Below are 71,923 nucleotides of genomic sequence, written 5' to 3' on the forward strand. Positions count from 1 at the left end.
CTTCAGGGGCAAAAATGATACCTATGATAATGTAAAGAGGTCTTAGAACAGCTGGGACTAGCAGTAAAAAATTCAAAATTTTGACAGTCCTGGTTTGGGGAGACCATTTAGATTCAGGGAGAGCTATGAAATTGTGTCGTCTGAACTGGTGAAGTATTTTTCAAAGTAGATTAACAGGACACAGTATTATGAGGAAATCACACTGATTTTCACTTTCTTACTGGCTTCTTGGTTTCATTAAATGCTTAAATAAGAATATAACTACAATATTTCTAAACGATTGTGCAACTGCTCTGAAGCTTGACTACCTCCCACTACTCACAAGAATACGAGTGGTATATATCTGGTAGGTTACCCATGAAACGACTGTGACAGGTCGTATTTCTGGTTAATTGTTAGTTCCTTATGACCTTAGACTTTGCCTGTGTATTTAATAACACCATCTGCTGTCTGGGGTAGCAATACCACCTTTTTACATGAGGATTACTGTTCTTACTTCGTAAACAAAAGTGCTCAATCTGAGGTGTTGAAACTCTACCATAGAATTATTTAAATTATACTACCTATGGAAAGCTTAAAGAAAAAAATAACTTTCTTCTCTATGCTGGCTTTATTGGCTTCAAGTAAAATATCATAATTTATACACCATAATAAAAGTATTTTTAAAAGATTTACAAGTTGTATTCTTGGTCTGCAAAATGAAATGTTTTAAAAGAACATTGCCTGTGTTAATCTTGTTTTATCTTCTTCCAGCCAAGTTTCTCATTGTATATGATCTCTGAGTAATTTCTCAGTAAAACAGACAATTTAAAAAAATTCTCACAAAATTAAGACTTAAAAAAAAATCATCACCCGATATCCTGCCTCTCTGTTTTGGAGCATTCTGAGAATCCCACTGGTTTATAAAAACGATTACAACATCTACTAACGCATGGTCTGTAATAAGGCAAATGTAGACAGGGTTTGAAGTCACCTGCCTTTGTTTGGGTCTCACAGATAGAGGCGCCTGTGAAATGAACGTTCCGTGGTCTGAGTGAGGTGGGTGGCAGGGGGCAGGGTGCTTATGTTTAATTTAACCAGGCCCATGCTGTACAGTATATTAATTTGGTACAATTCTCCAATCCATGAATCAGAACTTCCTAAAAACAGAAGGGCTCTATGTAGTGGGAGAACTGGCTTGCGTCTAAGTTGTATCTCCTGCATGAGGGGAAATAGCACCTTTCCGAGGCAGGAGAAGGGAACTCCATTCATTTATTCATTCGTTTATTTGTTCCGTAAGCCATTGCCAGCCTTCATCCAAAAAGGGGCAGAGGTGAATGAAATTGCTGGTTAAGTTTACCAGAGAAAGCTCCCTAATGGTGAAAACTTTTTCACAGTAGCGATGCTATTGAGAAACAAGAATGAGCACTGCAGAATAAAGCATTCCAGGTCAGTGTGTGTCTGATTTTGAAGCCTCGGACTTTTGTTATTAACTGTGACGAGGCTCACAGAATTGACCGCGATACACCCAGTACTTGCATAATTCCTAACTTTATGCTAAAATATGGACACTGCAGAGTGGGGTGTGTGTGTGTGTGTGTTTAAATCACTTGGAACCAGAAAGGTTGGCCTGAATACCCACCACATGAAAATAATCAAGAGGTCATTTGCCAACAGAAAACAACTTCAAAAGTATGGAATGTGGAATTCTGAGCCTACACCATTTGACAGCGTCCCAAAAAGGCATGTCCTGACATGTTTTCAGTCTAAGAGGGCTTCAGCATTCCAGGCTTTTAAAAGAATGTCTCCTGTTACAGGAGCGGCCTATCTTTTTCCACACTCTGAATTCAAGGAATCTGGAAGTCTAATTCTGGAACACTCATTTTAAAATATATTGAATAATCTTTATATGAAAAGTAAAGTATATGGTGGCTCCTTTTTTGGTTTTTGAAGAATAGTTGAAATGAAACAAGTTCTTCACATAAGAAAAACACAGAATTTTTGCAAAACAGAATTTTAAAAAGCTTTGTTAATCAGACCTGTAGAAATGAAAGCCATAATGTAACATGAATGTAACATTTCACCATAGTTAACCAAGTCACAACAAATTTCAAAACATCAGAATTCTTTGAATTTACTCTCATAACATCCTTTATGAATTCAGTGTATAGCATGTAAAGAGGTCACACAGCCATTAAGCAGTAGACTCCTAGGTGAGAGTAAAAAACACCTCCAAGCAGGTTTCCGTATCCTGCTGACCCATTCAGCCAAATGCCTGCCTGTGTGTGAAATTGCTTTGTTTGTTTGTTTGCTGGCTTCTTCAACTGAGGGCCTCTTGAATAATCTGAATAGCCTATGGATAGTATATTAAGTCTTTGCCCATATATATATATATGTATATTTGTATATATGTATATCTGTATATATACATATACACACATGCATACACATAGAATTATATATAAACACACGTACATACACACATGCACACACACATACGTATATGAAATAAGGCAGTCTCTTGAGGAAAGAAAAGTCCAAATATTTTCCATAAGCCCTGAGGCATTGAAGTTGGGCTTACATTAATGCTGATACAGATGTTTTGCCTTGGCTAATTTAAACTAAGTATAGACTGTGGTTTAGATTCTTCTAACCTGGGATTTAGCCCCAAACCAAACAAATATGATATTCTCAGATGATGTGATGCTCTGGTAGCCATTTAACCTCCCGACTTTATCTGGATGGCACAATGCTCCCAAATAATGGGTAGGCATTTACTGGTAGTTTTTCCGCACTGTTTTGTAATCCCATGTGGGTCAGAAGAATGTTGGGCTTGGGTCTGTCAAATTCCTGTGTATTCCCATTGCCCCCACTCACCACATGAGAGGTCAGAACAGAAAAGACATCAAGGCCAGCACCCTCTCCTCCACTCAAGAAAAACTGGCCTAGAGTGTCCAACTGACCTGCCTCAGATCACATGCCAGGTGTATGAACAGAACCTACGGTCCCTCGGTGATCTGCACAGATATTTGCATGTATGCAAAAAAGAACCTATGAAGAAAACATAAATAGGAGGTAGCCCACCAGTGGGCTAAAGAAAGAACTGCAGTTTGGGAAACCTGAATTCTGTCGTTTAACTGCACACTTTCTTTGTTTTAAGACAGATTCCTTATTGTCTTGGTGCCTCAGTTCACAAAGTAAACAGATGCTGATGTTCTTAGCCGTTGTTAAGAATAATGAATTGGTCTGATAATGCAAAGAGAGATAGATGGATAGGTAGATAGGTAGATGATTGAGAGGTAGGTAGACAGAATAAAAGCAGCCTGACAAATGTTTAAAATCTAGCTACCTGTTACATGCTAAAGAGAAGGGCCCTCGGGAAGTTCACGTGTGTAGTTCCTAGGCATGTTTCAGAACCAACTTCCTCACTCAGGAATTTGCTTGAAGGGCTGGGAGTCTTGCCAGCAAGTCCATCAAAGTTCATTTGTATTTGCATTTTAGCTGTCTGTGACAAGCTTTTTAGTAAACACACTATATTTAGGCAGTCACTTTAAGGAATCCAGCAGTGGTCTCTTGCTAGGGCTCACATCTAGGCTGTCTACTGGTATCTGCTTCCTTCTTCCCTGTGTGAACTTCAGTTCTGGGTGTGAATCTTAATTCTTTCAATGGTTTTACACTCTGCCTCACAAAGAGGCATTAACATGTGGGCATAGAAATGGATGTGCCAAGTCATACAGGAATTCACTCCAACTAATAAAGTACAGTCCTCAGTCCGTCTGTTTAACTTTCCTTCCTCCTGTGGCAAGCTCTCTGTGTCTCCTTTACTTATAAAAATGACCACCATTCCTCCCATGCCAAAAAAACAGGTATTGCCACTCGGGAGGCTGAGGCAGGAGAGTGACTTGAACCCAGGAGGTGGAGGCTGCAGTGGGCTGAGATTGTGCCACTGCACTCCAGCCTGGAGTCTCAAAAAGAAAAAAAAAGATGGCAGTCTCAAAAAATAATACTAACAATGAAAGTTCATTTGAGTAATTATGAACAACTTGTACTCCATAGCACCCTTATAACCGTGATATTCTATGCAATATGTTGTTTCACACTTTTTTCTTTTTAGTACCCTGTAGCCCATTGTATTTACTTGTCTGAGTGAAAAGTAGTTAGGATCGGACTCCTACCATTGGAATTAAATGATGTTTTTTCTATTTTTAAGCAAATAGATCACAAAGAGTTGGAGGTGTTGTATTCCAATTTGGGGAGTGCCAAACCCATTCCATCACCCAACTGATTCCCGCAGTTGGGTCTTTTATCCTAACACCAACATCAGTTTTTATCGAAGGTTCACAAAGACCAGCACAAAAATGGTTTGCCAGGTAAAGAGCCCTGCGCTAGAGCTGCTGTTGTAGCAACTGTGCCTTACCTCTGTCAGCTCCTTTTGTCTGGGGTGAACGTTCACTTCTCTTTGGATTGATTGTTCTATGAACTATGCTAAAATTTTCCTTTTTCCTATAAATTAGGTAGAGATAAGAAAAGCGTAACACCTTTTCTGTTAAAATTCAGATGTTAACACTCTTTCTGGGACTCTATGCTGTGCTTACATGATTTTTAACAATGCAAAATGCAAAGAGAATATTTTCGACTACATCCTTAGGCAACAGACTCATACCTAGATATCAGTTCTGACACTCACTTTTCTTTTCTTTCTTTATATTTTTTTGAGATGGAGTCTTGCTTTGTCACCCAGGCTATAGTACAGTGGCATGATCTTGGCTCACTGCAACTTCCGCCTCCTGTGTTCAAGCAATTCTCCTGCCTCAGTCTCCTGAGTAGCTGGGATTACAGGTGCCTGCCACCACGTGCAGCTAATTTTCGTATTTTGAGTAGAGACAGAGTTTCATCATGTTGGCCAGGCTGGTCTCAAACTCCTGACCTCCTGACCTCCTGATCCTCCCTCCTTGGCCTCCCAAAGTGCTGAGATTACAGGTGTGAGCCACCGCGTCTGGCCTCTGACACTCATTTTTCATGTTACTTTAGGCAAGTCAGGTTTTTAGTTTCTGAAAAGGATGATAAGATAATATAATTTATCTTTGAAATGTCTTTTTAAAATGTTCATATGATATAGCAAATACCATGCCATCATACTGTTCTCTAACCTTTTAGAATTATTGCCTTATTTGAGTTTTTCAGTTCCTGTACTATGGAATGTGTATGTAGGAGATGTACATTTTTTAATAGGAAAACTAATTTGAGAGGAAATTTACCCACTTTTTATTTTCAAATGTTATCTGTGAAGTTAATTCATGATTTTGCCAGTATCTTCCTACTGATATCTTTCACAGGGTTTCAGTGAGTGTCTTAAATATTGTAAGTTAAGCCCACATCCAGACATTATTCCAGAAAAGTGCATTTCATCCTGCTTTTTCCAAAAAGTCAATAGGAGGTTTACTGGCATCAAATGACTGTTGAATCCCTTCCAGTTCTACAAATTTCCTTGCAGACTGAGCAAGTGTGTGACCTCAATCTCTCCTTTGTCTGTTTTGTCTGTTTCTCACTTAGCTCTTTAAATTCTGACACAGTAAGTATTTAGCCTTTATCAAGACCACAAATTTTGCTCTAAATAGGGACCTATACATATGTTGACATATAGGCTGGTGACTAGCAGCTTCTGTGTACAGTATGTGGATGTTTAAGAGCTCCTGTGATTTTATTTGGCCTGATTCTTAGACCCTCCACAAAGAGTTTATCTCCTCAACATGCAAAAGGCTCTTTAATATCTGTATGCTCTCTGTGCACAGGGGAGGTAGGCTACAGAGAGAGGTCAAACAGGGAAAGTATTTCTAAAAAGGAATATTTGCAGTTTGAAAAACAGTGAGATTGTCTCATAAAATGCTGTTGCTTAGAAGGAAGACTCGCATATCAATTACAGAAGATCATTTATGTCATGGTGCTCCATAGTATGTATAGGTAGATTCATATAAACACGTGTTCAAATATACAACTTAAAAAATCGGAAAAGCCCTGAATATTATGTGTGCTCTTCTAGCCTTATGACACTTTTGCTGAAGCTGAAGAAACCTGCAATGATGTTCACAGAAATCCAGATGAAATGTGGCTGCATTTTTTCTTTTCTTCAAATATGCCAAGGTCAGAGTTTAAGAAGCTTTAGCGTGGTTGCAACATGATGCTATTTAAGGGAACTGCACTCTAAAGAATGAAGGCTGTGATTCCACCTCTGGACAGAGGGTGAAAGCCATGAACTCAGCAGTTCCTACGAATACCGTCTATCTCCTGGATGCACCCACAAGCTGCTGGGGAGACGGGGTTGCACCCTTCCTGCAGCTGTGTGTCCTGGGGGTAAAGTTCCATTAAGGTACTCTTGTAGGAACTGTTTCTTTACACTGTGCTATAGAGTGTCAGCTCAGGGCTTTCGTGTGTTAAAAGCTGCTTGACTGGTGTAAGCTCTGGGGACCAGATTCAGATTTTAGATGTTTAACGCTCACACAGTAGAAGCCCATTTAAATCGCAGTGTGGGAAGGTCACATTTGTTCTACCCATCGAGCTCTCGCTTAGAACTGCTCTTAGGTTTGCCTTCCAAGCCACTTCCCTTATTCCTGCTCTTTTGATAGTGTCATACCGAATGGCTTTCCTTTTACTCCTAAACTGTGATTTTTATTTTAAAAAAAAACCTTCAGAAATTAGAGCTGGAAAAGACTGTTGGTTTGTCTAGTCTCAGCAGGAGTGTTCTCCATAGAATATTTCCTTTAGTCCTTAAGACAAATTGCAACATTTCAGTGTTCTGGCGAAAAGCCAGCCTCAACCGGCTGCTTTGCCGACACTTGGCCCAGCATCTGCCTGCCTGTCCGTGTATGAATGTGCAGGAGCACACTGCAGCCAACCCGGTAACCTTGACTCTTGAGTGGCAAAGATGATCATAATTCTCTTCTGAGAGGACCTGGTGCCTTAAGCAAGAGAGGGCAGAGTCTACGTGACTAAAACATACCAACTTCCTCTTTCATAAGTCATCACATGATGAACTACAATTACAATTCCTGCCTTGTCTCTGCGAATTGCAGACGCATTGCCTCACCCTAGAAACCCTGCTCCTGTGTGTGGAGGAGGCGGCTGTAACTGCTGCAGCAGCCGCTTTGGACGGGATCCAACTCCAGTCTGTGCCGGGAGGGAGAGTGGTGGGTGGAAGACAAAAACAAAGCTATGTTTACTTAGCATACATCGATAAAGCTGCTTCGGAGCTACAAGAAAGGCCAGCCAGCATGAAAGACTTCTGATACAATATTAAGGAATTGCTGCCCTGGATCCAGCCTTAACCCCCTTGATTCCGGATCGAGCCCAGAACTAAAATAGCCTTTCCATTTTCCACTGGACATTTCATTAGGGAAGTTACAGCAACTCAGTTTCGACATGAAACTGGCAGTGTAAAATAAGAAGGAAATGCTCTTCCTTTGCAGAAGAAAAGCTCTGTTCTACAAAGATCTTAGTATCTCTCAAGGCAGAATTTGTGTCTCTAATTCTATTTTGGGATGGAGTGGCAGGCTTTCCCTCGAGGCCATTACAGTACCAGCTTGCAGATAAATGAGTATAATTAGGCCACAGCTCTAATGGTGAGTTGTGTTTTCTTTTAACATGTTTCAGTCAGTGCTTAGTGGGCCATCTCTTGCGGGTGTTGAGTTGGTTCATTTCTCTGCAGCACAAGGACTGGGCAGTGACACAGTGGGTGAAGCCATGTGCTGGGATGAATGTCACAGGGTCTCCGAGGAGGGTGACCAAAGGGACAGGTCCTGAAGGCAGTGTGCAACAGCAAAGCCTGGGAGTGACAAAACCCGCTGGCACCAGCTGCTCCCGGGAAGGATCTGGGCAGGCCCCGCTCTCCCAGCTTGAAGAGGGTGAGGCAGGATTGCAATTGCAGGGCAAGATCCACAAACAGATGGAGAGCCCTTTAAAGCAGGCGCACCTTCTATGGAAATCCCCAAAAGACATTCAAGGCTAACCTACAAAAACATTTAGGTCTGACATTACGTTTTCTGTGCCATTCTCAAACAGGTTTTTTCATGTGTTTTAAGCAGCTCCCTCCACTGTTTCGCTAAGGCTGTTTTTCCTCTTCCTTGTGGTTAATCCTTTGAAGCAACCTGGTACTTTCAATAGCAACGGCTAGAGAGAAACGTCAGCAGGATTTTTTTCTCTCTCCACCTACCAATCCAGTTGTAGGAAAGATAATATAATTAGTACCCTGTTCTTCCCACACTTAACCAGCTCATTCCAGTCTCAGGGGAGAGATGTGGGCCTGTGTTCCCAACAAAAGCAGCTCCAGAGGCCGCCCTTAAAGAGCTGAAGTGTAAAAGTCCCAATTGAGAGCGACTAAGCCTACGAACATTAGGGAGACTAACGACCAGCCCAAAGTGATTTATCATAACACACACCAGCTCCTCCTCCCGATAAAAGTGCGAAACTCAAGTGTTCAATTCAGTCTGGGCTGAGGCTGAGGCTGCCAACTGTGGCAGAGCTGCGGGCCGGGCGTCTGGGCTGAGCCCGGCCTAGGTGGCACATAGGGTGCAAGTCCGCCCCCGCCAGTGGCCCGCCCTCCGCGACGGCGAGCCAGCCAGCCGGTCGCCCCCACGGCCCGCGGGGACCCCGCAGAGACAAGCAGACCCCCGCCCCCCACGGCTCGCGCCCGCGCCTCCCGCCACACCGAATCCAAGTTCGGGCCCGGGGGCGGCGCCTTGAGGCCCAGACTTGCCAAAGGGGGTGGAGCCTCCGCCGTGACGCGGCGGCGCTGGCCGTAGACCCCGGATCCCTGGAATGTGCATTCGTTCCACGAGGCCCTAGTGCCAGCGGCGCCGAGGCACGTCTGCGCGGAGCGTGCGCACTTGCGGCGGCGGCCGTCCGCGGCCCCGCGCCCACGTCACGCGCCCGCCGCGCGGACCTACATAAGGCGGTCTGGGCCGCTGGCGCGGCGAGGACCCCGCTGAACAGGGCGGCTGGACTGGCTAAGAGTATCACTTGGTGTTCTCGAGCAGCTAATCAGAACCGCGCTCCCTCCGCTCGAGGGCTCCGTGGAAAACGCGCGAGCCAGCTGGCGGCGTGTGCACGCGGTGCTGGGCTTGGGAACGTCAGACTCTCCCCAGTTAGTAAAAGGGGCAGGCAGCGCGTGTGTCCTTCCCAAGACAAATGCAAATGCAAAGCACCAGTGACGGATTTCATGCTCATGCGTCCGACATTGAGCTTTCAAGTCTCACTCCTAAGAAACTGGGACTGTGAACCACGCTAGACTTAAAATCCCCCTTCTCTGGAGACTGACGAAAACCAAGTGACAAAGTGGCCTTGCATGAAAAAAAATTTAAAAATGACTTTTGGCATGGTTTGGCCCAGAGGCACACCAGGGGAAAACATCCTGAGGGTGGTCGAGACAGCCGGGTGGGGCGCGAAGTGAGGGAAGTGGAGGAAAAACGCAGGACCACTTAGCACGGCGTTCCGAAGGGAACACCGGCTCTGCGGCGCCCGGCTCTCCCGGCAGCGCTCCTTGGGCGCGCGGGGGGAGGGGGAGCACGCGCGCGCGGGAGGGCGGGCGCGCGCACGAGGGGAGGGGGCCCGCGCAGGCGCCGTGCGAGACTGTCGAAGAATCAAGTCTGTAGAAGTGGAGCGGCCGCGGCGCCAGCAGCAGCAGCGACGGTGGCAGCGGCGGAGCTGAGGCGGGCTGGCCGCTGACGCTGGCGCTGGAGAGCGGCGACGCCAGGAGCTGTGAGAGAGCGGCGGAGCGACCCCGGGCCCGCGCCGCGCCCGAGCTCCACGCCGCCCGGCCGCCGCCGCCCCGGCGCGGCATGCCCCGCCGCTCGGGCTGAGCCTGCCCCGGCGGCCGCCCCCCGCCCCCCGCCCCCCCGGCCTCCCCGCCCCCCGCCCCGCACTCCGTGCCGGCCGCCGTCGCGACCTGCTGCGCTCCCCCACGCCCGCGCGGCCCGTCTTCGCCCCGGTCTGGAGGCCCGCCGCGGCCCCGGCCGAGCCCCAGCCGCCTCGCCCGCCGCCCCGCCGCCCCGCGCCGCCCGCCCGTGCCCGCGCCGCCCGGGGGGACCTGCTGCCGCGGCTGCAGCCTCTCGCCCCGCGCCCGCCGCCCCTCGTGCACCGGGGGCGCTGCGCGGGCGCCGAGCCTTCGCGGGCTTTGCCGCCGCCGCCGCCTTTGCGGCCGCCGCCGCCGCTGGTGGGGGAGACGCGGGGTTGGGGGGGGAGGAGGGCGCGCGTGGTGCCGGTGGGGGGCGGCGGCGGCGCCCCCTCCTCCTCCTCCACCTTCTCCGGCGCGGCGGGCTCCTCGGACATGGCCGCGGCGGTGGCGGTGGCGGCCGCGTCCCGGCGGCAGTCGTGCTACCTGTGTGACCTGCCCCGCATGCCCTGGGCCATGATCTGGGACTTCACCGAACCCGTGTGCCGCGGCTGCGTCAACTACGAAGGCGCCGACCGCGTCGAGTTCGTCATCGAGACGGCGCGGCAGCTGAAGCGGGCGCACGGCTGCTTCCCGGAGGGTCGTTCCCCGCCCGGCACCGCGGCCCCGGCTGCCGCCAAGCCGCCGCCGCTCTCGGCCAAGGACATCCTTCTGCAGCAGCAGCAGCAGCTCGGCCACGGCGGCCCCGAGGCGGCCCCGCGCGCCCCGCAGGCCCTGGAGCGCTATCCTCTGGCGGCCGCGGCCGAGCGGCCCCCGCGCCTTGGCTCGGATTTCGGCGGCAGCCGTCCGGCGGCGAGCCTGGCCCAGCCGCCGACTCCGCAGCCGCCGCCTGTGAACGGCATACTGGTGCCCAATGGTTTCTCCAAGCTGGAGGAGCCGCCCGAGCTGAATCGCCAGAGCCCGAACCCGCGGCGCGGCCACGCGGTGCCGCCCACCCTGGTGCCGCTCATGAACGGCTCGGCCACGCCGCTGCCCACCGCGCTCGGCCTCAGCGGCCGCGCTGCCGCCTCCTTGGCCGCGGTGTCCGGAGCCGCGGCCGCCAGCCTGGGCTCTGCGCAGCCCGCCGACCTGGGCACCCACAAGCGGCCGGCCTCTGTGTCCAGCAGCGCAGCAGCGGAGCACGAGCAGCGCGAGGCGGCAGCCAAAGAGAAGCAACCGCCGCCGCCGGCCCACCGGGGCCCGGCCGACAGCCTGTCCACCGCGGCCGGGGCCGCCGAGCTGAGCGCTGAAGGTGCGGGCAAGAGCCGCGGCTCCGGAGAGCAGGACTGGGTCAATAGGCCCAAGACCGTGCGCGACACGCTGCTGGCGCTGCACCAGCACGGCCACTCGGGGCCCTTCGAGAGCAAGTTTAAGAAGGAGCCGGCCCTGACTGCAGGCAGGTTGTTGGGTTTCGAGGCCAACGGGGCCAACGGGTCTAAAGCAGGTAGGGGCGGCTGTGGAGTGAGGGGCTCTAGGGGAGAAAAGGGGACGGAGAGCAGAGGAGGGGTGGTTTTTTTCAAGTCACCATTTTGCCCCAGCCCAGAAACAACAAACACCCCACTTCCTGATCTGCCTGAGGCGGAACCAGTGCTTAGTGGCAACGTGTTCCTGTGCTGAAGCAGCATAACAGAGATGAGTCACACTGGGCTGATAGGCTCTGCCACGGGCTTTTCCTTTCCCAGCACATTCTTGGATGGGAGCATGAGGGCACCAGTCACCTTTTAACCTACTGGGGGACATTAGCGGTCACATGCCCAGTGCAAACCTTGTGCATGTGTAAAAACAGGCAGTTACAAGCATGCCGTTTTCGCTGGCTCCGTTTTACTAAATCAGTCGGCTGCCTCGGAACCCCATACGTCTAAAGGTTTTAAGTTGCATGTGCACTTGAAACTCGAATGAGTCTTTTCTGTCCGTGCTTTTAGAGAGGAGGAATTCTGAAACGAGTTCGCTTCTGGTCGGGAAGAGGGATTCTTTCCAGTGCGCCGTCGTTTATGTTTCCTTTCTCTTTTCTTGTCTTTGTGTTTCCAGTTGCAAGAACAGCAAGGAAAAGGAAGCCCTCTCCAGAACCAGAAGGTGAAGTCGGGCCCCCTAAGATCAATGGAGAGGCCCAGCCGTGGCTGTCCACATCCACAGAAGGGCTCAAGATCCCCATGACGCCTACATCCTCTTTTGTGTCTCCGCCGCCACCCACTGCCTCACCTCATTCCAACCGGACCACACCGCCTGAAGCGGCCCAGAATGGCCAGTCCCCCATGGCAGCCCTGATCTTAGTAGCAGACAATGCAGGGGGCAGTCATGCCTCAAAAGATGCCAACCAGGTTCACTCCACTACCCGGAGGAATAGCAACAGTCCGCCCTCTCCGTCCTCTATGAACCAAAGAAGGCTGGGCCCCAGAGAGGTGGGGGGCCAGGGAGCAGGCAACGCAGGAGGACTGGAGCCAGTGCACCCTGCCAGCCTCCCGGACTCCTCTCTGGCAGCCAGTGCCCCCCTGTGCTGCACCCTCTGCCACGAGCGGCTGGAGGACACCCATTTTGTGCAGTGCCCGTCTGTCCCTTCGCACAAGTTCTGCTTCCCTTGCTCCAGACAAAGCATCAAACAGCAGGGAGCTAGTGGAGAGGTCTATTGTCCCAGTGGGGAAAAATGCCCTCTTGTGGGCTCCAATGTCCCCTGGGCCTTTATGCAAGGGGAAATTGCAACCATCCTTGCTGGAGATGTGAAAGTGAAAAAAGAGAGAGACTCGTGAGTTTCCGGTTTCAGAAAAACCCAATGATTACTCTTTAATTAAAACTGCTTGAATTGTATATATATCTTCATATATATATATATCCAAGACAAGGGAAATGTAGACTTCATAAACATGGCTGTATAATTTTGATTTTTTTTGAATACATTGTGTTTCTATATTTTTTTTTTTTGACGACAAAAGGTATGTACTTATAAAGGCATTTTTTTTCTTTTGTTAACGTTATTAGCATATCTTTGTGCTTTTATTATCCTGGTGACAGTTACCGTTCTATGTAGGCTGTGACTTCTATGTAGGCTGTGACTTGCGCTGCTTTTTTAGAGCACTTGGCAAATCAGAAATGCTTCTAGCTGTATTTGTATGCACTTATTTTAAAAAGAAAAAAAAAGCCAAATACATTTTCTGACATTGTAAGATTGCCTTACTGTCTGTCATTCCTTATTGCTGGCCCCTTTCTCAGGCCGGAGGCCAAGTGGTGGAGAAGGAAAAGAAGTGAGTGAGCGGGCATGCAGTCAAGTGGGCATGCCACTGGGAAACACCACCAGGTTACCCTGAAACATGGTCCTCAGAGGAGTAGGAAAGCAGATTTTCAATCTCTATTTTGTTCTTAAAAGTTGGGTTCCTGAGATACTGATGACTGAGAGTGCTGCTGGGAAATTTTCAGGATTGTGTGGTCTTTTGGGGGTTTTTTTTGTTTGTTTTTAAGACAAAGTTGACCGCTGTTCACTGTCCACGTGATCGGTTGTAAGATTACAATGCTGCATGCTAGTTGGTTACATACACAATTCCAGTGATGGAAGGCGGTTATAATGGATGGTGGTGTGTACAAGATGGCACTGCCATCTTTGAGCAGAGCCCAGCTCTGCAGCGCCACTTCATCTTTTTAAACACCCTAGAGGTCTGTTTGTTGTTGCTGTTGTCCTTGATTTTGAAAGAGTTGCAAGAGAAGTTAGAGTCCAGGTGAACTTGGAGATTGTGGGATTGGTTTTGTTTCTGTTTTGTTTATCATTTACCTGTAGTGCTATTGCTGTTGATACTATCACCTATACCCTGTTTCTAGTGAGTGCTGAATACAGTATGGTACAATGACAGTAACAGCCGCGGGTGCTGCCAGGACTGCCCTTGGGCATATCAGTGACAGCCCAAATGTGGGTGGAGGAAACCTGTAATTTCCTTCTTACATGTGTTTGAAATACCAAGTGAATAATACTGTTCTGGAAAAAAAAGATAAACTAGTGGAAATTCAATAAATTAAGGGTTTTATATAATAGACAGGCCCCACCTCAAAATATTTTTAGAAGTCTTTTTGTAAACTAATTTCTTTTGATCAGTATTTTTCATCAGTAAAATGATTTTTTTAAAACCAATAAATCATCAGTTATTAGAAATAGTTGTCTCACAGTGATACTGGTTTTTCTTTTGTGCTGTTACCGTTTCACATTGACAGGAACACTGTTTTAAATCCTTATGTTCAGGTGTTTGTAACTTGGCCTCATAATTAGGCTGAATCATGGCTTCAAGGTCTACAGTTTATGTGTATGGTTCACAGCCTCGCTTCTGTTTTCATTTGCAAATACAGATTTTTACCAACTTTGGATTCTTTTTTAGTTACGTGTTTTTCTTTTTAAATTGTTCAAAATATCTTTTAATGGTCAAGTTACTAACACTTGAAAATCAGATACTGCACCAAATACAGTATTTTTTCGTAGTGTTTTTAATGAGTGCACCTATTATTACTACCGTGCGAGAATTCATGTTACCAGTCATTGTTATATTACAGACAGACTTGCATGATTAACCAGTTTGTTACACTTTTTTTTCAAATTGGAGTATATATGACTCAGTTCAGACTGGTCTCTCTTATGTGAATGCACACATGCAGAAATGCAGTCAATTTTACATGCCCATAAAGACATTTGTAAAGAATTCAGCTATTATGGTCTGTTGTATAAATGTGTATCTAGGCACTTTATTATAACTGGAATTTGACCTCATAGATGTTACAACTTGATCAGTCATTTGACCTAATTTGTGGTAGCTATCTGTATGTTTTGCAATCTCAATACAGATAAGCTTTCCAAAAAGATTAACACAGAACCATCCTGCTGTTGTGGATAAGTCTATCCAGCTGTGGAAAGGGCAACCTGTGGTTTCTCTGTACTGGTGTTGAATGGGAGAAGAATATGAACAGCCTTAAAGAGCTGTGTATTGTGGTTACTATGATTAAAAAATAAGATATGCATGAGCCTCACCGGCTCTTGGGTGGCCTTTGTGGAAGGCTCGTAGCTGGAAAGTGTTGATTTGGGTTTTCTGGCATTCTTTTAAGTTAAAAAGTTAACACTGGGACATGGGTTTGATCTTTTGTTGTACCTGATGACAGTGCAGAGATTCTCCACAGCTGGATGAAAATGTCAGAAAGCTACTTACTGTACATGGGCAGTATCAGATTTCAAATCCTAGTATTTCATCTGTGCTTTTAATACTTAAAATATTAGGGGATGGGGTGTTGAAGCTTTCCCTTTTTTGCTTTAACAATTTATAGAATTTAACAGATGTACTGTCTTTCATGTGGCCTCACATTTAAAGTTATGACAACATACACACGGTTTACAACTTTTACTATATACCTTTCCTTGGCCACCAAGTATTTTAAAAGTGTGCCACCTTTTAACCTTTACTTTTTTTTTAAGTTGGAGGTGATACTTTTTCTATATATGATGAAACTCATGTCAACTGAAGTGAGTGTAATCTCAGATATCAACATTATTATATTTTAAAATCACACTATGGAAATATCACCTGAATTCTGTCATTTGTCAGATTTACAGTACCTTTTTTTCTTTAACTTTTAGCATTAAATAAAAATAAAATTGGGAGCACTGAACATTTTCTGAGGCCTTTTTTAATTTTCTAAAGCAAACTTAGAATGGCTGTTGTTTTAATCACTAATGGCAATGTGACTAAAGGATGTGTGGGTTTGGGGCTGGGGTTTGCCTGAACGTCAGGAGATAAAAGACATGAAACGAAACAGGCAACTGATGGTATGAGAAAGCAGTGCCAGGGACTGGGGAAAGGGCAACTGGATAGGGAACACACATAAAAGAGCTGAGCAAAGTACAGCAAGAAAGCAGCTGTTTATTTTTCAACTAGCAGTGGAGCCAGCCATTCTGCAATAGTAGATTGGAAGGAGAAGAGTGTGAGGACACTGAAAAGACTGTCAAGACCTGGAGCTGATCTTTGGAAAGCTTTGGAATAAAACAGCTACGTTGGGCCACAGGAAATGCACTAAAGACAGAAGGGATTTTAAAAAACAAAAAGCCCTACACTTCAGAAAGCTTAGAAATGAAGTGAAAGCCAAAGCCATGTATGAGCTTCACTGATGATCTGAACCCTAAATCTGTAAATAGAGATGACACATTTTACTATCTACTCATACAGGAAGACATTTCCTAGATGTTGCAGCCTTTACTCTTTTTATTGATTAACAGCTTGGCAGACTTCTCTGTGAAAGGAAGTTGTGAAACTTTAAAGAGTTTGAGGCAAGGATATACATAGAGTTACTATATGTTTTAAATTAAACAGCAGCAGTGAATGTGTACTTGAATGTATTTACACTAGGTGTGGTCCAGTAACTAGGAGGGGCCCATTACGATATGTTTTCGTAGTTTTTCATTATTAGTAGTCCATTTAAGACTGTTTTCAAGAAACCATATTCTTAGCAAGTTACGGAGTATAAGAAACAATTTTTCATTTAATATCTAGGTTAAAAGAAATAGGTTGAACTACTAATCAGTTTTTTCTAACATAAAAATGCTACATTTTATTTTTAATGAAATTTAAAATAGTGCAGCTTGAAAAGACGTTTTCAAAACTTCAGACCTCTTCCCAAAGATACACTTTAATGCCTGCATTTAGTTTTCAGTTAAGAAAACAAACTGGACTCTTGATGTGGCAGATGTCTTTGTTTATTCCCCAAAGGGGAGTTGGGGAGAGTTAAAAGGAAACTATGGAAATCCTTTTTTAATTCCTAGACTTTTAAGTCCCTCTCTACTCAAAATTGTTTTGCATATGATTTATAGATGGTTTTATTTGGTTAGTGAAGAGTAAAATGTTTCTCTTCCTGATTCCTAAGTGTATACGTGGAATCATTCAGAAAAATGTCAGTTGTGTGTAGGCCACGAGAAGTCCTGAGTCACCCTCATTTGCTTGCCTTTTGTTCATAGGGAACAGCATGAGAAGACACGCCTTTCCTCTGTCACAGACCAAGGTCAGATGCACCAATGAATGGAATACATATTTACCCAATTTCTCATCCGGAGTTCTAGAAATGGTGGGGGGGGGGGGTGGAGGATGTTTTAACTCCTTCTGTGCCACTGGTTAGGCCTCTTTCAACAATAGTACTACAATCAAGTAGAAATTACGGGTGTGACTTTCCAGATTACAAACTATCTAGATCCCTTGTTGCTGTTTCTGTTGACAGCCTGCATTTTCCTCAGTATCTCTGAACCCCTCGCCTAACTTAAAAGGCACACAAGTAGACAATTTATAAATTAACTCAAGAGGTCAGAAGATGGAAAATTAGTAGATTTATGGATTATCTGTGGATTCCTCCATTAATCCTCAGATAAAAATCCATAATTTGTCAGGGATATCCACAGTACCCCTAGTTATTAACAAATTAATTTATACCTAATTTAACAGTGAGTATTGTTTTAACTCATTAGTATGTCATCTGCTCCCTCCCCATGTCAATACAGCTTAACCTAAAATGCTTGATTTGAAACAGCTCTCCTTTGATTTGTTGATTTCTGAAGTGTAGATTCTCTCTAAACGATTTTAGAATACAAAGTCTGTATTTACACTGGTTTTTATCAGCAAATGGTGCACATCTGCCTGGTACAACATAAAACAATCCATACAACCCACGGAACAGGTATTTTTGGGCAGAAAGTATACCTTAGATTATTATTTAGAATCATTTAGGCATTGTGTCTTAAAAAGCTGTTATTTTGAATCCAAAAAACAACTGAGTAAATTTTCTTACTAAACAACCCTATTGGAATGGTATAAACAATTTCTTCTGTAAGACAAACATTTATTTGAAAAATATATAGAATGGCACTCTACCTCACGCTAGCTCAAAACATGGAATAATAAATCTTTAGTACAAGAAAAACATCACAAAATCAGCATGAAAAGCAACTAGGAGATGATTTCTGCCTAGGTCAGATAAGTCTAGAGACTAGACTACAGGATGCCTAGTTGAAATTGAGAGCTTCAACACAGCGGTTGCTCTCATCCTGTGAATGGGCTTTCAGAAGTTAGATTGCGTAATCTAAAGAGCCTCCTCCAGCAGCTCTGCAGACGCCCTTGATGCTGAGATAAGACATCCTGTATAGGGTAATAATGTCACATTTGAATATTTCTAAATATAGTTTACATTTTGGGGGAAATGAACTATATTACATAATCTGTAGATCACATCAGTTAACACTTTTACTTAGCAATTAGTATTTCTAAGCGTATCATCACTGGTTAGCATTCGGATGTCCATCACACAAAAAATGAGTTAGGTTTTGTTATTAAGGCATTCAGCAACTTTAGCAGATAAATATTTAATTCACGGCAAATTCCTCTGCAATATTATAGAAAACATCTTTCCCATACTAGTTCAAATACAGCACTTTGAATTGTGTATGTGGTAATTTATGTCTGTGGGGGCGTTAAAAACCCAGAAACAACATTTCGCCAGAGCTAAGGGGCTCAATTTATTTTAATGCACGGAAAGAGTTTATTAAAAATGAACCTCAAATTACTGAGGTTTTGCCTTCTTTAACTGTATGATTTTTAAAGTATTTGCCATACTAGTAAGAGTTCTGCAGAGAAGTGACATGTAGGAGTAGATTGTCTGGGTCAGACGAAATCAGCATTTCTTTGGCACAGGCTTGGCCTGGGCCGTCTGTGTTTTCCTAGCCTGAGCCGACTGCATGTGTGAGCTGCAAAGCTGAAAAAGGCTGCTGTGAGCTGTAGCCCAGGCTAAGAGCCCGTTACCCCCATTTTATTTCTGCCTACAAACAGCAATTCAATTAGCTTTTCTGGTGATAAAAGATAAAGATTTATTGTACCCCCTATACAATTGAAATCAGAATTTCACAGGAGGGTCACAGTCATTAGAGAAGTTTTGGAATACTATTCTAATAAGCACCATATGGGTTGTTGCTGTTATTATTTAACACCTACTAAGTAGGCATCTCATTCTAGGCTTTGAACAGCTGAGAGGCTAGCTCCTATCTTTTGGGCAGCTTAAAGTCAAAGCCACAGGTAGGAAATGTCACTTTGCTTGGTTAAAGGCAGGTATTGACAAGAGGTAACCACGGGTTTGTTTCCTTCCAGTTTATCTTACATACCACAGTCGGATTCTGACATAGGAACACGGTCCGAAGTCCAGAGTGCTTTCACACAATCAGCTCATTATGCCAAGCGTGCAACTCATGCATCAAAGGGGCCGCTGGACCCCATTATCTTTATACAAATCAAGAGGCCAGTTGGAACAACGAGGCTGGTCAGAATGGGCAAACTGCAGCTTTTTATTTTAATTTATTTTTTCACTTTTTATGTTGCTCAGAATGGCTTTTTTTTTTTTTTTTAAGTAAGTCTCTAGCCCTACCAAACCCTGTTTACTCCAGGGGAAGGAAGGGGAGGAGGCTCCCCCACTCTCCTGCCGCCTGGAGCCCACGAGGAGCCGAGGAGGAGCCCTTGCTGCGGTTTCCGAGACGGCCCCCTGACTCGCGCCGCGCCTCTATTCTAGAACTTTTCCCGGGCTGCAGCAGCTGAGTCTCCGCTGCCCTGTGCACGTGGAGCCGCGCGACCCCGGACGGGACGGGGCGAGGCGGGGCGCGGGCCCGGAAACGGGAAACGGTCCCGCCCCGCCCCGCCGCCTAGTCCTGGCCCCGAGCGCCTGGCCGAGCCCGCGCGCCAGCTGCTGGGCTATAATTAGAGGGACCGCGGCCCTGGCCAGGCCGCCTCCCCGCGCCCCCCGCCCGCGTTCCCGGGGAGGAATGCGCGAGTGCGCGCGAGGGCCCGCGTGCGCCACCGCCGGCGCGCTCTCTGGAGCGGGGACCGCGTGGTGAACCAAATAAAGTAAAAGGTCTGGCTCCTGCTGGGCGAGGTCGAGCGCGGAACGTGCGCGCCAGCGCAGGGGTGTGGCGAGCCCTCGGTGGCCCAGAAAAGATCAAACGCGCGTCTGCAGCAGCCTTGGTTGCCGCCTGCAAGGGTCCCTGACGCGGTCCGGGCTGTACTGGCTGGATTTTCTAAGTTGGAGATGGCGCATGACAAGAGCTGCCCCAAATCAGATGTCAGTCCCTTTTTGGAAATCATGATACTGCCTTTTTTTTTTTTTTTTTTAAGGCAGCAGCTATAATAAGCCAAATGTTCCGTGCTAGTGAAGTAAACACGCATGTTAAAGAAGCATCTGTGTTAGCGCTAATGGATAGTGCATGCTAATAAAAATGTATTTATTAAGCAAACCTCAGGACATGCCCCTGTGAGAACTACCCAAAGTACTGTAACAGTTGACTGCCTGAAAAGGAGTTTGCTTTCTATCAAGAAACTTTTATTTAAATTTGAAAAAAAAGTTTTTATCATAGCATTGTTGTATATCTGGGTCTCTACCCAATTAGTTAACTGCTAATTTTTTATTAATTATTCCCTTTAGTACTCTGCAGCATTATTTCAAAAAATGAACAGAATGACCACTGTCACTTTAAAAACTGACATTATAATATTTCTCCATCACCAGCCTTGGAATTGGGGGAGGGGCAGGGTGCTGACTACCAGAAGTAGCAACTTGATTGTGGATTAAGTATTGTATAATAGTTTTAATCATTGTTTAAAAATGAATGAATGAGTGGATGGATAGAAGGCTAAAAAAAAAATAAAGACTTGCTCCAGGCTTTTGAATTCCTAGACATAATCCTACCCAAAGATTTCTTCCTTCACCAACATATTTTTCTTTCTGGATAATAGGCACAAAGACCATTTTAGAAGCTTGCAATACAGTCTACTCTTTATATATTTTACTGAGGAATCTGTAAGCTTTTCCGGGTTGAAATGCAATTCCTAGGAAATTATTCTTGCTCTTTTCCTGTGGCTGTTTGTCTTGACACAGCAGCAATGCAATTTCAGTGGCTCTGCTCCTGACAAAGACCTTTGAGAGAGAACTATACTGAGAGATGGAAATTCAAGTTTTTCTGAAAACACCTCAGAACTGTCTGGTTCTGTCCCTAGATGAAACCACTGGAATAAAGGTCAGGAAATCTTCAGATGTGCTTGGGCCTTGTGTGGTCATCTCAGGTAATTCAGTTAACTTTTATGTCTGTTTTGCAATTATTAAAAAAAATTGGCCAGACAGTGGCTCACGCCTGTAATCCCAGCACTTTGGGAGGCTGAGGCAGGTGGATCACGAGGTCGAGAGAGCGAGACCATCCTGGTCAACAAGGTGAAACCCCGTCTCTACTAAAAATACAAAAAGTTAGCTGGGCATGGTGGCACGTACCTGTAATCCCAGGTACTCGGGAGGCTGAGGCGGGAGAATTGCCTGAACCCAGGAGATGGAGGTTGCGGTGAGCCGAGATCGCACCATTGCACTCCAGCCTGGGTAACAAGAGTGAAACTCCGTCTCAAAAAAAAAAAATATATATATATATATGTGTGTGTGTGTATATAATTATATATTATATATTTTATTATACATTAAATATATATATTATAGAATATATTACATAATATATTTTATTGTATATAATATTAATATTTAATATATTTTATTATATATAATATATATATGTATATGAATGATGTACTCACCTTAGAGGGGGCTAAAAAATCAAATTAGGCAATCTCTATGACAGGTTTCTGGTTTTTCATTTATCAACCAGCCGTAAGAAAGTGCTGTCATACAGGGCATCATTAGGTGTTTGGGCCCTGTGAGTGCCTACCACCCAAAATAGAGACTTTCAGTTATTATGTTAAACAGAGTAATAGCAAATCTCTTTGAAACACTGGAGAGAAGGGGCTCCCCCTGCTGTCATCACAGAAAATGCATTGTTTCAGGCGGAAGTCTTGTACCTAGAGTACCCACTGTGTTTCAGTCACAGTACCAGAAGATTCCCGAAGTTATCATCACGTTGGAGGGTGTGTAGTTTTATTGGAACTAAAATTAAAATACCACAAAGAAAGGATATGCATATTTTTCTTCAAACACTCTGTGCTCAGATTCATTTACTGAAGGCTCAGCCTGCCTGTGAACCACCAAAATGGACTACCTCACTCCATTTTTGACTTTCAAAGCAAGGATAGTATTTGTGTGGCTGGTAGCAGCTGGTGGTAAGTGGGTTGAAAATATGTTTGAACATATTTCATTTTTGTTAAGATTTGTTTAAATAATGAATCAATAAAAATGATGTATAATGGGAAATAAGAGCATCTTCATTGAATTTTGACCTTGGTAAAAATGTTGTGTTTGTAAAAAAATCATTTCATTTTCTTGTAAATTGTATTTCTTTACACAGGAGCCACTGAGTTCATGAGATCATGAAGAGTTGGGTGTGTCAGCCACAAATTTGTAGCACTGGAAGGAACTGATTCAAGGTCTCAGTAACAAATGTTGGCTGAGCTGAGTCTCAAGCAATGACTAGACCAAGCCAGAGATCTTTCATCTAGGCCATGTTTGCTGAGGGGTTGAGGACATGGATGGAATTAGTCAGGTTGAGACTCTTTATGAACAAGATGAATTGTAAGCAGTTAAGAAGGAAAAGACTCTGGATGTGGTGGTTCACACCTGTAATCCTAGCACTTTGGGAGGCCAAGGTGGGATGATCACTTGAGACTAGCCTGGGAAACATAGTGAGACACCATCTCTGCAAAAACTTTAAAATAAATAAATAAATAAGGAAAAAAGATGGCGGGTGCAAGAGTTGAGAGATTGGAGAGAAAAAATTCCATGAAGGAACCCAACATCTGGTCAGAACCATTCATTCATTCGCTCATTCGCTCATTGGCTCACTTATTCTTTCACTCCACACATCTATCTCATGGTAAAGAACATGGCCTCTGGGGTCAGCCTATTTAATCTTAACTTCCAGCCCCACCTCTTTCTAACCTTCAATATAAAGTTGTGAAGAAACGGCATCTTCAGTTTGCTTCCGGAAACCACTTCCTTCCTTCTGCCACCTCACAGGCTATTCTTTGACAGCTTCCTCCTCATCTCACTTGTTGGACAGCCCCTAAGCCTAGTCCTCAGATGGTTTTTTTTTTCTTTCTGTCTACACTTACTCTCTAGCAATCTCATCCAGGATCATGGTTTAAAAATAACATTATATGCTGACTCTCGGATTTATATCTCTAACCTAGACTTCCGTCCCTAAGTACCAGCATTGTATGTCCAGCTACAACCTACTCGGTTGTTCGCTTGAATATCTAAGTGACGTCTCACATTTACATCCCCGAAGATGAACTTCTGCTCTCCATCCCACCCTCCCCACACCACCACACCACAATCTCCTTTCAGTCTTTCCCGCTTTACAAAACGGCAGTTCCATCTTCCAGTCATATGAGCCACAGACCTTAGAATGGTCTTTGACTTGGATTTTTTCTCAGTCACTCTCCCTCCAATCTATCAGTAAGTCGTCTTGGTTCTACCTTCAAAATGTATTCAGAATCTGAGCACATCTCACTTCTACTAGAAGCCACTATTATCTCTTGCCCAGGCTGTTGCACGGTCTTCCAGACTGTTCTTCCAGTTTCTGCCCTTGTCCTCTGCAATTTATTCTCGGTTCAATGGATAAAATAAACCTTAAAAATATTCATCTGATCTTGTTTTTCCTTTGCTCAAATCCTTTTGGTGAATTTCTGTCTCCTTCAGAGTCAAATTCAAAGTCTTTACAATGGCCATCAAGGCCATGCTGCCTCCCGGACGTGGCTCCTGTCCTTGTCCGTTCCATTCCATGTCAGCCACGCCAGCTTCCTGGTACTCCTTGACCTTGCTGAGCATGCTCCCACCTCATGGCCTTTGCATTTGCTCTTCTCTGCTTGGAATGCTTTTCCCACAGATGTATGCATAGCCCATTCCCTCATTTTCTTCAGATCTCCATGCCAGTGTCCCCTGATTAGTGATCTTCCCTAATCAGTCCCCCAATCTTCCCTCACCAGCATCTATTAGTATCTTCATGCTCCTATAACAACGTCCCACAATTAGTGGATTAAAAGTACACCAAGGTCGGGTGTGGTGGCTCACGCCTATAATCCCAGCACTTTGGGAGGCCGAGGTGGGTGGATCACGAGGTCAAGAGATAGAGATCATCCTGGTCAACAAGGTGAAACCCCATCTCTACTAAAAATTAAAAAAAAATTAGCTGGGCATGGTGGCGAATGCCTGTAATCCCAGCATCCCAGCTACTCAGGAGGCTGAGGCAGGAGAATTGCCTGAACCCAGGAGGTGGAAGTTGCGGTGAGCCGAGATCGCGCCATTGCACTCCAGCCTGGGTAACAGCAGCGAAACTCCATCTCAAAAAAAAAAGTACACCAAATTACTATATTAGAGTTCTGGATGTCATGATCTAAAATTAAGATGTCAGCAGGGCTGGTTTCCTCGGGAGGCTTCAGGGGAGATGCCACTTCCTTACCCTTTCAGCTTCTAGCGGCCACCTGCCTTCTGGGCTTGTGGTCCCTTCCCTGCATCCCTCCAGCCTCCTGCTTCCATCATCCCTTCTCTCCCTGCCTCCTTATGAGGATCCATATGGGGCCCAGCTAAGCAGTTCTAGGATATCTCCTCATCTTAAAAAGTGTTAATTTAATCACATCTGCAAAATCCCTTTTACCATGTAACTTCACATATTCACAGGTTCAGAAGATTAGGACAGAGATGTCTTGGGAGGGTGGCATTATTCAACTACCATAATATATTTTATACACTATATAAAATATAAGCTACTCCACATTCTATAGTCTCTTTCCTCTTTTATTTTCTTCCTAATTCTTTCCCTCATCAAATATTATATATTATTTGCTAATTTATAAGTTTTTGTCTCCCCAGACCCTAGGCCTGGCATGCAGTAGAGCAGGGATCCCCAGCCCTTAGGCTGCAGACCCATATGGGTCCATGGCCTGTTAGGAACCAGGCTATACAGTAGGAGGTGAGTGGCAGGTGCGAGCATTACCTCCTGAGCTCCGCCTCCTGTCAGATCAGCCACAGCTTTAGATTCTCATAGAAGCGTGAACCCTATTGTGAGCTGCACATGCAAAGCATCTAGGTTGCACACTTTTTTTTTTTTTTTTCCAATCAGTTTGAGCTTTATGAGGTTGCTCAGGTTAGCCTTGAACTGATGACCTCGCCTTCGCGAGCGCCATGACCTCCGGCGGGAGCCACTTTGGACCCCCCCAATTTTTTTTTTTTTTTTTTTGCCAATCAGTTTGAGCTTATGAGGTTAGCCTTGAACTGATGACCTCACCTTCGCGAGCACCATGACCTCCGGCGGGAGCCACTTTGGACCCCCGGTTGCACACTTCTTATGAGAATCTAATGCCTGATGATCTGAGGTGGAACAGTTTCATCCCAAAACCATCAACCCCTTCCCTATCAGGTCCATGGAGAAATTGTCTTCCATGAAACCAGTCCCTGATGCCAAAAAGGTTGGGGATTGCTGCCATAGAATGTAAACTCTGTGAGGAGGGGCAAAGTGACCCCCACTGATAGGGTATGGCTCTGTGTCCCCACCCAAATCTCATATTGAATTGTAATTCCCAATGTTAGAGGTGGGGCCTGGTCGGAGGAGATTGGATCATGGGGGATGTTTTCTAATGGTTTAACACCATCCTCCGTGCTGTTCTTGTGATAGAGTTCTCGCAAGATCTGGTTGTTTGAAAGTGTGTAGCACCTCCCCCTTGTCTGTCTGTGTCTTCTGCTCCCACCACATAAACTTCCTCTTTGTGTTCTGCCATGACTGTAAGTTTCTTGAGGCTTCCCCAGCTGTGCTTCCTGTACAGCCTGAAGAACCGTGAGCCAATTAAACCTCTTTTATTTATAAATTACCCAGTCTCAGATGGTTCTTTATAGCAATGAGAGAACAGACTAGTACACTCACTGTCACGATCATGTGTGCTGTAAATGTTCGTTAAAGGAATAAACTTAGTTTCTAATCTCAACAAGGGAAATATGGTGAAAAGTAATAGAAAATAAGAAAAGAACCATAACAATGTATTTATAAGATACAATGGAAACCCAATCAGTCTACCTGGGGAGAGAATGCTGAGGGAAGGAGCCATGAGGTGGGGTTGGCCAGGAGGGAGGGAGGAAGAGCAGAGCTCAGCGGAATAAGAGGGGCTTTGGGATGTTGAGCAAGCATAGGGATCCTACAAATGCTGTTCAGCCAGGACGAAGGGTCCACACAGTGAGATGTGGATCAGAAAAACCAGAAAGAAGCAGTAAGAGGGCGGATGGTAGCTAACCACAGCAGAGTCTCAATCAGAAGGGTGATGTGTCTTGAGGTGCAGAGTTTAGGGAGATTTAGGTAAGATAAAGCAGGAGGAAGTAGGCAGGAAGCCATTCTCATTGCGGCGTAGGATGGTGACTGCTTTGCTCAGGCTCAGCCTGCAGCAGTGGTGGGACTGGGTTCTGATTGCTGGGTCACAGGTGGGTGCTGCTGCCATCTGATCAGTCACTCTGGCCTTCCACCTTCTCCTGGCATGGGAGGAGACAGAGGGAGGGTGGTGGGGGAAGGGCGGGACGCAACAGCTCCTTGGGTGGTCTTAGGAGCACGTTAGCAGCAGTTCTTCTTTTGTGAAAGATTCTGCTAAGTGGACATAGAACAGTGTCATGGTTAGAGGCATGACTGCCTTCAAATCCCAGCTCCACCATAGCTTAGCTGTGTGTCCTTGGAAATACATTTAGTTCTTTAAGAGATCGGCAGGAAGACAGGAGCAATCGGGGTGATGTGAGTCCTGATTATGCAGCAGGCATTAATCGTATCATTCGACTCCAGTCATGTTGTCCTAATACTGCCCTCCAAACAGAGGTAAGGGTTATCCTACCTGACAATGGATAAGTTCTTTGATATCTCTAAACCTCAGTCTGCTCTTCTGTAGGATGGGAATAATAATAGCACCAATTTCTTAGATTCATTGTGAGGGTTAAATGAAGCAATGTACCAAGTCTCCTTGGGTCTGTGATATAATATATGTGGGGTCTTACTATTTATCCAAAAGCTGGACACATCAGAGTTCTGGAAATGTGACTTAATCTCCCCTGCTCTTCCCCTCACACAGCCTTTGTACTCAGGTCTTCTGTGGATAGAGTTCCTCTGGTAGTATTTTTTTCTCCAGATGGAGTCTTGCTCTCCAGGCTGTAGTGCTGTGGCATGATCTCGGCTCACTGCTGCCTCTGCCTCCTGGGTTTAAGCTATTCTCCAGCCTCAGCCTCCCGAGTAGCTGGGATCATAGGCACATGCCACCTCACCTGACAAATTTTTGTATTTGTAGAGACGGGTTTTGCCATATTGCCCAGGCTGGTCTCCAACTCATGAGCTCAAAGCAGTCCACCTGCCTCGGCCTCCCAAAGCACTGGGATTCCAGGTGTGAGCCACAGCACCTGGCCAGTCTTCCTTAAATGCTTATTTAATACCCTCAAACTTCAGAGACCCCTCTCCAGACCCCCACTTGGTGGAATCCATCCCTACCACTTCCTGTGGTAATGAATTTCTGGACCCCTGTCCTTCTCATGCCTGCAGACTCTGCTGTAAGTCTTCAGCTGCAAGCCTGCATCTGCTCTGTCCAGGCTCCTACAAGCCCATTCTGGGGAGCTTTGGTCCCTTTTTGACTCTGGGGAAGAGCACCAAGAAAGGGTACTATGTTGTAGGAGCCAGAGGGGTTGGTTTGGAAAATTTTAAGGCTGATTCAATTTTGGTTCTTTCTCTCCCTAGCAGCAAGGGCTAAAGTCAGTTTTATGCTAAATTAACAAAATGTGCGTATCACTCATCACACCCTAGCTATGGAAAGAACACTAACGCTTATATTATAGAATTATGAGCATGAAAATGCTCTGTAGACACTTAAGTAACATAAAAATGTCGACTTTTATTGTCTAACTTGGGATTTTCTACCCTAGCTTTGCTTTAGTGATGAAGTTGGGGACCTACTTTCCTTACATAATATTTTACAAATATCAAGACCATGGATGAACTCTTCTCTGACCACCTGCAAAGCATGTATCCAGCACAGTTCTTCCAAATCCTAGGCTTGTCCTGAGGATACCACCCTGTCTGTGAATTGGTTCTCATGGATTTGCTGCAGTTCTAAGTCACTGGATCACATCTCCGCACTGGCTTGCAGAAATGCTTTGCTCAAATTTGCCATGAGGTGCACAGTGGGAGGCAGGAGGTCAAAGGCACTGGAAGAGACCACAGCCTTCCTCCTAGCAAGACTAGGAAGACCTGCCAGGCTAGCTGACCTTTACTTGAGTCCCTATAGGAAGGCCACCAGAGACAAAGTCTGAATACAGAAACAGAAGGAGGCTGGTTCCTTTGGGCATATCTGAAAAGAGATTGGAAATGCCTCTGCTGCTTACTAATTGGGGGCCTATACAAATGAGTGTCTCATTTCAATGTGTGGTCAAGAGTCAATGAAGGATTGTTAACATGGGAGCTATGGCCTACCTGCTTTGTCTTCTTTGAGCCATAATAAATGCATTTAGAGGACACCATGGGGGCATTGGGAAGATACAGTCACTCTGCCAGGAGAGAGGTAGTGAGGGGGACTGGTTGTAGAGGAAGAGACACTGAAACGCCTTTGCTCTGGGCTCCCAGGTCCCACCAGGAAGGCTCACATTGTTCCAGTCCCCAGGATAACCCAAGCATGAAGTGGACCTTTGAGTAGCCTCTCCTAGTCCCAAGATCATCTTGTAGCACTGAGTTCCCCTGTGGCTCCCTGAGTTTCCTTCCCTGCCAAGCCCCAGGGCCACTGTCCTTAGGAAAGACTTCTAGGTGGCTCCAGGACCCTAGATCACAGGTCTCAGCTACTCTCTCCCTCTCTTGACCCAGATTGGGCAAGTGCATGGGACACAATTGTGCGTTGGCCCATGCCTAAGCTCTATTTGGTTGCGCTGTCCCACAACCATATGTCTCTTCTAGGACTGCAGATCTACCTTAAGCTGCAGTACAGTGAAGAGGGCTCTGCTGCTTGCCTGGTTTTCTTCCCAGCATCTTGTAGGGGATGGCGTTCTGTCCCAGTTCTCTGTCACCATACCGTGCCTTCCTGTTGAGACTCTGCTACCTCATCCTGGGCTCCGTGATGTCAACCACTTTCTGAACTGTGTCTGAGACTCTTGGGGCCTTAGGATGCTGCATCTCATCTCCGCCCATCACCTCCCAAATCAGATTTTGCCACCAAATCAGTTGAACCAGTGCCTGACCCTTCCTAGTAACCAAGTTTGGTGCCACTGTATAAGTCAGGGGTCTCCAGAGCCTGACTAATAAACAGAACCAGTAGGGTAGATAAAGAGAGAGATTGACGTTCAGGAATTGGCTGATGTGATTGTGGAGGCTGGCGGGTCTAACATCTGTAGAGCAGGCCAGCATGCTGGGATTTCACTGTGGAGTTCATATTGCACTCTTCAGTCTGAAATCTGCTAGAAACTCAAGCAGGCCTTTTATGCTGTAAACTTGAGGCCCACTTCCTTCTTCTTTGGGAAATCTGTCTTTGTTTTAAAGGTCTTCAACTGATTGGATGAGGCCCATCTACATTATGAAGGGTAATTTGCTTTACTTGAAGTCTGCTGATCTAAATATTACTCACACTTAAAAATACTTTCAAGGCAACATCTAGACTGGTGTTTGGCCAACGGGTCACCGTAGCCTGGCCAAGTTGACACATAGCATTAATCATCACGGCCACTCTCCAAGTTTTCTTTTCCTTCTCCCTTGGCCTCCCCAGACCATGATGCCTCTATCAGGTGTGATGCTTTCAAGGGCAAAAATCACAGAAAATCTTACTCAAATAGGCTTAAACTAGAAAGGGAACTTAATGGCTCTTGGGACTAAAAAAATCTACAGTCAGGTAGGCTCCAGGTCTGACTTGCTTATGGTTTAAGCTGCTTCTCTCTCTGATTCTTGGGTCTGTATCTTCGCTGTGTTGATGCTATCTTCAGGCAGTCTTCCCTCCTGCTTACAAGCTGATGCACTTTCTCTTTCACATCCAAGAAGAAAGAGAGCAGAGCATTCCTTCTAGAACAAGTCCCAAGCTTCCTCTGATTGGCTCAGTCCCAACATCATCATTGTGGCCAAGGAAAAGCTCTGCTCCGATTGGCTTAGGTCTGCCCGTGCCCTAACCAATCCCAGGGCAAGGGGATGGGATAGCCATGACTGGCACTTAGTTAGGAGTTACTCCCTGTGATTGGGAATAGCATCAGTCTCACCACAATAAATGGTTTCTGCACAGTGGCTGAGGAATGGACCAGATGCTGGGAGATAACCTTCGTCCTCCACGTCAGCCTCCAAAGCAAGGCTGCTGTGTTGTCTGACTCCAAGAGCCCATGCACCGCTGCAGCCTGTGCACATGGTACCTGCTAGAGCTGAGGGGACCCAGCTGAGTCCCAGGCAGTAGCTCTGATCCCAGGGGAAAACAGCTGCCTGGAAAGAAGGATGCTCCCTGCTGAGATATCAGGGCAGTATCAGTACAACATGGCAGAGGGGGGTTGTGGTTGGTGGACATGTGCTCACTTCAGATGTCCTTGTCCCAGATCTGTCTGCCCCTCCCTTTGCCACTGAGGGAGTGCTCACCTCAACAGGACTGAACTCACAGCAGCTGGCTTTACAACTGTGGGATTTGGGATGTCACTGGAAGCCACCCAGAACTGGGGAGTATGATTCACGCTGTTCTGATCAGTGGCTTGGCAGGGACATAGAATGAAGGAGGAAGGTGGCTTAGAGACAAGTTGGGGCAGCCCAGGAAGAGGGGGTTTGTCTCTGAGATTTTGATCTGTAGTTTGTTTTTGTTTAAAAAACCAACAACTGAGGTGGCAAGACTCACATCTTAACAAGCTGTAAAATGCCTACTCCACCCCGTCCCCTGTCTATGCCTCTTCCCTGTTTGCTGTGCTGCCACTGCAGTCTCTGGCACAGTCATGTAGCCAACAGAGGGAGGGTGATGCAGCCTCTCCAAAGAGCACACCGGTTCCTCATGCTCAGTGAGACAGGAGAGCATGGCCTGTTGTGTGCCACGTACACTAGGTGTTCCCATTGGTCTTTGAACAAGGGCCATTCACTGAGCAGACACACGCCAGGTACCTGCGTACCACGTGGGAACTAAGAAAGACTATGAAAAAAAATCAGCAGAGCTTTTTGGGGCCTCAGTATCAGTCTGGGGGAGTTAGGCATTTGGGAACCAGACATTGCTGGGGTTAAACAGGGACGCTGCTACCTCAACAGGTTCATAATTCTAAATTGTGCGAGGGGAAAAAGTCATCCTGTTGACTCCAAACAAAATGCTTTGTGGTTTACAAAGCTGTTTGGCCTCTGTCGGGTCATTTAAGCCTCATAACAGCCTCTAAGAAACACTTTTACAGAACAGAAAACTGAGGCAAAGCCGAGCAACTTGCTTCAAATTATATATAGTTACTAAGTGACGCTGATCTAACTCTAATCCCATTTTCTTCTTTTCACTATTTGAGAGTTACATTTTTTTTTGGCCCTATCAGTACAGGGAATATTAGTTAAGACGTGTCATGGAATGGATTATACAAATCCCCCAAACCCCTTTGCTTACACACTGGTTTATACTCATTCTTCATGCTTAGCTTGCTAATGTAGGAGTCACATGTTACTGTTGTCTTTATTCTCCTGGTTTAATCAGGAAAACGAGCCAGAAGAGCTGAAATGATTAGCTTTGGATCATTAGAAGAGGAAAGAATTTATATTCACAGTGACTGCATTTCTAGTCCATTGATTAGGTAATTCTGCTTTTATGAATCACTTGTCATGACTGCTGTGCTGAATAAAACGTGGAATTGCTACCACAAAGAAAACATAAATCATTTCATTTAAAACACATAGTATCTATGCATGGACCGAAATCGTCAATGGAATATTTCTATTTCCTCTTCCTGATTTTTGTTTAGGTTTCCTCAAGGGGCACTCACATAGGTCCCTTGGCTCTACTGTGGCAGGTAGCAGTGTGATTCAGCAACATGCAGTGTCCTGGCATGCGACATCACTGTTTACCTCTCACTGACAACCCGGGTGTAGATGCAGGTTGACTGTTGAAATTGAATATAGTGTGGTTTAGGGGAAACATCAGCGACCACACATACTTTGCATTTGCAGCTCCAATCCCAAAGGCAAGGCATTTCTAAAAATATCACCTTTGGAGGGTCTAGTAACAAATGTACCAGCAACCTCATCTCTTATTCATGTGTTGATTTTTCTCCTTAGGGTATATAAAGGTCATTTCGTAAACTGCACATTTCACACCGATTCATCTTCATGGATTATCTCTTGCTATAGCAAATATGATAATGTCCAATAATTGCAATTAATAATCATGGAATTTTATTTCATGAGAGGATGTTTTGAAAGCCAAATAATCACTGTGAAGAGGAAAGCAGAAAATTGGATAGGGCAGAAGAGAAATGGAAGAAAGAGGGGACAGTAGAGGAACACATGGCAACGGATATAGTGCTTAGGGTACTCAAACGTTAAAGGTTTGGGTTCAGGACTTAAAAGCAAAGGAGATATTTGGCTTAACCACAATGAAGTGTGTGTGTGTGTGTGTGTGTGTGTGTGTGTGGTTTTTTTGAGATGGAGTCTCACCCTGTCACCCACACTGGAGTGTAATGGTGCCATCTCGGCTCACTGCAACCTCCACCTCCTGGGTTCAAGTGATTCTCCTGCCTCAGCCTCCTGAGTAGCTGGGACTACAGGTGTGCACCACCACGCCTAGCTAATTTTTTGTATCTTTAGTGGAGGCGGGGGTTCATCATGTTGGTCAGGCTGGTCTCGAACTCCTGACCTCATGATCTGCCCACCTCAGCTTCCCAAAGTGCTGGGATTACAGGTGTGAGCCACTGAACCCGGCCACCACTATGGGATTTTAAGGATTCTAGATACCAGATATTTCATGGATTAAGTCATTTAACAAACATTCATTGTGTGCCTCCTATGTGTGGTACTGGAGATTTTAGATTGTTATTATGATCCAACAGTCTTGTAGCTTACAGATAAAGGACTGGAGAGAGAGAGAGAGAGAGAGAGAGAGAGAGAGAGAGAGAGAGAGAGAGATTTGATGAACACGAAGGAAAAGGAGAAAGAGAAGGAGAAAGAAAAAGCAGAAATGAAAGTAGCAGTAGCAGTAGCAGCCAATGTCAACAAAATCCCCATTGCAAGCCCTCATTTTTCCCAAGCAAAATACGTATAGTATTTCAGAATGAACACTTGCCCCAGTTTTCTTCAGCAAAGGCTAGTCAATCATGAACACAAGCATATTATATTATTTCTGTAAGTTCTTCTCTCTGGCAGGTACCATCAGAAACACAGGTTAAGATTCACATTCTGTTCTCAAGGAACTTAGAGCCTATTTGGCAATTTCAAGCAAATGCACACTCAATTATGAATCCAATGTAAGAGAGTACACACACAGGTGTGGAGTGGCAGGATTTGGATTGGGGTGTGTGGTAGTTACAGAGGGGGCTGAAAGAGAAAAGGTAGTTTTCATGGAGAAGACAGACTCAAGTGAAGCTTGAGAGGAGGGACATGAGTGGCAGTACAAAGAGACAGAAATTAGCATCCTATATTTTGGGAACTACGAAAGAGAGTCTATGCGATGGGAAGTAAATAGGGTAAGATGAAACTTCCAAGGGCCCAGAAACTCGTGCCAAGAATTCAGCATGGCCCATGAGGACAGTGGCAAGTCAGGCAGCCGATCCTGGCAGAGGCATTTATAAATAATGGAACAAGGGGTGGGGACATGGGGCTAAAGCTGCCAACAGGCCAGTAAGATAACCCAATTCTGAGCAACTGGGCCAGGATGGCAGCAGAGAAGGAGCAGATGAGACATTTCAAAGAAGGGGCTGATAAGGCTCAGAATCTGACCTGTTTAAGGGCATGGACAAGAAGGGGCTTCAACAATGACTGCAGGGTGGCAAATGTGGGTCATTTATGAGAATGGGAGCACTGCGCAGTCTTGGAAGAAGTCTCAACGCTTAGATGACATATTAAGAATGACTTGCTGTTATGCTGGGACATGCCTCAGGGCAGAACAAGATCTTTCTCTCTTCCCGATACCTCCAGGGTTGGGCAAGAGTAATAGTGGCTGATGTCAAAGAACATCAGACAGGAAATGGGGCAGGTTGCTGAGGGGCCAGGTTGGGCTGAGCAGAGCTGGGGCCAAGGAGTTCTGGATCGAGGAGATCTGGAGTTCAGACTAGAGGACGAAGATGAACACAGGAAGTAGGAGAGTAGATTTCATGTTCAGGAGCCCAGACGGAAGTTTCCTTGGTGCTCAGGATGTGTGTACAGAGGAGTCTTTTGGTTACGTAGTCTGTAGATCCGTTTTTGTATTTGTGCTGCTCAAGCAGTGCTTTTCCATTCATCCCTTCACTGATTCACACATTCGACATGCATGACTTCACGTGCACCAGGCACTGTGCTGGGTGCCAGGGCAAAAGGAAAGAAGCCAGACCCTCAAGAAGCTCCCAGCCTACACGGGAGGGCACGGATACACAGACCTTCAGAACTCAAGACAGGAGCAATAAATCCTGGAAAATTATCCGAAAAAACCACTTGGGATATTTTCTCAGAAATTAACCGAAGGGATGTGGTGTTGAACTGGGATCGAAGAGGTTAAAGATCTCAGAGCTCTTCCCTTGGGTATTCTCAGCAGGAGGAGCAAGAGGCTTGCAGGATTCAGGGTTGGAAACATGTGTCTCAGAGTTCAGTGTATCTGAGAATCCAGGGCTATTGTCACAGCAGCTTGAGGAAGTCGCGCAGACCCCACAGAAATCTGGTGTGGCCTCTGAGATACTAGGATACAGAGCACATGCTTTTTGAATTGAAGGGTCAAACTGGGCAAAAGAGAACTGGCTCATTTTTATTTTCACCAATTAGGATCCTTCTAAATCCTGTTTCATGGGTATATAGTAATGTCACAAATGTAGATTTTATTTTCATCAATTTATGTCATAAAGAGAATGGACTCCAGAAAGTAAGCTCACATCTCCCCACAGAGGTTCCTGGCTGCAGGCCAGACAGCATTCTTTTAAGCATCAAGCTTCAAGTAAAGGCAAGCTCTCCAGAAATTCTGCTTCCGGCGGACAGATTGCATCCCAAGAGAAAGCAAGCAAGGCCCCAAGAGAAGAACTTTGCCGGATGGTAGAGACTGGAGCTCCATTCAGCAGCTCAGATGTTCCCCCATCTCTCCAGCATGACTGCCAGCTTGGAAAGGAGCCAAGAGATGGGAGCCCCCTCCTCTGGGGCATCCTTAGGTCTGTAACAACACCATGACATTTCGTCCCTGACACTGCTATCTGACTTCACCTCCACCCCACCCAGAGATATCCCTGGGTCTTAGCTGCATGCATTGCTCCAGGCTTAGGGTAAGAGGGGCAGGAAAAGGAATGAAGCTTAGCAAGGTTGCTAACAGCACAGGTTTGGGCATTAAAAAAAACCAAAAACTGGATTTGAATTCTGTGTCCACAACGTGACTCACTGTTTAATCCTGGACTGGTTAGTTTCTGAGTCTCTGTTCCTTCGTAGACTGGGCATAAGCTAGCACCAGTCTCATAGGAACGTCGTGCATACTGAATGAGATGAGCTCTGTGAGCGCATAGTACTGTGTCTGCTGCCTAAAACACGCTCACTGTATGATCCCTGGTTATTGAGTGTAGCTCTCCAAGTTCTGTGTGAGTTCGAGAACTAAGCAGCGCTGCTTATACGTTTCTTTCCTTCTGTCCCCTGACAACTCAACTCAAATCTCTGCTGCTGAAATAGTAACCTCATTAGTAGGTCGAATCATCTATGAAGTACCTCTACTGTACAGCATAGCTTTCGCCTTGATGCCTTGTCTTCCTGCTAATTTTCTGGTTAATCTGGCACTTTGAACAGGAATGTAGTCCCTCCTTCCCCCTCCATAGTACACATGCGCACACACACACACACAGGCGCATACACACACACACACACACACACACACACACACACGAAGATGGATGTGCAGGCAGCGGGAGAGGTGGGGTCATGACAGACCAAAGGTCAATCCTGCCCCAGCAGCCCTGTAGGAGAGCCCACAGAAGGAAGAGGCTCTTTGCCAAAGGAGATTTTTATTTTGCTGTATCCAAAAGGTAAGAGAACCCTTCTAACAACTTCTTTTTTCTTTTTGCTTACAGGCTCACCATTTAAACACAGGACACTGAATGGTCAGAACCTTGGCCCACCCCAAGTGCCCAGGGCCTGCTGCCAGCACCCGGAGTTTGAGTTTCTGCCCAGTAGGCTTGTAACCTGAACTTTGTTTCTAAACTCCTGGTTCTTAGTAGCCAGCACAAATTCTCGGCCACAAAATTCTGAGAAGTATTGCACTTGTCAGCTGCTAAGTCACATGCCCTTCAGCCTGGTCCCTGCTAGTGGGATAATAGTCCTTCTGTTAGAGCCTATGAATTTCACTGTCACATACAAATGGGCATCCCTAATAATGCCACCCAACACTTGCCATAATCACCCAGAAATATACCATCAGGCCTGTCACAATTAATCAATTTTCAGGATCCCCCAGGGTCTCCAAATACAATGACTGGTAACAAATTAATAGAGTCTTCGGATCATCCCATCTAACTTCATCAAGAAACTGACCCCATGATGAAAATTTAGTTCAATTAGGATAATAGCTCATATTTAAAGAGTGCCTCAAAGCAAAAGAAACCCAGAGATTTTGTCTCTTAGTTTTCAGAACAGTGCCACATGTCACCTAGAGCCAACTTCTAGGGGACAGGTACATTTGTCCCCATTTTGTGGATGAGAAAACCTTGCTGCACATTGACAAGAAGAAGAAGCATAGAGCTAAGGGCCGAGGGCGCGAGCCGGGAGCTCTAGTTCACACTGGATTTGCCTAGTGTATGTCTGTGAACTACGAGCAGCACAAAAATATACACGGACTGACATTTTCTGAGCACATATTTAATGAATAGGGTATCCTGTGTACATGTCAAAGCCATAAATAGATATCAGTAGTGGAATGCTGAAGTGGACAAATATAGGATGTAGCTTGTGCTCAGCGATGCTAGACGCCCCCACAGAGCCCCATGCTGGTCTGTTTGGAAGCTTTTTTTTTTTTTTAGGTTCGGTTGCATGATAGTACAAAGAGCCTTGTGTTACGGTCTCAACACTGCTATTTATACCCTGTGACCCATTAAGCACTGATTCCTTGGTTGGGGTTCGCCCAACATCTCAAGAGGAAAAAAAAAGAGGGAAAAAATAGCCTGACTGGAAAAAAAAAGGAGTTCTCATTTACAATACTTGAGTCAGGAATTTGGAAACATGACCCCAGCCAAAGCCTTCCGAGCCATCGTATCAAATGTTGTTATTTTTGGGTAGCTTGAAAATAAGGCTGGTTGAGGAGTGGACAAGGAGCCGCAGTGGCTGTGGCAGGAAGGGGGGCGGGACGGGTGAGGGACAGGGAGGGGTCTGTTGGAGAGGGGCCCGCCTGGGCCTGGGAATGTCAGCTGCTGGGCTGGCCCCAGAGCCTCCTGGGGAGGAATTGGAGAACTTCACCTGTGGGTGCATGTGAGATGTAACCTTTGCCCTCTAGTTTTCCCAGAGGTGCCTTGGCACTGTTGTGCTTCCAAGTACCCTGGGTAAAGACATTCAGTTAAGTTCAGCCTTCCCGCCCCCAGTTTGTTTTTATTTCAATAGACAACATTGTCCGTGACAGTGAATTGCCTCTCCCTGTTTGGGAAAGTTGCCCGCCAGTGATATTTTTATGCTCTGTTTGCAGCGGGTGAAAGGGAATCCTGGCTGAAGATATCACCGGTAGGGTAATACGCTCCTCCAGCCCCACAGGGTTGTGTCCACGTCAGAACTGAGACACTGCCCATCTTTGGGAATACAACTCACTTGCCCTGTTCCTCCAGTTCTCCTTTCCACCTCAGTGTGTTCACACACACACACACACACACACACACACAGACACACACGGGGGTCAAAAGCCAGATAACTATCTGCTGTGTCATGGGCTTTTAATACATATTTGAGAATTATTCTGGAGGAACATGAGGGAAAACTAAGATATCAAATAAACTTTCCAGAGATTCAGAGACAGGAAGCGTAAACTCGATTCTTGCATTATTCACATGCCCTCAGAGTTACCTTAAATGAAAAAGTCTTTAAAATATTTAGACTCAATTCCTCTTGGTAAAAGAAAAAAAATCAATGTCTAACTGCCTATGAACTCTGCAAAATGTGAGACTGTCTATACTTGGCACAAGTTTCAGGTTTGTGCCTCGCAGACTTTGCTTCTAACTGACCCAGCCACACGGGCCTCTGTGTGTCCACTGAGCCTTTCCACAGAATTTCACCTGTCCTGTAATCAGCATGAATACTTACATTCTTCCTACAGCTTTCTGCAGCCCCCCATGTGAAGATGGACAGCCTCTTACCTCTGAAAACTCACTGTGCCTTTTGCTACTTAGCACATTCATGCTTTTCACCTTTTAAAGGGTGTGTTTCCCATCCTTGTAAGAGATGATGAAATGTCCAAAGACAAACACTGTTCTGTCCATCACCAATGCCTCTCAGGTTGTTCCCAGAGTCCCTTTCCCTGATTGATATTTGTGTTATGTGGGCCAGTGCCAGTGCTGGCCAGGACCACAGTCCCATTGAAAGAAGCTGCCCCACTTATGGGATCAGCTGAGAGGAGCCCAGCCTGCTCCAATGGGCGAAGATGGGCAATAAACAAAGAACCATGAGTGGGATGAAACCAGGATGGGAGGCTCATGGTATAGCATAGGAGCACAAAATACAGCATCACACCTAATTGAGAGGGAGTCACAAGAGGCCTTGCTGAGTAAAGAAATGTTTGAGTTGGGACTGGAGCATGAGGAGGATATGATTTGGCTGTGGCCCCACACAAATCTCATCTTGAATTGTAGCTCCCATAATCCCTTCATGTAGTGGGAGGGACCCGGTGGGAGGTGATTAAATCATGGGGGCAGCTTTTTCCCATGCTGTTCTTATGATAGTGAATAAGTCTCATGAGAAGTGATGGTTTTATAAAAGGGAGTTCCCCTGCACGTGCCCTCTTGCCTGCCACCACGTAAGACGTGACTTTACTCCTCATTTACCTTCCACCATGATTGTGAGGCCTCCCCAGCTTTGTGGAACTGTGAGTCCTTTAAACCTCTTTCCTTTATATACTACCCAATCTTTATTAGCACTGTGAGACAAACAAATACAAGGAGTTAACTGGGCAACCAGGTGATTGACAGAGGTGTGCAGGCAGAGGGAGGATCTGCTCCAAGCCAGACACACACTCTGGAAAGGAAAACAAATGTGTTAGATTCTGTAAGAGAAAATAAAGGAAATTGATAAGGGATGAATTGGGAAAGGAGCAATCCTAAATTTTGGCTGTTCTTATATGCTAAATTAAGGAGTTTTACTCTAATTTAAGGACACAATAGAAAACTATTGTTTTAAGTAGAAGGGAGAGTCTAGACTGCTTGCGTCCAAAGTAATGTAATTAATATTGTGGTCCATAGTGTTTGTAAATGGCTAAATAAATATTTATCATCAGATACCCTGGGAACTCCTGCTCCAATGTGTTAGTTTAGTTATATTTTTCTATTTGAGAATCTTCCAAAATGTGTAGAAGTAAAAACAAAAGTTATCTGTCAATAACGTAATCCCTTCTCAAAATAGGCATAGTATGAATGGACAAGCATATTTATTTGTACCCGAGGAACCATGAGTTGCCCACTCTGTTAAAAATTACCTTTCTCATTTCCCTTTGATAGATAAACTTGGCTCGTTTCATTAGCCTTCTATAACTTTTAGTGGAGCCACAAATCTACAATCTCTGGTACCGAATGATCAAACATTTTTCAATACATACTAGAAAAGATATTATGAATTTAACCTACAACCATTTTTTAGCAAGGAATATGGTTTTCTGCCTTCACAGTGGGAAGTACGGGTCCAGGGTCACATATGGGGTGAAGGCTGACTAACAGCCATGTTCCTCAGAGGGCAATGTAGTTTGTCTTCACGCTGGTACTAGGCATATTGCAATTTTATGTCAACACAATTTTCAGGAGATTTTATCTCCCTGCCTCAGATTCTTCTTCTCCAATACCAGTTTGTTCCATTTTCCTAGGAATTTTGTCTTGCGTTTGGCTCTTTTGACTGATTCTTGGTGGTCTGTGTATAGTTGGAATAGTACAACTCTCAAGATATTTTCCAGGTGCAGTGGCTGACACCTGTAATCCCAGTACTTTGGGAGGCTGAGGTAGGAGGATTGCTTGAGGCAAGGAGTTCAAGACCAATCTGGGCAACATGTTGGAAGAGACCCTGCCTCTACAAAAAATAAAAAAGATAGAAGGGCATGGTGGCACACACCTGTAGTCCCAACTACTTGGGAGGCTGAGGTGGGAGAATCACTTGGATCCAGGGGTTGGAGGCTGCAGTGAGCTATGATCATACCACTGCATTCCAGCCCGGGTGATGTCTGAGTTTAGCCACCCTGTCTCTAAATAACAACAAGAAAAAGATATGAGATATTGGTATCTTATAAATTGTTTCTTCATATACCATAGGAAAAAAGAAACTTACTCTTTTATTCCCATCTTGAATAAATATATTAGAACTCTTTCTGCACATGTCCAAAAAAAGCCTTTATGTTGTTGGTACATGTGAATTACTATGGAAGAAGACATATAAATGACATCTGTGCCTCTCCCACCTGATAACATCTAGCATCAAGATTCGGTTTCTGCCCAATGCAGCAGAAAGTCAGATGGCTGAAAGGAAGGAAAGATCACAGGTACTCTCTACAGCACCTGTGTGATGAGATCTGCTCGAGGCTGTGTCCGGAGATTCTGGAGACTTGGGAGAAGCTGTAGGTCTTAGCCTCTACCTCCTAACTTGGAAACACCTGCCATTGCTTGATATAAGTAAGGTCTGGGACAACCCCCAGGAGATGTCTAGCCTAATTCCAAAATCGTTTTTATTCCTGAAGCATCCTTTCTGAAATGTGCATTGTTTCAAATTTAATTTATCTACGTAGAAGAGAGGCTGACCTTAGCAAAAATAAGACATTTCTTCTAAAAAGAAAAAGTTTTATGCAAATCCCAAGAAACCTTCATCCTGCAGCATTGGGACAGAGAGGTGGAAGTCACTGGTGTTCCTGCCCCGCTCACAGTCCCCGGCCCACGTGCTCCTGTGCCCTGGAAGGCTCCTTGTGCTGAGTGGCACATTATATGTGTTCAGGAGGCACAGCACATGTGGCCGTTGTGTTTCTGAGCCTGAGAGGAAGGTGTATTCCTCAGATGCAGTCAGGCCTGGGTACATCACTGTTCTATGGATGCATTCATCCCACCCTCCTGCTCTTTTCTGTCTGTTCCTCTGCAGAAGCTAATATCCATTTCCTCTTTCCCCTGTTCCCTGTCCCTGTCCCTGTTGTCCTGCTCCACAAATACAGATGAGGGGTCCAGATGGAGGACTTTACATACCCACAGGCAATCACTTGTGACCCAGCCTGTGAATCCTGAAGTGTCACATAAAATTCCGGGTGATATTTGAAAACAATAAGCTAAAATTGTTCATGCAAGCCAAATAATAATGCCCAGCCCAGATCTTATATAACTGCACTCAGAAGAAATTAGGCTTGCTCTTGCAGAGTCCTATAGGCCAGTCCTAAAATTTTTAGGAGCCTGTGAAAATCCAGATTCCAAGTCAGCAGGTCCAGAGTGGGGCCTGAGAGTCTGTATTTTCAATAAGCCTTCTGAGCCACGCTGATGCTGCTGGTCTAAGCACTACCCTTTCAGTGGGGAGGTATAGACCTCAAGCTCTTGGGGGGCCTATGTCAGATCTGATCTGACCCTGTATCCTCAGTGCTTGGCACTGTACCAGGTATGTGTGTGTGTGCTGGGGTGAGGGGTGTTTTGAAGGGAGAAAGGAAGAAAAGAAAGAGATGAAAAGAGAGAGAGAAGGTGTGAGTTTTCCAATGAGTAAATCTTTTCTGTTCTTGATATTTACCACCTATTAAAAACCAAGACAGGCACAGGTGAGGCAGATATGCAGTGAGGCTAGTGGAAGCTTCTTAAAGGATAATGTCTTCCCAGGCCAGGCATGGTGGCTCATGCCTGTAATCCCAGCACTTTGGGAGGCTGAGGCAGGCAGATCGTTTGAGGTCGGGAGTTCGAGACCAGCTTGGCCAGCATGGTGAAACCCCGTCTCTACTAAAAAAATAACAAAAATTAGCTAGGCATGGTGGTGGGTACCAGTAATCCCAGCTACTCAGGAGGCTGAGGCAGGAGAATCGCTTGAACCCAGGAGGCAGAAGTTGCAGTGAGCTGAGATTGTGCCATTGCACTCCAGCCTGGGCAACAGAGTGAGACTCCATCTCAAAAAAAAAAAAAAAAAAAATCTAAAAAACATAATGTCTTCACAGCATATTCATAGATGTGTCTGTGGCACTCAAAGCTTGCTTCTGATTTGGCATGTCCCTATGAGAGTGCCAGCATTCTCTCAAAGATTGGGGAGCCATGGCATGCCCACAGCCACTGGTCACTGAAGGAAGGACACATTCACATCATAGCCTGCTTTTATCTCAAGCTCACTGACAAAGTGGCTTCAGGTCCAGGGAACATCTGAGGGACAGCACTTTCTTTAGGAAGTGATAAGGTTTTTCTGATTGTAGAATTTGTATGAAAGCCTCAAGCCTCTAGGACACATTCATCTCTGCTTCTCCTGAAGAAGACAAGCCTAAAATGCTAAAAGCCGGCGGTGTGCCTGTCCTCAAATTATGTGAACTTGTGCTAAAATTAATCATTATTGAGGCAATCTAAAGAAATCATATATTTTTATTACAAAATTAACCTGGCTGGGCATGGTGGTGCATGCCTGTAGTCCTAGCTATTTGGGAAGCTGAGGTGGGAGGATTTCTTGAGCCCATTCAGGGTTACAGTGAGCTGCGATAGCGCCACTGCACTCCCGCCTGAGCAACAGAGCGAGACCCTGTCCCTGTCTCTAAAAAAAAAAAGAAATTAATCTAATCCAAAATTATTTTAAAAATAGAAAAAAACAAAAACAAGGGAAAAAAGTCATTCCAATGCTTTAATACCTACTATGTTAAACACAACTTCTAAGAACATTTAGCTATAATTTCTTTGTCTTTTCTCTGTATGTTTTTTCGTGTGTACTAATTTTTATATAATTTTGGCATGCGATATGTGTAATTTTATATGGTACTTTTAAAATTTAACATTGTATATGTCATAAGTATTTTCCATCTGTTGTAAGGATTTATGATACCTTTATAACCATCATTTTCACTTCCTTCGTGATAGTCCACGGAATGGCTGTCTCAAAGCGTATCAACTGAGTCACTAATGCAGTTGTGTATTAGGCCTTTAGTTGTTTTGAAAGTTTTACAAAAATAATTGTGCTAAAAATGTAATTTTGGAGGTGCCTGTTTGTACATGCATATAGAGATTTAGATTATCCTAACAAGCTTAAAATCCAAAACAGATATATTGATCCAGATTTTTAAAACAGATACGTAACAGGCAACATAATAAAAGCATTCAACAAATGGTCTCTATGAAACAAACAGGGAATAGACAAAGTTGAGGCTCCCCAGCCTCTGCTAAGGAGACAGGATGAAGCCGCGAGGGCCCAGGCTGCAGAGGGATTTGAAGTCCCAGAAGCCAGGGCAGTGACCACTCATCACACTTGGCAACCAGTTGACTCATGACCTCTCCTCCCTGTGTGCCAGACTCCTCATGGAAACTGGGTAGCAGTACCCACCTCAAAGGGTGTAGCAAGGGTGAATGGAATACACAAAAGCACTTGGGACAATGGCTGTTCCAGTGTGAGCTCTCAATAAAAGAAAACACTATGGTGGCTGGGTGCGGTGGCTCACACCTGTAATCCCAGCACTTTGGGAGACTGAGGCGGGTGGACCACGAGGTCAAGAGATCGAGACCAGCCTGGCCAACATGGTGAAACCCTGTCTCTACTAAAAATAAAAAAATTAGCTAAGCGTGGTGGCATGTGCCTGTAGTCCCAGCTACTTGGGAGGCTGAGACAGGAGAATCTCTTGAACCTGGGAAGTGGAAGTTGCAGTGAGCCGAGATTGTGCCACTGCTGCACTCCAGCCTGGTGACAGAGCAAGATTCCATCTCAAAAAGAAAAAAAGAAAGAAAGAAAGAAAACACCGTGGTGTGGCTGGGAGCAGTGGCTCATTCTGTAATTCAGCACTTTGGGAGGCCAAGGCAAGTGGATGGATCACTTGAGGTCAGGGGTTTGAGACCAGCCTGGCCAACATGGTAAAACCCCAACTCTATCAAAAATACAAAAAAATTAGCCAGGCATGGTCCAGTGCCTATAATCCCAGCTTTTGGGGAGGCTGAGGCAGGAGAATCACTTGAACCCGGGAGGCAGAGGTTGCAGTGAGCCGAGATCATGCCACTGCACTCCAGCCTGGGTGATGGAGCAAGACTCTGTGTCAAAATAAATACATAAATTAAAAGAAAGCACCATGGTGCCAGCATTCACAGTGGTCAAGGAAGCTGCTCCCTCCTGTTATTTGTGGGGGCCCGGGGCACAGGTGCTGTATGTGTAGATATTAAAAAGATAAACAAAGTAAACTGCTAAGTATGTTCCATCCTTCCATCTTGACAAATATTCTCTCATCACAAAAGGTACAAAATATGTGCAAAGCTGTGATATAATGGATGCAAAATGTGACGAAAATTAGCAAACTCTCAAGGAGAAAAGAGTCTGATCATTTGTGAGCCTGTCTGAGATGTTATTCAGCTAGCAATGTTTGGATGAGTAATCAGAATATCCACATATAAATTCACTAATTCTCATATATTTATTAATAAGATTTATATACACATATAAATTCACTAATTCTCATGTATTTATTACTAAAATTTATATACACATATAAATTCACTAATTCTCATATATTTACTAATAAGATTTATATACACATATAAATTCATTAATTCTCATATATTTATTAATAGATTTATTTCCTTGCCTTTCTTAAAATCACCGATTATATTCTTATAATCAAAATGTTCACACAATCTGTGTTCCACTGATAGCAATAATCCAACAGATTGAAAATAAATGTAATTATATTAAAATATACAAAATTTGAGTGCATTTTTATCAATATGCAAATCAATGTTAATATAAAAAACCAAAGATTTAATTATTTTGGATGTTTTCAAAATGTTATTTTTCCTCTCAAATATTCAAAATGATCTATTATAACCAAAATGTAAATTAAGTGAATATCAAAAATTAAAGTTATTTAAACAGATCTGTTTTTTAATTTTTATAAGATTTAATTACATTTTATTGCATATTTTTATGAAAAGAAAATGATTTGCAATTCTAGCAAAGCTCATTTAGTTGCTAAGGTAAATAACTGATTTTGTATTTCATATATTTATATACAAAGGTAAGAGAAACAGTAGTTATGTAATATAACAAAATGTTACCCACAGTGTATGTAAACTATTACATCTACTGTGTGCGATATTTTAGTACCTCTGGAATCCTGAATTGGAATGGGAACAGAGTGAGAAAATGAACTCTTGGTCCTATTGGGAAATAGTTCTGTATTGTGCGAGAATCTATAACATCCTCGCTGTACGATAGGAAGAATCTCACGAGGTAGTGAGTTTGTCTTTTCTTATCTCAGCACTTCCGATGCTCACATCGTCTCCACACTCTGAAGTGGGGTGCGTTGCTGAAGTCAACAGAAAGGTCGCACAGACACCTCAATACTTGGATTAAGTTGACTTTTATTGCCAAGGCAAGATGCAAGGACAGGCAATGTGAGGAAACATTCCTGGGGCCTGAGCAGCATTGGCCAAAAGAGAGGATGTTGAGATTACAGGTTGCTGTGCCTGCACTGAACGCTGGGGCTCAAGTCCTGGCGTGTCTGTGTTCACTTTAATACCGGTATGTGTGTGTGCCTGTGTGATATCTAGGGGCTATTTAAAGCGTGAGACCTGGATCAGTACCTCCCTTGCCCAGGTATAAAGGCAACACTACAGAAAATAAACAAGTGTTACTAAGGACAAATATTTATTGGGATTACATTTTCCTGCAGTGCACAAATCCTTCTTACAAATATAATTATCCAGGTTTCTTCCCTTGTTGATGTTGAATCTATTCTAGGGTGTTTCTCAGAACTTACCTATCCTAAATGACTTGACTTTTAAACATTGAGCCTATGCCAGTTTTGACATCCATTTGTTACAGAAAGTAGAAGAGAGAGGGATCTCTTCTTTCTCATCACCAGGGCCAATTCCAGATTTGACAGCCCATCCTAAAACAGGGCTTCCTATCTGGAGAGAAGTCTCATCATACGGAACAGAGGGGCAAAAGCCGGGAGGAGGAGAATCAGGTCGAAATGCAAGAGAGTCCCTGCTGCGTTCGTTAAGAATCTCTTTAAATCACAACGCTTTTTTCATGGTCTCTGAAGCTGCTGAGTTTTACTTCCTACCAAAAGCCTCCAGCCATTTGTCAGGGGAACAAGACTTCAAGAAAATAAGGGGAAAGTGTGTTTGAATGGGAGACAGTTGTTTCCGCAGCCTGGGCGGTGGCATAATGATATCATTGTCTGCAGGGCTGGGACTCGGCCCTGGGGCAGAGGCAGGATGGCAACCTGAGCTGCCTGGCAGAGTTGTCAGGATTTGCAGAGCCCACCAGCCAGGAGTGGCCATTTGTCCAGTTGCCTATGAAAGATTCTCAGGTAATGCACAAACCCTCAATTCTTCCAGTAAAACTGTCACCGTTTTCTCTAGCAGTCGTTTACATGGATGATCTTTGATTTCTAGGTAGCTTGAGACAGTCTCACTCTGTTGCCCAGGCTGGAGTGCAATGGCGCCATCTTGGCTCACTGCAACCTCTGCCTCCCAGTTTCAAGCAATTCTCTTGTCTCAGCCTCCCTGAGTAGCCTCTCTGAGTAGTACAGGCGCACGCCACTACGGTCAGCTAATTTTTATATTTTTTTGTACATATGGGGGTTTCATCATGTTGGCCACATGGGTCTCAAACTCCTGACCTCGTGATCTGCCTGCCTTGGCCTCCCAAAATGCTGGGATTACAGGTGTGAGCCACCACACCCGGTCAACTTACACTTCATTTTTAAAAGCCCTGTCTCTACCCTGGATTTAGTCTACTGTTTGAATGTCATCATTTCAAAATCGTAATTTCCCTTCTTACTGGGCTAAGGCAATGACTTCATTTCTACCTTAGGTTATAAATCCTCCCTCTCCAAAGCATGTTTTAGGGTAGGGTCTCAATATACTGTCTGTTGCTTTATATATATTATGATTAAATAACTATTTTCTATAACATCAATATATATTTACTTTGGGAATATAAAGACTGACGGGAAGGCAGGGAGAAGGGAAAGAGAATAAATCTGTGGACCAACTGGGAGATGATAAATCGCTTCTACAGATCTTTCTGGAGAGCCCACTACATGTTTGATGCTGTGGCAGTGCTGGGATCGGGGGTGTGTCTTCTCCCCGGCTGCTCATAATCTAGGAGGGAGGAGAAACCAAGCTCACAGATAATTGTCATTTAGGGGAGACTAAGGTGAAGGTATTAGAGAAATACAGTCCAAACACTGTTTACAGCTGTTTGTATGGATCAAGAAACATTTCCTGGCAAAAGAGTTTGAAGAGAAGTGAATGAGCTTGGTCCCAGAGGCCAGAAGACACAGAGGTTTCCAGAAGCAGCCCACTTTGATCTCAGCCGCCATGGGCAGGGCTTGGGAGGTGAGGCTGAGACATGTGCACTTCATTTGGTAGGCAGTGAGAGCATGCCGTTTTTAAGCAGGGAGAGGATATGATAAGAGCTTCATTTAGGAAGATAAATCTGGCAGCAATGTGTATGACAGATTAAAGTCAGATAAAGAGGCCTGTCGGAAGTCATTATGGCGTCTTCGCATGGAAGAAATGAAGGTCTGAGCTAAGAGGAAAAAATAGGACAGTGAGCCAAGTCCTCCTGGGTTTGCTTGTAGAGATATGTCCTGTCAAGACCCAGTGATACTCCTATTCCTGCCTGTGTCTGCCTGCATGTTTTGCGCTCATGCATTTCAAGCATGCCTTTTGCTCATTATGTCTGGAAGGACTGTGTAAAGAACATGGCCAGCAGGCCTTGGGTCCCAGGTTAGGTCACTCATAGGCAGTGCTGGGGTAGCAGGATGGCCAGTGAAGGCTTGGACTAGACATCCAGCACTATTGTTGGCTGAAGGCATAGGCAAATCCCATAACACGGGTAATGAACACCAGAACATTCTAGCGGACTGAAAGGAAGCTAAGATAAATAGTTAATACACATCTGGCAGTGTCAAAGACCAGGTGGGCAGGACAATGAAAGTCCTGGGAAAGGTTTAATACCACATCCCATGTGAGGCCTCACTCTGCCAGTCAGGAGGTGGAGGCCATGCTCAGGTATTGGACACACTTCCGTGTTTTGCTGGATTCCTGGAAATCAGAGTCTGAGGCTGCAGCGGGCGAGCCGAGATGTTCACTGAGGAGTGCTTCAGGGTCAACATCTGTCAGGATGAAGGATGTGGAAATGGGGAAAAAGAGATTGAACCATGAAATGGGTGCAACAGAGGCCTCACCCAACCCCCAGGGAGCTCTGGACTGAGCACAGCCCTTCCCAGTTGACCCCAATTAGGGCTAGAAGGCAGGGCCTTTGTATCCCGCCTTGACCAATTACTGAAGTGGGCGTGGTGATCCCAGGAAAGAGGCATAACCCCAGCCAGGTGGCTCCCATTAGCCAAGGGCAAGTCCTGGAGAGGGTCTCAGCTGTGAACACTCAGCAGCTGACTCTCCTTTGCAGCGGGGAGAATGAGGGCACCATGGCATCCATTACGTCATCTACTTTCTGGGGGTGGGCTTTGCCTCTTCAGAGAATCTTGGGAGAGAGGCCAGCAGAGGGAATGTTATTACCTAGAGCAATGCTGAGGGACTGTGCAAAGCCAGCAGTTGAGGGGGCGTGGGGTGACAAGGCCAGGGAACCCGAGCTGGACAGCCTGGAGGAAGGTAGTTGAAGGTGGTGGCAGGGGTAATGGCCTGCAGCCAGGCACTTGGTCTTCAGTCTGCCACTTACTAGCAATGTGACCTTGGGGACATTACTTCATCGCTTTATCCCTCAGTTTCTTCCTTTGTCAAACAGGGACAAAAATAGTTCTTACCTCACAGAGTTGTGAGACTAAACGAGGTAATACATGCGAAGTGCTTACTGCTAGCCCATAATAAGTAGGGCCCAATAGAGGGTGGCTGCCAGTATCATTATCCCTACTCTTCAAAAGTCTAGTGAAATAGGTCGCCTAACTCGGAGAAGGGCCTTAGGCAAATATCGGGAGCCAGAGTCCTAATCCAAGAGGTCGGAGAGGTAGGAAAATTGGGGCAAACATGGAAGCAAAAGGTGTGTGTTTGTGCAGAGGAGCCTCAGCAGACACCCAAGAGAAGGGCTGCTGTTCCTTTGACTTAGATGTGTTCTCCACCATGTAATAAAGCTGAAGCAGCCACATTTTCAAAAGCCAAGAGTAAAACAGAACCCGTTCCTGGTGAGAAAGTTAACTGCGCTCTTCATTTTACTCTATTCCTTTAGTTAGATTTAATCGCAAACCTCCTTCCCACTGAATTTTGTCTTGGATTCCAAGTCCCGGCTTTGCCACCTACCATCTGTGTGCCTTGGGCAAGTCACATAACCTCTTTGACCCTTGGTTTCTTCATCTATAAAATCAGATGAACAATGCCTGATCGTGTTTGGTGGTTGTGAGATTCTGATGAGAAATTCTGTTTGGAAATGGTTTGCAAATGTAAGACACAGACCGATGTCGCTATTACTAGGACGGTTCTGCCGATTGCTTTTGCTTTTCTGGATGTGAGGCTCGTAACCAACGGAGGCTGGAGTGGAAACCACAGTAATGAACAAGAAGGCTATGGGAAAACTGGGGTGAAAATGGCCTCGATAACAGCTTTCCTGTCTGAGTGAGGATTAGACTATGTGTTGTCTCTTCATATATAAAAAGCCTGTTTCATGACAGACCCAGGTTGATGCCTTTAAGATTGAGGGAAATATAAGATATAGTCCATTCTGTCAAGGTATTCATGACACATCTGTTTGGTTATGTGAATTAAATTCTATTTCCACAGGTAGCAAAAGATGTGCACTGCTTCAACCGCACCTGACCCCCAGTCCTCAGATTATCCAGATAAAGCCCTCTTGGGAACACCAATCTCCTGCCAGGTGTCTGTCATCCTGAATTATTTTGCCATTTGGGGTGTGGCAGCCAACTTTGGCTAGACATCTCACCTCTAGGATGGTGCTACCCAAGTATGACATACATTCACACACAGGTTTAACTTCCTAATGAAATTGGAGTTGGAGAGTGGAGTCATTTTATGAGCATAAATGCTAACCTTTAATGGATTTAAATTTATCAATTTTTATTTTATGAGTCATACTTTTTTTTCTTGTCTAGTTAAAAAAAAAATGTCTCCCTTCTGCGCCATGGTCAAAAAGTTTGAGAAATTTCCTTTTGAGAGTTCAGTGTGAAATCTAATTAGTGTTGATGTCTAGGGAGTATGAAGTAGGGATCTAATATCTTCCCCCCGTGTGTATATATATTTTTAACATAAAGGACATTTCTAAAATGATAGGAAATGTGAATGTGTTGCGAGAAGGAAAAAAACAAACAGAATTCGGTTAGAGATTATAGGAGGTTAAGACTAGGCCAGTCCTCAGAGTTTATTAGGATGAAACCCTTGAAACCAAGGGTAATAATGGCATTTTCTTACTTCTCTGCCCTTCTTGGCATGTGTCATTTTAATTTTAACTCAGCTTCCATATTGATTGCATGAGTCCATGAGCCAAGCTGGGTCATGGTGGTGAACAAGAGCACTTAAATAGTAACCATGCTGTCAGTTTGCCTTAAGAATGCCCGTTGAACCTCTGGTACTGGTATACAACAAGGGATAAGTGTAATTTCTGTCCTCACGGAACTCGCCCCCTAAATATAAGCACACAAATGCTGTGTAGTTTCATAAATAGATGTGAGCATCTCATATTCACGAAATTATCAGTTAAACTTACTCTCATATATGATCCCCGTTATGTGTCTCAGGGACTTGTCCAAGGTAACACAGCTAATTAGCATAGAGGCAGAATTAGAACCTAGATTTTTCTTTTAGTTTGGGTTTTTTTCAACTATTCTGTTTCCCAGCATAATCTCAATTTGCTGTGGCTTTTATTGTACAATTAAATCTCCTGCCAAATCTGTCTCTACCTCCCAATCAACCTCTATCCATCCACCTATCCGTTTATCTGTCCATTTATCTATCCATTGTCTACACATTCATCTATCTCTGTATTATCTGACTATCTATTACCCTGTCTGGGTTGGTGGAGTTGGTGAAAAAAGTATTGGAAAACATTTGAGGCCACCTGAATTCAGCTAGATCCCAGGCCTATGCCCAGCTACTTGCTTAACGCCAAGCCAGTTGCCCTGTATATATGCAAAATTTTTACATCTAAAAAATGAGGATTTGGGATTAATTTTTTTTAAGTATGGTCTGCATCTAATATGATGTCTAAGTTCATTTTGCTGCTATAACAGGATACCTGAGACTAGGCGATTTGACTCATGGTTCTGGAGGTTGGGAAGTCCAAGACTGAGGGACTGCATCTGGTGAAGGCCTTCTTGCTGTGTCATGACCTGGTTGAACGCAAAAAAGCAGAGAGTGGACATGAGAGAGACAGAAAGAAGGAAAGGAATTTGAATTCATCCTTTTATCAGGAACCCACTCCCTCCAAAGTTAACCCACTCCAGCAATAACAGCATTAATCCATTCATGAAGGCAAAGCCCTCACAATCTGATCACCTCCTAAAGGTCTCATCTCTCAACACTATTGCTTTGGGGATTCAGTTTCCAACACATAAACTTTGGTGGACACATTTAAACCATGGTACGTGATTTCTTATTAACTTGATTTTTCAAAGTATTGTCTCCTTTAATATTCTTGTATTCACTAATAGATAACTTCACATTTGTACACCTGCTGTCTACAGCTAACTCCCAGGCCCCTTCTCTGTTCTATTGATTAGGCTTCTTTGATTGCAATTAAGAAAAACAAAATGTAGACCAGGAGTAGAGGATCATTTCTATAATCCCAGCACTTTGGGAGGCTGAGGCAGGCAGATCACTTGAAGCCAGGAGTTCAAGACCAGCCTGGCTAACATGGCAAAACCCCATCTCTACTAAAAATACAAAAATTAGTTGGGTGTGGTAGCACATGCTTGTAGTCCTACCTACTAGGAGGCTGAGGGACAAAAATTGCTTGAACCCTGAGGCGGAGGTTGCAGTGGGCCAAGATTACACCACTGCACTCCAGCGTGGGTGACAGAGTGAAACTTCATTTCAATAAAATACAAACAAAACAAAACAAAACAGAACTCGAACTCACTTATGCAAGCATGAGACTCTATTGGTTTACATAGCTGGAAGCAGTGGGTTGATCAGAACTGAAGCAGTAACTAATAGAACCAGGGCCTCTGGAATGGAACCAGGAATTCTTTTTTTCTTTCCCCCGAGACGGAGTTTCGCTCTGTTACCCAGGCTGGAGTTCAGTGGCGTGATCTCGGCTCACTGCAACCTCCACCTCCTGGGTTCAAGTGATTTGCCTGCCTCAGCCTCCTGAGTAGCTGGGACTGCAGGCGTGCGCCACCGTGCTTGGCTAATTTTTGTATTTTTAGTAGAGATGGGATTTCACTGTGTTGGTCAGGCTGGTATTGAACTCCTGACCTCATGATCCGCCCACCTCGGCCTTCCAAAGTGCTGGGATTACAGGCTTGAGCCACCGTGCCTGGTCTGGAAGTAGGAATTCTAAGCAGTCATATCTCATCTCTATCTGTATTTTATTTATGATTTTCTGTTTCTGTTTATCTATAGAGTTCATTCTCCTCTGCTACAGAAAGGCTTTGCCCATACAAATATGGCTCCTGGCCTCCCCAGCTAAGCAACTTCAGCAGAAAAATTCCTTCTCAGGTTGTGTGTACATCAGTACAAAGGGAAGGACTCTGGCTATTCTCCACTTAAAACCAGTCTATTCTTGGGATATTGGATGATTCTGAAGAGGGTTTCTGTAAGCCACAGCTTCAATACAAACCTGTGGACTAGGGGAAGGAAAGTTCTCCCTCAAAAAGGACGCTGAACAACAATAGTTTTTTAAAAATATCCTTTACTGCCATTAATCCAATAATAAGGGACTTACCCGCAGAAATATCAGCAGGGGGGAAATTAAGGCAGAATAATTGTTAGGATTATGGACCCTGGAAACAGGTTTCCTGGGTGAATTCCAGCCTCACACTTAGAAGCTGTGGGACCAAATGATAAGATCTCTTCAAGCCTCACTTATTTCACCTATAAGAAGAGAGAACAACGTTCCCTATGTCAGTAAGTTACCATGAGGATTAAACAGATATAAAACGCCAAGCACAGAGTAACGATTATGATGTCTGGCGACCGCTGCTTCTATCACTACTATAGCTATTAGTATTAAGATCATACGACAGGCACATGGTAAATGCTAGAGTCTGAACTAAAGCAATGCCCTCTGATGCCTGACCGAAAGCTCTTGCTACTGCAGTGTGGATTAGAGCAGGTGAGCACTGGAGAGCAGCAGGTCCAACAGTAGCAGAGTTGAGTTAGGCAGGATTATGGTGCAGTTTCTAGATCCTCGCCAGAGGCCAAGTGGCCACTGACGCCTTCTTTATTTCTTACTTTATAATTACTATTATTACCCATTTTACAGAAAAGGAAACTGAGGCCTAGAGTGACTAACTTGCGAGCGGGTTACCCACCCAGGAGGTAGGTGCTGATGCGTTAGCAGAATGAGCAGGTTCCTCAGCGTTCTGGCTGGGCAGGATGAACTCTTGTTTCTCTTAACGCTGCGCTTGCCTGGTGGGCTGCCCAGCTCACGGTTGGCACTCAGTCTTTTCAAAGAACAAATGTCAGCCATCACAACTGATGAGGAAGAAAGCAGAAAAATGTAGAACTCAGACCCACCAAGACGTATGTTAGTTTGAAGTTACAGGAAAGTTCCCCCCAAATAAATAACTGTCACCACAGCCACTATTTTGTTAATGAGACGCCCCACTTCCGTGCAAACTTGGAACTGATTTTTCTTTTAAAAGTGAACTTAGATCTACCTAAGACGTTGCCATTCTCCTTTTTTACAATCCAGAAATTTCAAAATAAAGGTATGCTAGGTCATCTGTAGACCTGTTTCCCTGTTACTCATCCCACAGTCTGACAGTCTGCTCTGAATTTCTGTAGGGTGTATTATTCTGTACCTGCAGGAGAGCGGTGACTCAGCCTGTGGAATAACTCCCTTTCCCTCATTATGACATGTCAACTTTATTTCATTGCTGTGGCATGTTTCTTGCCCTGTGGCTGATAAACAAGGTAACCCAGTCAGGAAACCAAAGCAGATTCTCTGCTTCTGAGTCAAAGCATGAAGTCTGCCAATCTAGACCAGAAGACATGCTCTTATGCCTTGCTCAATCCTCTGAGGAAGTTGTTTTTCTCTTCCTGAACCCGATCCCTTCCCTCCCTCCAAGCCTCCAAGAGGACATAACCAGGGAGCCATTTTTACCTGAAAAATAAATCTAGGGGACAAGATCTTTTAGGTTGCATTTATCAAAACATGAATGTGTTTAGAATGTTGACTTATTTAAACATTAAGTATTTGTTTCTGCAAGGACTGATTTATCTGGTGTTGGTAGTACTGAGTTACACACTAGGATTCTATGACTACACTGTAGCTGGATTGTCAGGCTGTCTGTGGTCATGGAGACAGCTTGGTATAATGCATGAATAGAAATGGCACGGCTTTGAGATTTTTGAGCCCCCTTTCCTTACCTGGAAATGGGGATTTAAAAATAACTGCTTTCAGGATTGTTGTAAATTAGAACATATGTAAAGAACATGTAAGAAGATATTCCTTATTTATATCAAACGAATCTTTTCTATCAACTTGCCGTGTAACCCTCATCATGATACTGGTTTCTGCCTTAATTGTCCCAAATGATGAAACAGAGATAATTGTATTTGCCTCTAAATCATGTTTTCAAAAACTGAACTAATGAGATTGTAAATTAGTATAACTTTTCTGGAAGCAATTTAGTTTTATCTATCAAAAAAATTATACATGTGTGTGTGTGTGTGTGTGTGTGTATCTCCCTTAATACAATTTTACTTTAGAAATTTGTTATAAGAAACTAACCAGATATTAGTCATAAGTATATTAATCATGACATTGTTTATAATATGAAAAATTATAAAAAACTACAAATCCCACAATAGAAGATTTATTAGGTAAATTATTACACATCGTTATATTAAGGAATATCACCTATGCAGTCAGTAAAAATCAGGTGGTAGAATATTTATTTATATGGCAAATGTGTACTCTGTAAACAGCATATAGCCAAGAGGATACACTGGTATTTTTAATAAATAAGAAATCCACATGCATGTATGGAAAAATATACTGGAAGGTACTTGCCGAAATATTCATCATAATGCTCTTTGGTTGAAATCCAAGTGATTTTTGTTGTCTTTTGTGCTTTTCTGTGTTTTACAAGTTTTTTTTTTTTTTTTTTTTGAGACAAGAGTTTTACTTTTGTTGCCCAGGCTGGAGTGCAATGGCCTGATCTTGGCTCACCGCAACCTCCACCTCCCGTGTTCAAGCGATTTTCCTACCTCAATTTCCCAAGTACCTGGGATTACAGGCATGTGCCACCACGCCTGGCTATTTTGCATTTTTCGGTAGAGATGGGATTTCTCCATGTTGGTCATGCTGGTCTCGAACTCCCGACCTCAGGTGATCTGCCCTCCTTGGCCTCCCAAAGTGCTGGGATTACAGACATGAGCCACCACACCCGGCCTGTTTCTTTAATTAGAAAAAAATATGCAGTTAAACAAATCTCATTTTCAAATGAGCATTATAGCTTAATCCATTATCTCCAGCTTTAAAATGCTTTAGAATACTGCGACAAAACTTTGTCAATGTCAGCGTTGAAACAAGGCTGGGAGGAAACAGCTGACAAGGTTGACAATGCCCCTGCGTGTCACGGATCACAGGTGATTTCATGTTTGCACCTTATACTTTGGGTTTTCCAACTGTCTACACCCTGCATGTATAACTTTTATACAGCAGAAAAGTGCTATTAAAACGTCTGTTGAGTAATTATATTTATAAAGAGTGATCATTGCTGAAGGTCTTCTGTGAAAAGCTGCTTTATTCGGGCATTTATCTCGGCTGCATTTAGTGGATCTTGCACTCAGTTTAACTGGCTCAACGAAAGCCCCGTTTCTCAATTGCACACTGCCTATTTTGAACAAAATCGAATTTCTTTTTAAAATCTTTCATTCCACTTAGGGTCATTTGAATTTGCAATACTGAGTTGTTCAAAGCTCAAGCCCCGAGATGCCTGAGGGGACACAGTGCTCAAGCACAGCCAGCCGAACCCGGGGAAGGCCTGAAAACCTTCCAGGCCCGTTGGGCTCGTGGGATTGTCAGATGGATTCTAGATCAAAGGGGCTCCAGTAAATGGATTAACTCTAGGCTCTCGCTCCCCCCAATCCTGGGATCCACTGGATGTTTGCCCATCTGGGCTGAGACCTACGGGTGGCTGTTTTTGGAAGCAAGGGTGTCTTGAGGTCACATCTAAAGTGCTGATTTTTATGTCTGGTAAAACAACCAGAATGTGTTTACTAACATAAATGAGAATTCCAAGGTCAAGTCTGGGTTTCTGGCAAAAGAAAAAAAAATACTGATATTCAGGATAGGGACAAAAGGCAAACGAAGTCATAAAGGTCTGGTGCTGGAACTCTCAGTGTGGTAAACTGAGTACAGATGCCTCTCTCTGGCCCTGTTCAATGCACACACCACCTTCTCACCAGCAAACTGGGTCTCATCCTGGACATACAACGGGCAACTAAATTTGGTGACAGATAACATTTGACCCCATCTTTTTCTCTTTTATTAAAGGACAAGAGTTACATTTACTTTTTGAGGAATCTTTATACTATTTTATTTTTGCTTTCTATCTTTTTATGAGACGAAGTCTCACTCTGTCACCCAAACTGGAATACAGGGGTGTGATCTCGGCTCACTGCAGCCTCTGCCTTCTGGGTTCAAGTGATTATCCTGCCTCAGCCTCGCAAGTAGCTGGGATTACAGGCACCCACCACCATGCCTGGCTAATTTTTGTATTTTTAGCAGAAATGGGGTTTCACCATGTTGACCAGGCTGGTCTTGAACTCCAGGCCTCAAGCCATCAGCCCGCCTCGGCCTCCCAAAGTGCTGGGATTACAGCTGTGAGCACCGCGCCTGGCCTCAGAAGTTACTTTTATATTGCAAAAAGACTCTTACTGACAGATGTGAGCAATTATGATGTGTTCTTAGAATAAACACCACCACCAATTTAAAACAATGAACAGAAATCTAGGAGTCACCCTGGCCTTCCCTCTCTCTCCTTCCACCCCAACTCTGATTCCAAATCGTCGCTTAGTTTTCTCTAGACCATTCCCTTCTCCAGTTGCCTACTGCTGTCCTAGCCTGGTCCTCATGACAGCCTAGCTTGCCCCCTGTATCCGCAGGCAGAGTGACTTTTGACCTTTTTCCAGAGTAGTCCTTGTGGAATGCAGACCTAACTACTTCATTCCTGCTTAAATCCTTTCTTTACTTGGATAAAACCTGAGCTCCTTGGTGTGACATTTGGAGACCTCAGGGATGTAGCCTTCTCATGTCTCTCTAGCCCCTCTACCTCTCCTACTTCCCACCTCCGACCCCAGCAACAGCTGAACTTCCTGCAGCTCCCTGTACCCCAGGGGGCGGGGCCCATAAGTCGCAGGGCCCAGTACAAAGTACAATTGCTGCGCCTCTTGTTCAAAACACAAATTCAAAGCTAAAATTATCAAGACTTTCAAAATGGCAACCACAATGCATCACATCTTAGGTGCAAGGCTGGTGAGGGTACTCAGGCCACACCCACATGGCCCTCAGGTATCTTCACCTCTGCCCTTCTGCCACTCTGGTGCTTTGCCTAGAATGTCCCACCCAGTCTCAACTCCTCCACTCCTCCTTCTCTGTCTTCTGTAAAAATCACTTGGCTCAGGGATTGGTGCCAAGAAGTCTCCTCCAGCTTCCCTTTCCATGACCTCAGGCCTGGAGCTGGGGTGGGGATTCTTCCTCAGTACTCCCTTTAGACCAACAATTTCCAAAAGCTGACCCACCAACCACCTCTACATAAGCACCTCGGATAATCGTTAAAGAGGGTTCTGACTGGGTGTTGTGGCTCACACCTGTGATTTCAGCAGTTTGGGAGGCCGAGTGGGGAGAATCATTTGAATGTCAGGAGTACAAGCCCAGCTTGGGAAATATAGCAAAACCCTGTCTCTAGGAAAAATTAAAAGATTATGGCTGGGCGCGGTGGCTCACGCCTGTAATCCCAGCACTTTGGGAGGCTGAGGCAGGTGGATCACAGGGTCAAGAGATGGAGACCATCCAGGCCAACATGGTGAAACCCCATCTCTACTGAGAATACAAAAATTAGCTGGGCATGGTGGCGGGTGCCTGTAGTCCCAGCTACTTGGGAGGCTGAGGTAGGAGAACTGCTTGAACCCAGGAGGTTGAGGTTGCAGTGAGCTGAGATCGGGCCACTGCACTCCAGCCTGGTGACAGAGCAAGACTCCATCTTAAAAGAAAAAAAAAGTTGGCCAGGCTTAGCGTTGCATGCCTGTAGTCCCAGCTACCCAGGAGCCTGAGGCAGAGGTTGGCTCGAACCCGGGAGGCTGAGGGTGCAGTGAACTGAGATTGCACCACTGCACTCCAGCCTGATGACAGAGCGAGACCCAGTCTCTAAAATATTAAATGAATAAATGAGAATGAATCTGGATTTCGGGAGACAGGGCCTAGGCCTCTGCCCTTTAAAATCTCATCAATAGAGCTCTTTGCATGCTGAGATTTGAGAATGAGTGTGCAAAGCACACAGGCTTCTCATCAGGGTCTGTGCTCCATTTCTTTGTTTCCTTTGTGTCTAGACCATGCCAGGCAGGCACCTGCTGGATGTCCACGCCTGCTTGTGGGACTGCAGCTAGCCTCTTCCAGCTTGAGGCCTGCCTTCAAAATCCCACCTGTACTTCTTGATGACGATCCTAGGTCCTCACAGGGAGTTAATGCATCTCTGCGTGACCTCAATGGATGGGCACAGCTGGTATGGGCCACCGAGGGTCCCCAAGAGTGACCTGTGGGGTTGGCACTTCCTGGATGGGGCTGCCAGCTGGTCTGTGCTGGGTCCTTGACTTCTATCATCCTACATCTGGGTCCTTGACTTCCATCATCCTACATCCCAAAGTGAGACTCTGAGCGTGTGCCTTGGCTTTCTGGGAGCTCCAGAAGGGAGGAGAGAGAGGACTCGCTTCCCACAGCTGTGCGTGTGACATGGCACCTCATTTCCTCCGAGGCTGAGAGCCCTCGTATGAGTCTCCGGGCAGGCTGTGGGCCAAGGAGACTGCAAACTGTGCCACAAGGCCCCACCCTGGCAGCATTTCCTCAGCTGTCTCCCTATTCTTCTTTAACAAAGAGGTGGCATCAGGAAATGAGCTAAAAACCCAGGGGCCTGGCTCTGGCTCGTGTCCGGCCCAGAGAGAGTGAGAGGCAGCAGTGAGCTCAGCTATGGCTGTGTGTGGTTGGGGGTCCCAGGGCTGGGAGTATTGATCATGGAATCCAGGGATCTGTGCCCCAAGCCTGCAGTCAGCCCAGTCCCTGCCCGCTGAAGCCCTGGGAGGCAGAGCAGCACCCACAATGCTATAATGATCTGGGTGCAGGCTGCCTCCTGCCCAAGGCCCCAATGCAGGGTGCTGGGCATTTCCTTGCACTGGGCTTAGGGCTTCCTGACCTCAAGGGGAAGAGTCCACCTGGTGTGGGGGGTGGGTGTGCGGAGGGAGAGCAATTGGCCTGAAATCTTTGGCCGCCATTCATTCCTGTCTTGTCTGATAGAGTGCCAGCACTGGCAGGTGCAGCTCAGTGATCAAATACTCATTTCGCTGCAAGAGCGTCCTCTCTGCTGGGCTCACCCTTGGCTCAGCCTTGAGGTCCCAGCCAACCACACTTCCAAGACTAGCCCACAGCCCTCCTGGATCAATGAACCTCTCCACAAGCAGGCCATCAGGGGCCCTTGGGTCTCCCCACTGCCCTCCTGCAAGACATCAAGGGTGCCCCTAAGCGGCAGCCTCTCTTGTCCCTATTTGCAGGTGCAAGCACCAGAAGGTAGAGGACCACTTCACAAAAACTTAGTCCTCTCCCTCCTGTTTTGATTAGATCCAAAATACTTTCACTCTGTTTCAAAAATATTTTTGGTTTATTTTATGGTTGTTGTTTCAAAGAAGAGCTCTTTCTAATTAGGGGCATGATCTGATTAGGAGCCCATGCCAGCCAAGCTAGGCAAAACGTCTGGGCCTCCAGGAAGCCGATACAGAGAGGAGAGCCCTGCGGTTCCCTCAGCATGAAGGAGGACAGGTGGCCCACGGACCATTAAGCAATTGTCTGGGAGCCAGTTGTCTGGTGGTCTGTGCATGGCTGCCTGAGTAAGCAGATGTCCCACGAATCAGGAGATAATCAAGCCACTTACATATCTAGTGCTTCCGCCGTGCACAGTCTCTCACTATCCCCCTGAACTTTTCCTCAATCATGACCACCATCACTCAATAATCATAGCTTAAATTCATGGAGTGCTTGATATGTGCAAGGCACGGTGTGCAAGGCACAGTGTGGAGACTTACAGAGTCTCAGTAAATCCCATAATAACCCCAAGGTGTTGCAGTTGTTAGTGCCATTGATGGGGTGACTGAGGCTTGGAGGTGGGGGGAACCAGTCCAAGGTCATACAGACGTGAAGATTTAAGCTGCACCCGGTGCTGCAGCCATAGTGAACCTTGGCGGGTACTGTTCCCTTAGTGGGTCTCACCACAGGCCCCTTCCCTTGTGCAGCCTTCCCAGTTAGCAGAAGAAGCACGCAGTCCTCTGCCTCCCTGTAGTCCTTCCTTAGCTCTCTGTAGCATTTCTGCTACCTGTGGTATTACACACACACACACACACACACACACACACACACACACAGATGTAAATATGCAGATTTGGTCTTTGCCCCAGTTCCTGACACAGAGCTCCTAAAACCCTTGGAATGTCCTGAGTGATGGGAGTGCCTTTTTTATTGATAATAAGCCTTTTTTGGACACTTGGGTTTCGGCTGATGAGATGCTCACAGGGGTTTACCCAAGCACTGCCCACCCCACCCCCAGAGAGAGGGAGAGGGGCTGGGAGTTGAAGTCAACGACCAGTGACCAGTGATTGAATCAATGATGCCTACCTAATGAAACCACCATAAAAACTCTAAAGGAGCTGGGCGCTGTGGCTCACACCTGTAATCCCAGCACTTTGGGAGGCCAGAGCAGGAGGATCACTTGAGCCCAGAAGTTCGAGACCAGCTGGGGCAACATAGAGAGACTGTGTCTCTACAAATAATTTTTAAAAATTAGCCAGGTGTGGTGGCATGTACTTGTGGTCCCAGCTACTCAGGAGGCTGAGGCAAGAGGGCCACCTGAGCCTAGGAGTTCAGGGTTGCAGTGAGCTGTGATCATGCCGCTACCTTCCAACCTGGGCAACAGAGCAAGACTTTGTCTCAAAAACAAATAACAAACAAAAAGCCCCTGAAAAACCTAAACCTTGGGGTTTGAAGAGCTTCCAGGTTGGTAAAAACAACTGCCTGCTGGGAGGGTGGTGCACCCCGCCTCCATGGGATCAGAGGTTCCGGTGCTCAGAACATTCCAGACTTCGTCCTTTGTACCTCCTCCTCTGGCTGTTCATTTGTCTCCTTTATAATAAACTGTAATGTAAGTATAGTATTTTCCTGAGTTTTGTGTTCGTAGTGAGTCACTGAACCTGACGGGGGCTCGAATGTGAGGTTGGCTGGGCAGAAGTGTAAGTCGCTTGCCGTTTTTGTCTGGCTTGCTATACAAAAACCTCGGCCTGGGTAATTTATAAACAGCAGAAATTTATTGCTCACTTTTCTGGAGGCTGAGAAGTCCAAGATCAAAATGCCAGCAGATTCAGTGTCTGGTGAGGGCCTTTTCCTCGTAAGCGGCACCTTCTATGTGTCCTGTCATGGCTGAAGGGGTGAATGAGCTGCCTCTAGCCTCTTTCCTAAGAGTCCCATTCTTGAGGACTCCACCTCATGACCCAATCCCCACTCAAAGACCCTACCTCTTAACGCTACTGCAGTGCAGGATAGGTATCGACATGGATTTCGAGGGAACACAAATATGCACACCACAGCACATGGGGACCCTATTTATGGCTGGCATCTGAAATGGGAGCTTTCTTGTTGGGCTGAGCCCTTAACCTGTGCGGTCTGGGCTCACTCCGGGTAGTTAGTGTCAGAACTGAATTGACCTGTAGGACACTCAGATGGTGTTGGCGAATCCGAGAACTGATTGGTTGTTGTTGGAAAAACCACCACACCCCTCTACTGACTTTGAGCTTCATAGGTCCAGAGTGGGACTGGGGTTGCTGTTTCAAGAACGTCAGGCTGGGCGCAGTGGCTCACATCCCCGCACTTTGGGAGCCTGAGGTGGGTGGATCACCTGAGGTCAGGAGTTTGAGATCAGCCTGACCAACATGGTGAAACCTTGTCTCTACTAATAATACAAAAATTAGCTGGATGTGGTGGCGCGTGCCTATAATCCCAGCTACTTGGCAGGCTGAGGCAGGAGAATTGCGTGAACCCAGGAGGTGGATGTTGTAGTGAGCCGAGATCATGCCATTGCACTCCAGCCAGGGCAACAAAAGCAAAACTCCGTCTCAAATAAAAGAAGATCAGGGGTCGGCACAGCCCCTGGCACACCACAGGTGCTCAGCTGATTTGACCCATTAATCAGCAATTTCAGGCTCTTGGTCTCTACGTTTGGTTCCCGAAACCTCTTCACCTTCAGTTGAGTTGATGACACAGGTATTTCCTGGTTTGGTCCCGGTAAGCATGGTCTTCAAGTGATGGGTGTTAGTGAGTTTCAGGGCACAACGCCTAAGGTCACATCGATTGTTGGTGACATAACAAGGACCCATCACCCCAGTCTCATGGCTAGGACACAGTACCTCAACCTTACTGCCTTTCCAAAGTCTCTGTCCTTATTTGAAGCCATAGCGATTCCACAGCACCCATACAGAATTGTGTTGCTGTGAAGCTATAGCAGCCTGCCTTAGGAGACCTGATGAAAACTGGTGTCCAGCTGTGTGTCATTCCCATTCCAGACTCTGAGTCGACTACTTTTTTCCCCATAAGGCAGTATAATTGACTCTTACATCCAGGATTTCCCCCTCCCGCTGACTGTTGTGTATCCCAGGCCTCTGAGACTCAAATCCACTCTCCTCTGAAGATGCAGAGAGCGCAGGGCAGATGGGGAGGGAGGTGGTTCCAGAAAGGCCCCTACTGCTGTCAGCAGCTTCCAAGTCAGAGACGATTCGCTGCGGTGGGCAGTTCCCGAGCATGGAGGCTGGCTGGGTATCCATCATCAGCTCCTTTCTCTCCTGGAAACAGTTTCTTCAAAAGGGTCTGCATCAGCCTTGCTGGTGGGGAGGCCTGCTCTGAGCCTTGGGGGTTGTTGGAAGGTGAAGGGGGTGGGGGGTGAGAAGAAGGCCTGGAAAGCTGCCATCAGAGTGCGGCTGGTGACAGCAAGAATCTATCAATCTTGCCTGCAGAGCCAAATATGGTGCTGGGGCTCAATAGGTAATAAACAATGGTCACATTGCAGGCTGGACAAGGAGAGACATTACAGATGAGAGGGAGGGCAGGCCTGATGTCACCACGTGTGCGGTCCTGGCTGGTGCTGACTGCACCACCCCTCCCGGCTCACCCCAGGGTGCAGGGAGTCCATATTTGTCCTTGTTGAGTCTATTTGTGTTTTGATTTAATTTTTAAAATTTTTTGTACAGACGGGGTCCTGTCTTATTGCCTAGGCTGGTCTCAAATCCTGGCCTCGAGTAATCCTCCTGCCTCAGCCTCCTAAAGTGCTGGGATTGCAGTCTTGAGTCACTGTGCCGGCTCTCACATGTGTTTTTTCTTGATGCGCTCAGAAGGGGGAAACTGAGGCCTGCCTGTCATGTTGAAAGTGTATCCTTGGGGCTGTGCATGGCTCCTGGGCTGTCAGAGGCACAGCACGGATTGAGCCCTGTCTCACTGCCTTGCTTGCTTTCAGTGGCATCATCTGCGTGTTGCCAGACTCTTAGCGGTGATGGGAGCGCATATTGTTACTGGAAATGGCCAGAACTGGCAGGTTTTTTAGCATAAATGGTTTGAGCACACATTATGAAAACCTCAGCTTCAGCTATTCCAGCATAGCTGTTTGTAGAGGGCTGAGAACACGCAGACGGCTAAGCACCTGAGGACAGCTTGGCTGGAGAGATAAACACTTGCACATAAACGTCTGAGATGACCACTGTATTTTCTAGCCCAGGGCCAAATAGTCAGCAAGGCAAGGATTCGAGGCCAGGGCCTGGGGAGACATCAGTGGTGTCTTTCTGCACATCAAGTTCGTGCATTGGCTTCACCAACAGGGTGAGATCTATTCTTTTCTCTTCTGCTTCTGCGTGTATTAGGGCTTTTTCTTAATAATCAGATTTCCCAGGAGCTCGTGTCCCATATAATCACACAGAAAAATGGCAGTGAGGGAGGTATCGTCACAGCCTGCTAAGAAAAGCACAGGACTCTGAGCCAGAAAGAACGGGCTTTGAACCCCAGCTGTGCCCATGATCAGCCGTGAGACCTTAGAGCAGTCAGCTAACTCACCGAGCTTGCGTCTGCTTGTCCATACAACGGGGGTACTCCCATCCACTCAGCAGGGCATCGTGAGAATCAGAAACAGCTCTTGAAAGAGCCCGACATAGTAGGTTTTCAATAGATTAGAGTTGCTCTTGAAGCGAATGTGGGTTCTTAAATGGTTAACTGCCTGGAGGTGGTTAATGGCTAGGAACTCTCCTTACCCCCGCTGTACATTTTTGTGGTTCAGCGCTCTTTCCAACAGGCTGTGGCTTTAAAAATGCAGATAGCTCCTGCTAAAGAGATAAAGCTTTCCCAAGGAAGCTAAAGGGCATCCTGTTCTGATTAGCAGTGACTCTGTCTGGACTCTAATGCCTGCGCCCGCGTCAGTCACAGAATGCTGAGCAGGGATCCGGAGGCTGCTTTGAAATGTGATTGCAGGCCTGATCGTGAGACTAGAATACATCACCATCATTCTGTCGGTCATCCTCAAGGAAAATTCACTAAAGATTTCAGAAGAAAAGCCTGGGCAGGGGTCTGCAGCCTGCCATGTGGGAGCTTGACCTGGGGGTGGCCACGATGCATCTCTTGGGCTGCCCAGAAGTGACAAGCTTCCCCGGGTGTCAGGACAAAGTGGCTGCCACACTTGGTGCAGGGAGGGATGCTCACCATATGCAGGCCACGCCGACTGTGCGCACCGATCTGACCCAGTGCTGCTTACTCTACAATCACTGTCTGAATGAAAAATCAGGAGATCCATGCGCATTTGCTTCATGTTGTTCAGGATGGAAAAATCTTCATCCTTTGTCCCCAAAGAAAAATATCTGTGAGGCCATCCGTCTAAGCTTTAAAGGTCATGGAGGGAAAATGTGCCAGAGCCGTCTAACTCTGCTGGACGAAATCCATGAGGGAAATGAGATAAAAATGGGAAATGAATGAGGACATCTAAAAAGAGAGGCAAGCCATTATTAACGCAAGAGTAGGACTCAGCCTAAAATACTACTTGTTGTCCTTCATTGTAAGTTTGCAATTCATATGTCTCCCACAATGAAGCCACATTAAGAATAGTAGATTAAATAAATAAATAAATAAATAAAGAGCAAGGGGAGAATGTGACGATGGCTATTTATCATCCATAAAGATCCACGTTTTTACTCTGTGGCGACAAAATCAGTGATCTAAATTTTAACCAGTAGCGCACATTATAAACCCTTATTTGTATATTATGATCACCATAAAGTCATTACAATAGAAATAAGAACTGTTTTTTATTTTAACTATTAATATTCATCAAATGTTAATGAAAATACCTAACAAATAATTATGAAAAACACATTGCTTAAGTAATAAAGATGAAAGCGATGATAATCGTTGTGAATATTTAATCTGCAAAATAAAGAACATACCATTAATAAGACTTAATTATGTCATTAAATATTTAACTTTACTTTCACTACTAAATTTTGCTTGCATTTTGCATATTTTAAATGTAAAAAGCTTCTTAATAAGATTTGTAGTTTCAGTGACATCAAATGCTCCACCATTTAAATTTGACTTACTGTCTTCATCAAATTGGTCAAACACCATTTTATTTATCATTAAGTGAAATGAACAGCCCTCTTTGCTGTTTATTACAAGTTACGCTTTATCCATAAGGGAAGTTTAATAATTGATTCCAGGTTTATACGCACAAAAATGATGTTTCCTAATGATGAAGAAAATGAATTGCTTCCCTTTTCTGTTTTCTTTTCAGTATCACATAATCGCCCACATTTCCTACTGTTTGTGTAGGAGACTGTGGATCTGACTCGACCTAAGCCTGCTGTAGAGTAGGTTCTACGCTATTCACTATTATAGCCATTCAGTTCTTCACAATTGACCCCCAGCGCTTACAACTCTTGCTTCTGAGAAATCTCATCTCTTTGATTTAAGGTCAAAGAGAGTTGGCCAGGTACAGCAGCTCATGCCTGTTAATCCCAGCACTTTGGGAGGTTGAAGCAGGAGGATTGCTTGAGGCCAAGAGTTCAAGACCAGCCTGGGCAACATAGCAAGACCCTCTCACTAGAAAAATTTAAAAAATTAGTCTGGTATGGTGGCATGTGTCTGTAGTCTCAGCTGCTTGGGGAGGCTGAGCTGGGAGGATCACTTGAGCCCAGGAATTCAAGGCTGCAGGGAGCCGTGATAGTGCCACTGTACTCCATCCAGCCTGGGTGTCAGAGACAGAACTCATCTCTGAAAAAAGATGACAGAGGCTAGGCACAGTGGCTTCTGCCTGTAATCCCAGCACTTTGGGAGGCCGAGGCGGGTGGATCACTTGAGGTCAGGAGTTCAAGAACAGCCTGGCCAACATGGTAAAACCCTGTCTCTACTAAAAATACAAAAATTAGCCAGGTGTGGTGGTAGGCACCTGTAATCCCAGCTACTTAGGAGCCTGAGGCATGAGAATTGCTTGAACCTGAGAGAGGGAGGTTGCAGTGAGCTGAGATTGCACCACTGTATTCCAGCCTGGGCGATAGAGCAAGACTTGGTCTCAAAAAAAAAGACAACAGCACAGAGAGCAAGTCAGATTCCTCGTGCTGCTTACCCGCACTCAAGGGGAGGCCCAGATCTCTTGAGCTTAGCTCAACACAAAGCCAGTGTGCCCAGTGTGGGACCTGGCTGTCTCTCCCACCGTCTCCACCCATGCCCCTTGGAGACCTGGGCTTCCGATGAGCAGAAGATGGGTGGGTGGAGCACAGGTACTCCAGGGTGGTGCCAGGCGTCTCTGTGCATTGGGACAGGCAAAGCTTTCTCATTGTGCATCTGCATCTCCTGACCACTCCCGTGCCTGGTGAGGCAGCCGAGGCAGTGGGGTGAATACCTGTGCTAGCCTTGTCCTTGTCTGACTATGACATGAAGAACTCTTTGTTGGAGACAGAAGACGAATCCTGACATGGTCGCTGTTTGGGCAGGACCTCAACCTGGCTCTGAGGGCCGAGGGGGCAGCTGGACAAGGAGCAGGTTGGCCCAGGCTCGAGGGCCTCTCTCAGGATACAGGAACCTTTGGTGCTAAAACCAAGGATAGTTCAAGACAAACCTGGATGGCTGGTTACCCCTACAGTGTCTCTGATGTGTGAGGCTCAGAACAGTCCAGATGAGACCTAGAGGGCCAGACCAAGAAGTCTGTTTGGAAAGCCTCTTCCTGTCCTGGCAATGGCTGGGAAGGACAGGGAAAGGCCGGGGGAATCCAGAAGCCCCAGGGAGAAAGTCAGTGTTTCCATTCTTGGGCAGGGACAGGGGTCTGGAGCTCAGTGTTTTATCCGTTTAGGAATTCCATTACCTCGTCTCCAGGGCGCTCTGGCAACTTAAGCCCCCAGATGCTCTGGTGGGGGCTGTGGCCGCCCCTCCACCCTCCTCCCGCCTGGCTGTGCAGGAGGCTCATCACTATGCCAGAGCTGCAGGCCTGCTCAAAGCTTCCCAGTCACCAGAAACATGCTCCTCCGGGGCTGCCTTTCCCACTTGGCTGGCGGTGCCTGACTTGCATATGAAACTTGCCCTTGGGGGCAGTAGCCTGACGTGTCAGCTTCTCAACGCTAGACCAACAGACTCAACCAGACTCTCAAGGCGGCCTCAGCCGGCCCTTTCTTCCCAAGAACACATGGGGTCTTTTTAGAAGAGCCATCGTGAGAGATGCTAAAATTTCAACTTTGTAAGAACCAACAACGACGGGAATAATAATGGGGCATGTCTCCCTGACTCTATATGCTTTCATTGTCTTAGAAGGGAGTCTTTTTTTTTTGAGATGGAGTCTCATTCTGTTGCCCAGGCTGGAGTGCAGTGGCGCAATCTCAGCTTACTACAACCTCCACCTCCTGAGTTCAAGCGATTCTCCTGCCTCAGCCTCCAGGCTAGCTGGGATTATAGGTGCGTGCCACAAAGTCTGGCTAATTTTTATTTTTAGTAGAGATGGGGTTTTACCATGTTGGCCAGGCTGGCCTCAAACTTCTGAGCTCAGGTGATCTGCTCACCTCAGACTTCCAAAGTCCTGAGATTATAGGTGTGAGGCACTGCGCCCTGCTGAAGGGAACCATTTTTTGTGATGTCTGTGGTTTCCCATTGTGCCTTGAGCTGCAGAAACCAGGCGGGCCCCGGGGCTGCTGGTTCACTGGTGGTGTAGGAGGTGCTCCTAAAGGGGCTAGGCCCCTGCTGAGGGTGTTAAATGCACAGGCGGAAGCTCATCTTGTCAGTCAGCAATAGGCTGAAGGTCCCCAGGGATTTCTAGAGGGAGCCTTGTGACTTCAGGTATTGTTGAATGTTGATCACTCCTGCACACAGCTTGCCATTTCCCAGGGTTTTCAAGATCTGCTCGGGACCGCCCCTTCTACATTGTCCTCCTTGGTCTCCCCGCCGAGTTAGGGCTTCTTTCCAGGCTCTCCTGGAACTCTGCATAAATCCATCACTGCTCTTACTCCTGGAAGAGCACTTGAGCCCTGAACAACATGGGGGTTAAGGGCACCAATCCCCTAACTGTGAAATATCCATATATAACTTTTGCCTCTCTCAAAACTTAACTACTAACAGCCTATGTTGACCAGAAGTCTTGCTGATAACATAGACGGTTGATTAGTACGCATTTTTTATGTTATTGGTATTAGACACTGTATTCTCATGAGAAAGTGAGCCAGAGAAAAGAAAATCATATGGAAGAGAAAATATATTTGCTGATCATGAAGTGGAAGTGGACCATCTTAAAGGTCTTCATCCCTGATGTCTTCATGCCAAGTAGGTTGAGGAGGAGGAGGAGGAAGAGGAGAGATTGGTCTTGTCACCTCAGGGGTGACGGAGGCAAAAGAAAATCCATGTATAAGTGGATGCATGCATAAGTGGATGCATGTAGAAGTGGATGCATGTAGAAGCTGATGCATGCATAAGTGGATGCATGTAGAAGTGGATGCGTGTAGAAGTGGATGCGTGTATAAGTGGATGCGTGCATAAGTGGATGCATGTATAAGTGCATGCATGTATAAGTGCATGTGTGTATAAGTGGATGTGTGTATAAGTGGATGCGTGTAGAAGTGGATGTGTGTATAAGTACATGCGTATATAAGTGGATGCATGTATAAGTGGATACATGCATAAGTGGATGCGTGTATAAGTGGATGCGTGCATGAGTGGATGCATGTATAAGTGGATGCGTGCATAAGTGGATGTGTGTATAAGTGCATGCATGTATAAGTGCATGTGTGTATAAGTGGATGTGTGTATAAGTAGATGCGTGTAGAAGTGAACGCGTGAAATGGATGTGTGTAGAAGTGGATGCGTGTATAAGTACATGTGTATATAAGTGGATGCATGTATAAGTATATAAGTGGATGCGTGTATAAGTGGATGCATATAGAAGTGGATGCATGTATAAGTGAATGTGTGTATAAGTGGATGCATGTAGAAGTGGATGCGTGTATAAGTGGATGCGTGTATAAGTGGATGCGTGTATAAGTGAATGTGTGTATAAGTGGATGCATGTAGAAGTGGATGCGTGTATAAGTGGATGCGTGTATAAGTGGATGCGTGTATAAGTGGATGCATGTAGAAGTGGATACATGTAGAAGTGGATGCGTGTATAAGTGGATGCGTGTATAAGTGGATGCGTGTATAAGTGGATGCATGTAGAAGTGGATACGTGTAGAAGTGGATGCGTGTAGAAGTGGATGTGTGTAGAAGTGGATGCGTGTAGAAGTGGATGCATGTAGAAGTGGATACATGTAGAAGTGGATGCATGTAGAAGTGGATGCGTGTATAAGTGGATGTGTGTATAAGTACATGCATATATAAGTGGATGCATGTAGAAGTGGATACATATATAAGTGGATACGTGTATAAGTGGATGCGTGTATAAGTGAATGCGTGTAGAAGTGGATACGTGTATAAGTGGATGCGTGTAGAAGTGGATGCGTGTAGAAGTGGATGCGTGTAGAAGTGGATGCGTGTAGAAGTGGATGCATGTAGAAGTGGATGCATGTATAAGTGGATGTGTGTATAAGTGGATGCATGTAGAAGTGGATGCATGTAGAAGTGGATGCGTGTAGAAGTGGATGCGTGTATAAGTGGATGTGTGTATATGTACATGCATATATAAGTGGATGCATGTAGAAGTGGATACATATATAAGTGGATATGTGTATAAGTGGATACGTTTATAAGTGGATGCATGTAGAAGTGGATGCACGTATAAGTACATGCATGTATAAGTGGATGCATGTATAAGTGGATGCGTGTATAAGTGGATGCGTGTAGAAGTGGATGCATGTAGAAGTGGATACATGTAGAAGTGGATGCGTGTATAAGTGGATGTGTGTTTAAGTACATGCATATATATGTGGATGCATGTAGAAGTGGATACATATATAAGTGGATACGTGTATAAGTGAATGCGTGTATAAGTGAATGCGTGTATAAGTGGATACGTGTATAAGTGGATGCGTGTATAAGTGGATGCGTGTATAAGTGGATGCATGTAGAAGTGGATGCGTGTAGAACTACATGCGTGTAGAAGTGCATACGTGTATAAGTGGATGCGTGTATAAGTGGATGCGTGTATAAGTGGATGCATGTATAAGTGGATATGTGTATAAGTGGATGCATGTATAAGTGGATGTGTGTATAAGTACATGCATATATAAGTGGATGCATGTAGAAGTGGATACATATATAAGTGGATACGTGTATAAGTGGATGCGTGCATAAGTGAATGCGTGTATAAGTGAATGCATGTAGAAGTGGATGCATGTATAAGTGGATACGTGTATAAGTGGATGCGTGTATAAGTGGATGCGTGTATAAGTGAATGCATGTAGAAGTGGATGCATGTATAAGTGGATACGTGCATAAGTGAATGCGTGTATAAGTGAATGCATGTAGAAGTGGATGCATGTATAAGTGGATACGTGTATAAGTGGATGCGTGTATAAGTGGATGCGTGTATAAGTGGATGCATGTAGAAGTGGATACGTGTATAAGTGGATGCATGTATAAGTGGATGCGTGTATAAGTGGATGTGTGTATAAGTACATGCATATATAAGTGGATGCATGTAGAAGTGGATACATATATAAGTGGATACGTGT

The 71,923-nt window shown here is 45.4% G+C and overlaps 1 protein-coding gene and 1 non-coding gene across 3 annotated transcripts; one reads left to right on the plus strand and one right to left on the minus strand.

Moving 5' to 3' along the window:
* Window positions 1–9,619: 9,619 nt before the first annotated feature.
* IRF2BP2 (interferon regulatory factor 2 binding protein 2) lies at window positions 9,620–15,529 on the plus strand. 2 transcript variants are annotated; one of them, XM_035280421.3, is made up of 2 exons: window positions 9,620–11,345; window positions 11,930–15,529. In XM_035280421.3, the coding sequence occupies exons 1-2, from the start codon at window positions 10,298–10,300 to the stop codon at window positions 12,643–12,645; spliced, it is 1,764 nt and encodes a 587-aa protein (XP_035136312.1). In that variant the 5' UTR covers window positions 9,620–10,297; the 3' UTR covers window positions 12,646–15,529. The 2 variants fall into 2 exon arrangements, with proteins under 2 accessions (XP_035136312.1, XP_035136313.1); XM_035280422.3 differs by having other exon boundaries at window positions 10,162–11,297.
* An 11,079-nt stretch (window positions 15,530–26,608) lies between these two features.
* Window positions 26,609–26,737, minus strand: LOC118149593 (U8 small nucleolar RNA). Its single transcript, XR_004737167.2, has one exon. It is a non-coding gene; the product is annotated as a U8 small nucleolar RNA (small nucleolar RNA).
* Window positions 26,738–71,923: the final 45,186 nt, after the last annotated feature.

The sequence above is a fragment of the Callithrix jacchus genome, chromosome 19 (genome assembly GCF_049354715.1).
Source record: "Callithrix jacchus isolate 240 chromosome 19, calJac240_pri, whole genome shotgun sequence".
Taxonomy (NCBI): domain Eukaryota; kingdom Metazoa; phylum Chordata; class Mammalia; order Primates; family Cebidae; genus Callithrix; species Callithrix jacchus.

Coding starts and splice junctions, on each gene's coding strand:
- IRF2BP2 (XM_035280421.3), top strand. CDS start 10,298: ATGGCCGCGGCGGTGGCGGTGGCGGCCGCGTCCCGGCGGCAGTCGTGC. Junction 11,346..11,929: donor GGCCAACGGGTCTAAAGCAG/GTAGGGGCGGCT, acceptor TTGTGTTTCCAG/TTGCAAGAACAGCAAGGAAA.